Raw genomic sequence first — 70,229 nt, forward strand, 5'->3', positions numbered from 1 at the left:
TTAGATTTTTATGTTAACTGTTTGAAAATAAGTACAGAAAAAGTCAGGAGGGGTCGTGTATGGATCTGGACGCTTTAAACAGGCTCGGTTGATGGTGACATTTATTATGGACCTTGTGCTGAGCTGCATGCCCTGGCCAGTAACCAGCCCTTCAGAAGTATCCATTTTTGGTGTTTGTATCAATGTTTTCTATGCTCTGTAGTAGTGTCTTGGGGCTGCCTTGACAAAGTGTCACAGGCTGGGCAGCTCAAAAAACAGTTGTTTATTTTAGTCTTATAGTCTGGAGGTTCGAAGTCCAAGATTGAGGTGTGGGCAGGGCTGGTTCCTCTGAGGTCTCTCTCCTGGGCATGTAGATGGCCTTCTTCTCCCTGTGTCCTCACATGATTGTCCCTCTGTATGTCTGTGTCCTAATCTCCTCTTCTTATAAGGACTCCAGTCATCTTGGATTAGGGCCCACCCCAATGACCTCATTTTAGTTTTGTCACCTCTTTAAAGACCCATCTCCAATAGAAGTCACATTCTGAAGTGCTGTGGGTTAGGACTTCAACTTATAAAATTTGGGGGGACATGATTCAACCCATAAAATTCACCAACATGACTCATACCTAAAGCATCTCAAATTTGGTGCTAAAATAAGACTTGCTTCAGTGGAAAATCATGATGGCTCTTTCTTCTCAGAGAAACTTAGCAGTGTTTGCAGGGATGGGTGGCCCCAGACCTGTGGCTGAGGGCTTCTCTGTCACAGGCATGAGCTCAGGTTCCTCAGTTCCTTCGCAGCCCAAGGCCAGCTCCTCCTCCCCCTTTCAGCCTCCTCTCATCTTCTGAAAGAGCCAAGTATTGGCCAGGAGAAACCCCAGTCATTGTGCCACAAAGTTCTTAAACAACATTAACCTCCACCATGTGGGGGGCAGCAAGCAAAACACGGTGGAGGGTTCCTTTCCAGGTTTTGTTTTTCAAGCTCACAGGTGAGGAAATCAAAGAGATAATGTGGGTGGGGTCGGAGGTGGGCACCGGTGGGCACAGGACATCTATTTCCAGTTGACGTCAGCAGGGCTCAGACTAGGCTTGTAAACACCCGAGGACCAGCAGGGCCAAAGGAAAGAGGAAAGAGGGGAGTGCTCAGAAACCTTTCTTTCCTTCTTTTTTGGTTCCTTATTAGTTCATAGAGTTGAAAACTTACACCAAATAATGAAAAGCTTCCAAAGACACCTCCATCCTTGCCCCTCCTCAGGACAGCTCTGTGCCCAAGGACGTCCCGCACAGTGAGGGTCATTCTGGAAGCCAAGAATGACAGAAGTGGGCTTTTCTATCTTTGCAGCAGAAGTGGGGGGCTAGTCAGAAGAATTAGAGAATATAAAGAAAACAGTGTTTCTTGCACACTTGACTTCGAGCTCCAAGATTCAAACCCATCTTGTCGTCCCGTGTAAACCCCCATCAGCAGCCCAGTGAAGAGGAGGTGGTTGTCTGCCCCCTTCATCACCCAGGGGCGTGAGACCCAGAAGCCTCCCCCCCGAGAGGGTGAACCCGGACATCTTGTGGACCACCCCAAAGCAGTGACCACTATGTAAACCCCATTTGCTTGATTTGTGAAGTTTTTATCATCATCGTGATTAAGAAGATCCGTGTGGCACTGGGATATCCAGGAGCGAACCCAGAGGGATTGCGAGGTGGTGGTGTAGCACATCCAACCACGACTGTGCCTTCCCTCTGAGCACTTGGAGGACTTTTTCTTTTTCTTCAGCAAAGATGGGGTGAGAGGACACCGCTGGGGGCCCCCCATCCACTGCCTGGACCAGCTTCTTCAAAGTCAGACCACCGTTGGATACACCATCTCTGGATACTTCACTGTGCCTGGTGGGCTTGGGGGCTCTCTGGTTTTTCCTTCCTGTTAGTCAGGGCAGGACCCACTGCTTCCATCTGCAAAGCTCCCCTCCCCCCTCCACTTGATCAAAGGGAGAAAAAGAGAAGCTGAATAAGACCTGCACCAAGGGGGGATGTCACAAATCCTTACACCCTGGCCTCTGTATAAGCAGCTGGAAGTGCTTGGAAGGATTGGGGGTGGGGTGGGCTGAAGACTGAGCAGCCCCAGAGATGTGCACATCCTAATCCCTGGACCTGTGACTACATTACATCACATGGCAAAGGGGACTTTGCAGGTGGGATTAAGTTATGGGTCTCGAGATGGGGAGATATTCCCAGATTATTGGGATTATTGGGTGGGTTCAATGTAATCCCAGGGGAATTTACAAAAGGGAGACAGGAAGGTCAGAAGCAGAAGGCAATGTGACTGTAAGGAGAGGAACAGGGAGATCTGAAGAGGCACCACTGCTGCCTTTGAAGACAGAGGAAGGTGCTGTGAGCCAAGGAATGCAGGCGCCTCTAAAGCCTGGAGAAGCAGGGAAGCAGACTCTCCCCAGGGCCGAGGAAGGAAAGGAACCCGCTGGCCTATTTCAGAACTGCTGACCTGCAGGACTGTAACAGAGTAAACACGTGTGTGTTTAAAAAGTTATGTCTCTAATCAGCGCTGTGCGGTTACTTGTTACAGCAGCAACAGGAAACTAATACCTGGTCTGTGGTCACCAAGCCTGTTTCCCGGTTTTGATCTGGTAGGTGGTTTTCCTGCACCATTTTTTAAAAAATTAATTAATTTATTTATTTATTTTTGGCTGTGTTGGGTCTTTGTTTCTGTGCGAGAGCTTTCTCTAGTTGCGGCAAGCGGGGGCCACTCTTCATCGCGGTGCGCAGGCCTCTCACTATTGCGGCCTCTCTTGTTGCGGAGCACAGGCTCCAGACGCGCAGGCTCAGTAGTTGTGGCTCACGGGCTTAGTTGCTCCGTGGCATGTGGGATCCTCCCAGACTAGGGCTCAAACCCATGTCCCCTGCATTGGCAGGCAGATTCTCAACCACTGTGCCACCAGGGAAGCCCTCTTGCACCATTTTATTCAATATTCCACCTCTTTTGGCCTATGTGGACATAGCCAAAGAGTGATTGAAACAGAAAAAGAAAAAAACGATTGGGAACTTGATGAATAAAAACATATAAAGTAAAGTAGAATTTTCTGTGGGGTCAGTGTCATGGTTCCTCATTCCCCTCCAAGCCACTTGGCCAATGCACATGGTACAAGGTGGCATCCCCACAGGTAAGCTCACAGGATGACGATCCGCAGAGGGCAAACACTCTGGTATCTAAAAGTGCCTTTTGTGCTTCTACAAGTCATATTAGGGGAGACTATGATCTTTTCAAATAACAGTATCTTACAGCCACTGCGAAGCGTTTCCCCTCTTCATCATTGTGAATTATGCAAATGTAGAGGTGGCTCTTAGTTGCCCGGGATCCAGTTACTCCAGTTAAACGCTGAGTTTGAGCCATGAGTCAGCGTCTTCACGGGAGGGTTCACCAACTCCCATTTTCCTTCCTCTTTGTTTTCTTCGCAGAAGCACATACCCAGAGAAGGGATCTGGAACAGAGTTAAATCACTTATTATTATTTTACACCAGGTCCATGGATTTCAGACTTGTTCCAAAGCCAACAGCCTTGGAGGCTGGCGTGACGTACCCACGATGCCTTGAACGCAGCACCAACATCCAACACAGCAGCCCTCAGTGGGGACTCCCCGCCCCTCCCACGGGCAGTGGGAAATGTCTGCAGACCTTACTCTTTGTCACAGCTGGGGGTGCTACGGCATCTCAGGAGTAGAGGCCAGCATGTTTAGCAGCATCCCACAATGCACAGGACAGTCCCCATAGCACAGCACCGTCCTGCCCAAATGTCAACAATGTTGAGGCTGAGAACCCCTTCTGTCTACCCTATTGCTTCAAGAGTGGCTTCCATTCTCGAACTCAGCATCACAAAAAGATACAGGTATTGTGTTTTTAAACCCAAGATTACAGGACAAAGCGAAACTTTAGACCTCAATTCCCTGTAAAATAAATGGTTTGGAGCAGATCTTTGTTTTTAAGGCTTTGTTTGTTTACATGTTCTGCTTTCCTTTTTTCCCCCTCTCTTCAATGTCCGGAAATTCCTTGGTTAGAAGAAACGTGCAAAAATTCCAACCTGGGGGGCAGGATCCAAGTGAGGGCTGGCGTTGACTCAGGGACACTCTCTCCTTCTGTTTGTAGAGACTGGGGGGAGGGTTCAGGGATGAGTGTGATGGGGGTGGGCTCCTGAATGTCCGTTTTCAGCTGCCTCTGACTTTAAGGCCCATCGTTGATTGGTAAAGCCCTTGATGAATTTCTGATATTAACTGGCAAGTCTAGCTAACTTGGGGATGGGGTGGGGGGTGGACACCAAATCCTCAGTGTAAGAAAGTGGCGGGAGTTTGGAAGTTCAAGGCTGACATCTCGAGAGAGGAGGCCAAGGGTCAGGGGAGTGGGTGGGAATTTGGCCACAAAGACTAATGGGATCTTGGAACCGTGTCAACATGCAATTGACATGCAATCTCAGTCAGCGTCTGGCGTGTGCAGCACTGCTGTCTGCGTGGATGACGAGGACCCCCAGGGGGCCCCGGGGTGGGAAGGGATGCAAGAATAGGAGCGGCCACGTCGGAGTATGCGGGGACGGGAGACATGGCGATGTCAGCAGGAGCAAGGCCCTGAGTAGATTTAGGGGGCAGGGATGTGGGGCGGGGTCTGAGCCCTGAGTTTCCCGCCTCCATTCACCTTGCCATCTGGATAAAAGCCACCTCTGCTTTGCTGGGTGATACTCCACAGGTTGGTCCAAAGTACCCGTTATCCTTCTCTACACATCCGTCACCTGCTTGCTTTTTCAGTATGTGTTTATACGGCCCCGGCCCGGCACCAGGCACCCCAGCAGCTTTGACCAGCTCGTGTGTTCCGAGGCTGGATGACTCCAAAGGCAAGAGGGAGGGGCTCCCTTCTGTCCGTCAGCCCCCCAGTCCCCAGAGCAAGTCAGCCCAGCAACCGCGCTTTCTCTTCTTATCCAAATGTCTCACCCCCCACTGCACCAAGTGCTCAACTACTGGAGTGACAAGGGATTATCATGTGACCTGATAATAAAAGTTCTCTGTCTTGTTTTTTATATTATGTTGGTAGCAAATGGCCACAGTTGCCATAATGAGAAAGATGACAAACCTCCCCCGTCAGCTCCCTGCCCAAGGCTGCCCTTTGCATCAGAGCAGGCGGGCACGTTCTCAGGTGACAGGTGGGTCCCTGCTGCCCTGGGTTGTCAGGACTCTTGTCTTCGTTCTGAGAGGGGTGTGTGGTGACGCCGCATCGTCGGGCTGCCTGTTTCTGCGGCAGAAAGAGAAACGAGGGGGCTCGTACCTTCCTCACTAGCTGGGTGAAGTCTGTGCAGTCCCGGGGCGGCAGCCCAAGGAGTGGGCGCGTGCAGGAGTCCAGCGCCGAGCCATGGCCCACGACCAGGATGACGCCCACTGTGGGAGAAAGGACACCCCGAGGTCAGAGCAGGCACAGAGAACGCCTCTTATTAGACGGGGAGGGGGGTGCCCAAAGTTGTCGGGTGGAACAAGCTCGTGGTGCCCTGAGGCCTTGAGGGACCCCGGGTAGGAGGGAGGCGTGGTTGGTAAGAGCTGAATAACACTGGCAGTCGGCCTCTCGTTTGTGTAGAAGTTCTTCTGAGCCCGTCGCATCCTGCGCGGGGCTCAGGTGGCTGCACCTGCCCGCAAGCTTCAGGGATGCGACGGCACCGTGCGCTGAGCGGCCTCATCCAGGCCTCGCCTGTGAGCTTGAGAAAGATCAGCTGCTCAATCCCAAAGGGGCCGCGGGTGACTCTCGCTTTACAGAAAGACCCCCAGAGTCCAGGGCCGAGTGAGTCTCCTGAAGGTGACAGGCACGGGCAAGGCTGGGAGTCAGACCCGCGGGTGAGCCAGGGAGGCCCTGGGGCCGGACCCAGCCCACCACCTGAGGACGAAATCAGAACCAGAGCTTCCCTGGAAAGCTGCGAGTCACAGAACGGTCTATTCATTTGCCCCTAATGTGGCTATAGATTCTCCAGTGTGACACCCAGAGCCAAGCCCCCACCTGCTTCTCCTGTGTTATTTCTGAGTAATTTCACACTCATTTCTTTGGCCTCCAAGGTCATGGTGAGGTTGCCGGACATGCAGGTTTGACCCCTGGCTTGTGCTCTCCAGCTGGGCCGCCTGGACACCACGGCCTCCTAGACCCTCTGAGCTTCCAAGTCACATGGTGTCAGTGGAGGTGATATTTCAGACCGCACGGGAGGGTGAGGACCTAACAGGTAAAGCCTGTGAAGGGCCACCAGTGCCGGGGGATTGGCAGGTGCGAGCTTTTACCCTCCAGCCCCGCTGGACTTTCCGTTGCTCTGTCCACTGATCCACACGCCCCTCGTCTTCCTGGCCTGCTCACGCCCTCCGCCTCCTCCTGGCCCAGCCTTTGCCTTCCAAACCCTACTCATTCCACTGCTCAGGTGCTGCATCCTCGGTGCCTCAGCCAATTGCCACAGCCATGGGTGGATGGGTCTGCATCCCTGCAGCAGGCAGTGGCCACCTGTGTCACAGGCAGGGGTCAGTAGACCCCAGAGGTAATGAAGCAATGGTTCTTCATCCGCTTCCAGAAGCCCTCAGGACCGTAGGGAGATGTTTGGAAGGAGGGTCATCCGTGGACACTGAATTTCAGCCTGGGTCAGGTGGAGACAGGTGGGCCAGGGCGGGGCCTGGGTGCAGGAAAGGCCCTCATTTCATTCTGTCCTCTGATGGCCTGTGGCAATAATTGTGAGCAACGTGAGACTGATAATGAATCAAAGGTCACTAAGGTGTGGTTTCCAAAAGCACCTTCTCCAGGGTGCCCATCAGTCAAAACAGGTCACATAGACCGGTCTTGTGGCCGGGTGTGCTTGGGGTGCTGGACACCGCAAGGTTGAGGTCTCAGAGCACGTGCCCCACGGTGCACTGGGGACTCTGGGGGGAGGGCAGGGGCTCAGCTGTCCCCGAGGTCCTGGTCATCGGAGTCTTTGGTCCCCTGAGCTTCTTTGGACGACGGATGGAAAGAACGATGGTGGGGCAAGTGGGCCGGGTGGTCCCTTATCGACTCCTTCTGAGCTCTTTTTCATGTTATTTAATATTCCTAATATTCCAGATGTTTGCGCCTCTTCCTCCAACAATATTCATACCCTTTGAGGGTAGAACGTGTGTCTTCTTTGCTTAGATTTTTCCCATGATGCTTTATTTGGTACCTGACACATTGCTGATGTTCAATACACACTTGCTAACTTAAATCTTATAGGATTCGATTTTCGAGTTTTACTATGGACATTTTCATATATACCCCAAAAGCGGGTCTGATGAATCCCCGTGTTCCCATCAGGGACCTCCAACGGTTGTTGACATTTTGCCCATCTTGTATCATCTGTCTGCTACCCCACCCCTTTTCTGTGAAGTATTTTTATTTTATTTTTACTGAAGTATAGTTTATGTACCATATTATACTGTATAAGTTACAATATTATGTAAGATGTACAATATAGTGATTCACAATTTTTAAAGTTTATACGCCATTTAGTTGCTATAAAATATTGGCTATGTTCCCTATGTTGTACAATATATCCTTGTAGCTTATTTTATACCTAATAGCTTTTACCTCTTAATCCCCGAGGTTAATCTATCTTGCCCCTCCCCGTTTCCTCTCCCCACTGGTACTCCTCGTTTGTTTTCAATATCTGTGAGTCTGCCTCTTTTTTGTTATATTCACTAGTTTGTTGTATTTTTTAGATTCCACATATAAGTAAAGTGTTTGTCTTTCTCTGTCTGACTAATTTCACTTGGCATAACGCCCTTCAAGTCCATCCATGTTGCTGCAAATGTCAAAATTTCATTCTTTTTTTATGGCTGAGTAATATTCCATTGTATATATGCACCACATCTTCTTTATCCATTCATCAGTTGATGGACACTTAGCAAAGTATTTTAAAGCATATCCCAAGCTTCACGCCATTTCACAGGATGTACCTCGGTTTGCATCTCCAAAGGAGGACTTTTCATTCTTACACACAACCATGCTATTATCACACCTCACAAAATTAGCATTAATATTTCTTTTTTTTTTTTAAAGATTGATTGATTGATTGATTGCTATGTTGGGTCTTCGTTTCTGTGCTAGGGCTTTCTCTAGTTACGGCAAGCGGGGGCCACTCTTCATCGCGTTGCGCGGGCCTCTCACTATCGTGGCCTCTCTTGTTGCGGAGCACAGGCTCCAGACACGCGGGCTCAGTAGTTGTGGCTCACGGGCCTAGTTGCTCCGCGGCATGTGGGATCTTCCCAGACCAGGGCTCGAACCCGTGTCCCCTGCATTAGCAGGCAGATTCTCAACCACTGCGCCACCAGGGAAGCCCTAATATTTCTTAAATACTTCCATATTCAGATTCCAGATTTAAATTCCATGTTCAAATTTCTTTAATGGTCTCGACCATCAACTTAAACAGATGCTTTGTCCGAATTGTCATTTAAAAATGACCCAACATTTGGCTGCTTGGTTCTTAGTTTCTTTTGTTTCCTAGGAAGTGGGCGTGGGTGGTCTGTGTCGACCCTTCTGTCCTGGATCCCATCAGCTCTTGGTTCCGGAATCAGGGGCCCCAGGGCCTGGGTCGGGGGGCATGCGTCTATGCAGAGGCAGCAGTGTAGCACTCCAGTGGCAGGGAAATGGGGCAGGGGAGGTTGGGGCATCCCTAGGTTCAAAAATCAATCATTTCCATCCCGGAGGTGAGAACCCAACCCCCAGGGCGACTGGTACCCGAGGACGATGGGGGCACTTACCGTCCTGCGGGCGGGTGCTGACGATCTGTTCCATGCTCACCGCACACCTGTGCAAGTAATCCTCGTAGCGCTCGGCAGGCAGGAGGGAGGGAAGGGGGAAGGCGGGCCTGGAGGAAGGGGAGGGGAGCAGAAGGGGGGAGACGGCTCGCCTCTAGCCAGGGCTCACGGTCAGCAACGAGCCTCCAGTTTTGTGCTCAAAACCAGCAAAGAGCTGGCGTTGGGCCTCCAGCGAACCTTCTCACTGAGCACCCGCACACAGGCTTGTGATGGCGCAGCCAGCCACGGGCAGCGGGAGATGCAGGTTCTCTGGCTGACGAACTCTAGCCAGACTGACTGACCCTCTTCTCAACGGGCCCGACCTGTGGGCTTCACATCCAACCTTGTGGACTCAGTTTAGCCAGAATCGCCCACCCCCATATCTGACAACTCTGGATATCCGAGCAAACTCGGCTTCCCCTCCAACCCCAGGAGGTGTCTGATCCCCTGGCCTGCCTGCTGCAAGGATCCTTTTAGGTTCCGTTTAGCAAGAATCACCCTGTTCTCTTAAGAATCTCCCATCGCCCCACCCTGTTCCTGGGAGGAAGAATCCCCACTTGGCCTTATATTCGGAGGGGAATCTGATCTTCCTTACCTTTTGCAAATCCCCCACTGCAGTGGTCCCTCTTGAATAAAGCCTTCCTTATTACCTTTAACAAATGTCGTGAGTAATTTTTCTTTAACAAGAACGAGAAAACCCCAGCAGCAGACAACGTGAGGCGGCTCACCTATAATCCATGCTGACGTGGAAATCCGCCTCTCTCAGCTCTTCCAGGGTCATGAGGGTCGGGGTGGTTTTGCCAGCCTCCCATTTGGTCCATTCAAAGATTCCGGGCTCCACTCTTATCTTAATTTTCTTCTCCAGTTTGAGCTCTGGATTCAACAGAATACAAGTGTTTATCGTCTTCGGTGTCTATTTTGGCTTTCTGTAAATAAGTCTCTTCCTAGGTCTAAATCAAACCTTTGGGAAAAAATCTGACTTTTTTTTTTTTGCTTTGCTGAATATTGCCCTGTGATTAGGCACGGACACACTATTTCTCAGACAAAAGCCACCGGGCAGTTGGAGGGTATGAGAGGAGTGATGACCCTCTGCTCATCAGGAAGGGCCAGAGTCTCTTGGGATCTGGGAGGTGCCACTGGCAGCGGCCTCCCTGGTGCTCATCCTGATGACCCGATGCAGCCCCATAGCACGCGGCACCCGGGTTCCTCCTTGGGTCGAGAAGGAGCCTGCACCTATGAGGACCTGGCTGGTCCAATGATCTGAGGAAAAGACGAGGGCAATCGTGGAGCTTGTTAGTCACACGGAAGCGCCATCCTGGTAAACACTTACCCCAGACTGAGCTGAAGCGGAGGGTGGATGGGAGTCACCTTCTGGAACATTCTATCTCTCACAATTCGCCCTTCCTTAGGATTTTTTTTTTTTAATGAGAAAAAACCTCCACTTTCTATTGTAAATTTTAAAAACTGGAAATGGAAGTCATGAATTCAGTAAAATCTAACTGGTGAAGTTGTTTTGGACAAAACTTCATATAATCATATTTGCATCTAAGTATACTTCATCTGTTTTGCCAAAAATAGTACATATGTTTGCTACAGAAAAGCACATTCCATAAACTGACTTTTTTTTTTATACCTTCAGTAAGAGACCTGTAAACTAAGGCCACCTCTTTTTGAGTGGGGGAAAAACAAGACCTTAATGTTTTTATTCGAAATGGAGAAAATGACATCAAACGGAAATGCTGGCAATCAAATCCATTCCCAAAATGTATTTCAGGCCCATGAAATGGGTTCCTTTGCAAAGCACATTTAGAAAAGAGAGTTAAGCCTGGTTGATGGGGCTCCTGGGCTCTCCTGCAGCCTGTGAGGGGCTCGTGTCCACCGGGAAGAGGTGACACGAAGAAAGAGTTTGGAGAGGGATGGATTGGGAGTTTGAGATTAGCAGATGCAAACTATTATATATAGGCTGGATAAACAACAAGGTCCTACTGTAGAGCGCAGGGAACTACATTCAATATCCTGTGATAAACCATAATGGAAAAGAATATGAAAAAGAACATATATGCATATAACTGAGTCACTTTGCTGTACAGCAGAAATTAACACAACATTGTAATTCAACTATACTTCAATAAAAAATAAATTGAAAAAAGAAAAATAATACTCTACAAAATTTAAAAAAAAGAATCTGGAGAGTGTCCCAAATGGCGTTGGGCCCTCTTCCTGTTCTGTGGATCACACTTTGGGAAATGGTCCATCTGGACATTCACTGACATGGTGGTGAGATAAAGCTTAGCATTCTGGAAAACAGGATGGTCATGTTTGAGGACATATGAAGAAGCCGGGGATCCTGCTTTTCTGGATTAACACAGGATTTATGAATTTATGTTCTTTAAACTGACTTCGTCCTCCTCCTCATCTGCATATAGAGTAAAAGTCAATGAGAGATCATGTTAAAGACATTGACATGATCATTGTCAGAAAACATTTTGGGGAGCTCTTATTTTAAATGCAAGAGATCCACATAATAGAAGTCAGAGAAATTGGAACAGATATGTTCATAATGAGGAAACATGGATGATAACAAAAAGGGGATAAAGTTACGAAAAGTGTTTTTGAAGCTCTCAGTTATATTCGTTTAAGGCCAAAAGAATATTCCTTATCTTTTTTTTTCATATGTTGTGCCCATTGCTGGGAGGCTGGGTGGGGAAAGGGAGCCTGAGAGCCTCACTAGGAAAGGGCCTGGCGACTTGGAGGAAGTCACCGTCTGAGACATCCACGTGCTGGCCTGGCTGGACACAGGCAATCTGCCGTTGTCGCCCCCGCTCACCTGTGGGCTGCCAGCCTCAGATGGAGATTCAAGTGTTTTTTTAGGTTAGTGGAAACGTATCAGCCTCTCGGATGGGTTAAAACAAAATAAGCTCAATTAAATGGCGGGTTTAAAGGCGGGTGGGGGGCACAGGAGAATCCGGGGTGAGCCTGTCACCTTTTATCCTGTATTTGTGCGTGTTTCTTGCTTTCTTCACATCTGATCGCTATAGTTGTTGAATTAATTACACATATATTGATCCTAAGCTATCCGGGCATAAAATGACTTCATATCTATTTTGCTTTCTTCTGTCCTATTTGTTAAGAGTTATCAAATGGAAACACTTAGAGCAAACACGGTGGGGTCCTGGGCCCCTCCCGGGTTTGTTTAGCAGCTGACATTGTGCTTTAACCTGCCCTCGGCTCCATGGGTCCAGAGCCCAGAGCTGCAGGGAAGCAAAGCAATGAACATGCAAATCTCAACAGCGGGGGAAACCATGGGTGTTTCTCCGTCTCAGGGACCTGAGAAACCGTGCAGGGGAGTCCAGGGTCCCCTGTCACGCTCGGATGAGAAATGACAAACGGAGGACGTCTGCAGGGCTGACGATGCACAGAGACGGCCTCCGAAAGTGGACGGTGATGAAATGGGTTTCTACCCTCACAACTTAGCGAGTGGATCAAGAAACAGCATGTTAATGAGAAGGTAGGAAAGGACTGGATTGGCCACGACCCCACACGGGTCCTGTGCAAGGATCAGGTCCATCCCTGGGAGGGATTCCCAGCTGCATGGCAGAATCGGGAAGGCACTTTGTCAGAGCTTCTCTGATCCACGTGGGGGAGATACTGGGGTGGTGCTCGGGCTGGCGGACCCGCCATCATTTCAACAGCTCCGCCCGTGAAGGTCTGCTTGCTGCCCTCTTTCTGACACCGCTCCAGGCACGATGCCGTTATCTGCAAGACGGCTTGTCCAGCAGCAGCCTCTTTGCTCTTTGTCCCCCTCCTCCACTGATGTCCTTCCTCCCTGACTTTGATCTGGTAGGTCATTCCCAGCAGCTGCAACCCTCGCTAAGCTCAGTGCCATCCTCTTCTCTATCTCCAGCCAGCCTTCCTTTCTCTGTAGGCTCCTGTCCCTCGTATCTGATTCCAACCCTCCAGCCACCTCCTGGGATTTCACTCCACGGAGCTGATTCTTTGCTTGGTATTGTTCGCCTCCCCCGGCCCCTAACTCCCTACCTTACACAGCTTAAAATCTCCACTCAATCCCCATGGCCCTCCCCCGTGCACCTTCAGCTCCTCGCACCCTTTATTGCTTCATCATACTTACTTCTCAAACCCGTCCGGGGTTAGCCCCATTTCCACCTGCTCCTCCTGGGCCATGCCTGGGGGCAGCCCCAGCCCCGTTGATGGGTCTCCGTGTAAAGCCGTGCCCATGACCTCAAGTGGCCTTTGTGCTGCCCAGTGGTCACCTTGTACTTCCCCGTCCCTGTCCTGGCCGCCCTCCCCAATAAGCATGTCACACATTCAGTGCTGCCCTTTCTCATGCTCACCTGGTCACCTGACTTCCTGTGTCTCTGAGAAAGCAGAGGCAAGCCCCCTCCTCCACACGTGCCCACCTGCTGCACCTGTGTCCACACACCCTGCCCTCAGTCCCATCACTGTGGAGGACCGGCCGTGTGTGCATGGTGACCTAGGTCTTGTGTCCCCTTCCCCACACTGGGAGGGGTGGAACCAGGACCTCCAGGGCAGGCTGCCCATCTCTGGCAGGAACTTGCTTCTTCCTGTAGGTGGATGCTTGCTCAGAAGGGTCTGCCACTGGCTTCCCATCACACAGCAGCTTTTGATGGTGCTGAACAGCTTCCAGGAGCCGATTCCCTTGCCCAGGGAGTCCTGCATTTTGGACTTAAGAAGGGACCACAGCAGTTCCCAGCTCTCTGGGAACACCCTCGCCCCCAGCTTTTTAAAAAACACATGGCAGAAGCAGGCCAAAGGTGAATTACAATCCTGACCTTCCAGAAATGCTAACTGGCTCAGTGCCTCCTAACAGTTCTTGAGGGCTGGTTCACAACTGTCTTGTGACTTTGTGTGGCCATTCATGGTCACCCACCCCAGCCTCACCTCTGCTCACTATCCTCTCCCCCCAGAGAAGAGTCACGAGGTCAAGGCCACATGAGAAGCTAGCTGCAGTTCTCACTGACCTTCCAGGATGTGTTTGGCTGTCTGCACACAGCGGAGGGCTGGGGAGGTGAAGACGGAGGTGATCCTGATGCCACTGTCCAGCAGAGCTTCCCCTGGAAGACAGCAGGTGGAGAAGTGCCCTCTTCATAACTGTAGCTGCCCATGGTGTCAACTCCAACAGATGGCTTACTACCCGTGGCAGGCAGGGTCTTAAGTGGCCCCAAGAATCCCCACCACCACCCTGTATACACACCCTGTATAATCCCCTGGTGTGTGGGTGGAAGCTGTGAATACGGTGAGCTAGCACCCCTGTGACCAGGTTATATTATAAGGCAGAAGGGAGATTATCGCAGGTGGGCCAGACCCATTCAGGTGAGCTCATTAAAAGCAGAGATTTCTCCAGCTGGTCACGGAAAAGAAGTCAGATAACATATACACACTACTGTGTATAAAATAGACAACCAACAAGGTCCTTCTGCATAGCACAGGGAACTAGACTCAATATTTTGTAATAACCTATAAGGGAAAATAATCTGATAAAGAACATCTATCTATCTATCCATTTATCTATCTATCTATCTAAAACTGAACCACTTTGCTGTATACCTGAAACTTATATGATATTGTAAATCAACTATACTTTAATAAAAATTTTTTTAAAAACCAAAGGTAGAGGGATTTGACGTGCAATAAATTCTCTATTGTTGGCTTCCAAGATGGAGGGGGCCATGTTGCAAGGAATGTGGGTGGGCTCTAGGAATCCAGCAGGCCCTGTGCTGGCACCAGGCAAGGAAGTGAGGACTTCAGTCCTACAACCACAAGGAACTGAATTCTCCCACCAGCCCAATGAATGTGGAACTGCTTCCAGGAGGCTCCAGGTGGGAAGTCAGCCCAGCCAGCAGCTTGATAGCAGAGTTGAGACCCTGAACAGAGAACCCAGCCATGCTGTGTTTGTGTTTCTGACCCACAGAACTGTGAGCCATCAAGTGGGTGCTGTTTCAAGTTCATGGTCATCTGCAGTAATGGAAACTCAAGCCCCCTGAGGCTCATGGAAGGACAAGCCTGTAAATCACATTTCTTCTTGCAAAATTAGAGGACCTGGTCTTTGGGAAAGGAGATCTCTTCAGTACAAAATCTGCATGGTACCAACACCAGTGAGGTTTCCGTGGATGTTGTGATGGGCTGATTTCTGTTCCCTAAATTCGTATGTTGGAGTCCTAACCCCATGCCTCACAGTGTGACCTTCTTTGAATGTAGGGTCTTTATAGAGGTGATCAAGTTAAGACAAGCAATTTATGAGGACTGGTGCCCTTACATAAAAGGGAGATCTGACCTCAAAGGGCACGTAGCAAGGGCTCAGCACACGTGAGTGATAATCACTGCTACAACTATTGTTACTATTCCTACTAGAATGATCCTCAAACATACCTGCCATTCTGGACTGGAAAATTCCACAGGACGATAAAGGTGGATCGTTTTCAAAGTCTTTGATACCGCGGCTCCGTCTGGGCAGACTACGAGGGAAGTTCAGGTCTGGCCGGTAGTATTTCCCTAAAGCATAAATAAGCACCAGATGCTCAGTTCCACTGAGTTAGTGCATATTTGTCCCACTCAACTCTTGAGATCAAAACCCACATTTGAAGCATGGTAATTATTTACATTGTGGTCAACTGTGTTTTTTCTTGAGCATGCTCTGTGATGTGGATTCAATTCCAGGAGGAAGTCCTACTCTCACCACCCATTCCCTCAAACACAGAAAACGTATGTTACAGCCATAGGAACCATGAGACCTTCTTTGTCCTCTCAAAACCCCCCTGAAGAGTCATTCATACAATTTTCCTGATTAAGAACCAAGACTGATTTAGCCTAACTTGATAAGAGTCTCAAATTGGTATTAATTAATTAGATGAAACTCAACCCATCCCCATAGCTTGAAGATGTCCCATTGCCTACAGGACAGAATACAGATGGCGGGAGAGGGTCCTGCATTGCATGCCTTGTGTTTTTAGGTTCCATGCAAGATGTTTCTGGAAGCTGCCTCCCTGCAATTTCCACTGGCAGAGACTTTGTTTGAACTGTAAGCTTTACAGACCTTTATTAAATGCCAAAGTGTTAGGTGTATCCGCAGGGAAAGCTGGTATTTGTTTTTCATTCAAAGCGAAGGTCCGTCACTTGTGTCATATTCTCAAGGGCATCTGTCATCCCCAAATGTGAAACTACTCCATTGAGGTCTTTTGCCCTCATTGATGCTTTATCTGTGATCACTTTGTGAGGCAGAGGGCAGAGCTCAGAAGAAGCCGAGAACCTGGGGGGTGGTTGGGTTCTGACGGGAGGACAGTCTGAGCGAATAGGGGTGCCCTGGGCCAGCGCCGCTGGGAAGTGAGGGGCCATAGAGGGTGTGGGTCCTTCGTGCAGAAGTGAGCAGAAACCAGGAGGGACGCCGGAATGCAAGGGGAGGCCAGCAGTGCCCCCAGATACCCATCATTGTAATTGATCAAACACTGCAACTTGCAGAATTCAGACCAAGTAGACTGTCACAATGCACTTTACCAGGGCTTCCTTACCTGGTAAAAAGATCCATCAGCAGTTTCCTCTAAGCTGGGAATTTCCAGTGCCTTTAAAATATTTTCCCTTATAGGTGACTTGATCTTTTGCATAGATGACCAAACATTTTCCCTCTTTTTATGAAGTCCAGTCACTCTTTTTGATGTTGGTTGTTTGGTCTGGTTCTCACACCACCACCACCATCATATACATACTGACATGTGTGCCATTTCAGTCTGTAGTTTTAGTAATTGTTTTATTGCAAGAAGTGTCTTATAATTCTTTGAATGTCAATGCATCTTCAGAGCCACCTATTTATTCCTTGAGCCTTTGTGCCTCTACTTGGTCTTGTTTTGTAGAGACAAGCGTAGCATTAGTTCTATGGGTTCTTGGAGACAGGTGTAGTCATGATGTCATTTGCTCAGAAATTTTCTTGTGCATTCAGGTCATCTGCCAATGCTTCCCCTATTCACTTCCCCCTTTCTTGGCCTGTTGGGCTCCTGGAGGGATCCCCAAGGGCTCAGCAAGTCCAGCCACTGTGAATGGATTTTATCACTAGGTTCATTCAATACTTTCATTTATATAATTATCCATGGCTTAGAAATAGTGGCACTCTGGGCTTTCCATTAGGGGATGTGTGTGATACAATTGTGGATCAGTACAGAGACTGTGGGTATTTTGTATCTACAAGCCCTGTTCTCAGTTCTTGGCATCCAGAGGGGTGAAATTGGGGTAAGCACCCAACACGTTAAAAAATATGCCCTTCAGTTGAGTATAGCACGGCCAAACATTGTAGGGAAGCGACCACCGCAGGGAAGATGACCTCAGAAAGATGCAGCTGTGAGATTGCAAGTTGGGGTATGTGTGAGGGTCAGTGACTGCGGTCAGAGTGACTTGCTCTCAAGGCAGTGCCTTACCCACTAACCAAATGCCATGTGTGTGCTGCCAGGACACACAGGGCTGTCCATGTGTCACTCCAGCAGACTTGCTTACTATTGAAAACCATTCCTCCATCTTCCCCAAAGCGTTTGAGGTAAGATACTTACAGATGCATACACGCTCACATGCACACATGTAATGCCTGTGGAGAGAGATGGAGCGTGTGTCCATCCCACATAAACAGTGTATGCATGGTCATTCTGAAGAATGGTGCCCCAGGGGCTCTGGCTAAGAAAATTGAGATGTGATCTCATCTGTTAGCTCCGTCTAATTCCTGCGTCTGGATTCTGCCAGGACTGTACCTACCGTCGGAAGTGGAACATTGCTGCAGCCAGGACTTCCCGAAGATTTGGTCCACTCTCTCCCCATGGCGCACCACCAGGACACTTTTCCTCATTATGGTGGCCTGGAATGGTGGAAAGAAAGGCACGTGAGAGTTAACACCCACCTTATGAGACTTGTTCCAGCAGCTTCTCCTCCTCATCCAGTGGTGGCCTGGACACCACGTCTCTTCCTTCCTTGCTCAGTAGCTACAGCCCGTTTTACCAGGATCATTATGATGAGAAGGGGCTAGGAATTGCAGGTGATCTCTGTAATTTCTTGCAACTTTTAATTTTCTGGGCACTATAGCACACATAGGTAATGAAAAGAAAGTGGAACGAATGACCCACATAATGGCACATCAACTGTCTACTTTCTGTCTCTTCCAAGTCCTTATCCCTTGTCTTGGTCTCTTCAGGCTGCTGTAATAAAATACCCTGGGTGGCTTATAAACAACAGAAATTTGTGTCTCACGGTTCCAGGGGCTGGAAGTCTCAGGGTGCCAGAGATCAGGCACCAGCACAGTTAGGTGAGGGCCCTCTTTTGGGCTAACATCTCACTGTGTCCTCACACGGTGGAGGGTAAGGGAGCTCTCTGGGGTCTTTTCCATAAGGTCACTAACCCCTTTCATGAGAGCTCCACCCGCATGACCTAAGCCCCACCTCCAAACACCATCACATTGATCAACAAGATTTCAACATAGGAATTTGTTGGGGAACACAAATATTCACCCCTCCATGGTGACTTCTTAGGAAATGATCTGGATCTATCTAAATATAATAATATATACATTTATTATTTTATAATATGATATGTAATTGTAATTCAATTATATAATTATAATCTTTATAATATACTATATTATAATATAATATCTATCATAATGTACTGTATTATAATATACTATCTATTATAATATTATAGATTACATAATATATATTATATATAATAGATATATATAATAGATGTATGTATATACTATGTAGATATGTACAAATCTTCCTCAACGTAGGATGGGGTTACATCCCAATAAACCCATCATAAATTGAAAATATCTTAAGTAAAAAATGCATTTAATATCATTTGATATCTGCCCAACATCAGAGAGAGGATTGGATGAATGCATATTGCTTTTGCACCATCGTAAAGTCAAACAACTGTAAGTTGAAGCATTGTAAGTTGGGGACAATCTGTGTGTGTGTATATCTATATCTATATCTATATCTATATCTATATCCATAAAATCTATCTAACTATCTATCTATTATCTACTATCTATTTATCAATCATCTATCTATTATCTATCTATCATCTATCTATCTACCTATCTAATCTATCTATCATTTAACCATCCATCCATCCATCCTAGTCTCCTCTGTTGCTGGCACTCGTTTTCCTCCGAGGGGGCCTCCGGGACCACCCCAGTGTTGGTGTGTTAAATGTGGTTCTCTGCCTAAATGTGATTCACCCTGTTCTCCAGGGTGCCAGGGTGTGTGTTCAGCTCTGGGCACCCAGGGGAGAAGCCCTGCATCTATCCCTTCTTTCTCCTTTCTAGCTGGCCCTTCTTTCCCATAGCTGGCGTTTTTCTGTTTGGCTGAGTGCTAGGGGAAAACAGCACTTTATTTATTTTGGGGAGAGAAAGGCATCGACAGGAGGTTAGCAGGGTCCAGCCGTGGAAACAGCAGAGCTCTCTGGAGCTCTCCCCCTTTGCTTTGGGCAGGGGCTCAGACGGCCTTTGGGCCTCACAACTGCAGGGCTCACGTCCACCTTTGCTCTTGGGGAGGTCAGTGCTTCGGGGAATTAACCCAAGGGCTGCATTCCAGGCCGTGGCGTGGGGTGTCTTTGAGGAGGGGGCTCCTATATGCGGGGTGGCTGGGGGTTTCCTCAGGGGAGCTGGGGCTGGCCCTTCTCCTCGCTGTGCTATGTCGGAGGGAGAGGCTGACCTTGAGAGGAAGCCTGAGCACATTTTCTGCCAAAAGGATGGAGAGAATGAGCGAGAGCCGAGATGGCCAGAGAGGTGAGAGAGAACTGCAGAGGCTGAGGGCGGAGCCGACGTGGAGCCACCAGGACAGCTGTGTGGGGCACAGGCCTCCCCTGGGAGGCCCAGAGATGACAGAGAACCTCTCGAGGGAGGCGCTGAGGCTGGGCCGGGACCCTGAAGGAGCTCGCGTCCCAGCCCCGGGGGCAGGGGCGGTGTTGCCCAGTGCCAGGCCCAGACCATTCGGCGGACTCGACTCTGGAGCAGGATGGGAAATTCCACATCAACACAGGCCCGCTGCCTCTGGGGACTCGTGCCGTCAGGGTCCGGGGGCACGTGTGCCAGATGCTGGGACACAAGTTGCCGTCCACAGGTGCCCCACTTAGGGGGCCTCGGATCTCACTGGGGCCTCTGGACCAGCATGGAAAGTTGAGTCACAGATGGCAGAGGATGAGGGGCAGAGCTGACAGTGCCTGCCGCAGGAGGTGGGCTGGGGGGACTCCAGGGAAGACATGGGACTTGGTCATGCCTGGAGCCAAGGTCACCAGGGATGGACGGGCTAAGATCACTGGGGATGGTCAGGCCAAGGTCATCAGGGACGGTCAGAAGGGGGAGGGCATCTGGACAGGAGACAGCTCCAGCCAGAGGTCTGCTTTGCCCTGACCACTCCTTTTCCTCAGGTGGACCCTTTCTCTCCCTCCCCATCTTTGGCCTCACATCCCTCTGAAGGTGGGCTTCAGGGTGAAAATGAGAGAGCTGATATTTTTGTATCTGCTATTTTTTTCTTTTGACTGCTCTGTGCAGCTTGTGGGATCTTAGTTCCCCGACCAGGGATCGAACTCTTGCCCCCTGCATTGGAAGTGTGGAGTCTTAACCACTGGACCGGCAGGGAAGTCCCTGTATCTTTGCTATTGAGTGGGGTGAGGAAGAGGTGACGAGATGTGACCCTCCTCCGTGTGAACTGCCATCACCAGACCCAGAATCACACTCTGGTTTCCCCCAAATCCTGGAGAGGAAAATGTAGGTATTTTTCACAGGTAAACACCCTGAGAGACACAGCGTTCATTTGAAACGTAGCCAGTGCTATTGACCACGCCCTTGGGATTGATTCTGCCGACAGGGGTGGGGCCTCAAGGGTCTGCACCTCTGGCTGCTCCCCCAGCACTTCTTCAAGTTCATCAAGAAGGACGAAGGGGCCCCAGCAGAGTCCCCGCATGTTGGAAAGTGGTTGGGAATTTCTGAGAAGGGCAGACACCAGAAAGTAGGGTCTCAGGCAAACTGCATCTGCCTCACAAGCGCTCTTGGGTCCGGCACCATGGGCAGCCCCAGCCAGACCCTCCCAACCCCTCGTGGAACCCGCCCACCCCCGGGGATGCAGAATCTCCAGCCGCTTGACGCACAGGGCTCTTCTCAGTGGACCTGACTATGTTCTGACGGGCGCATGAAATGTGGTGTTTGTGAGCCGATGGGACGGTCAAGGTCTCCATATGTAGTTTCTCAGGGCCTTGGGGCCAAGTCTTCAAAATGGGCACATGGTCAAGGTGAAGTGAATACCGTGGTGGAGGGCGCCGATATTTGGTTCAGGATGCGAACACCGACCTCCGGCAGCTCCAAGGGGAAGGTCGTCTTGCTGTCTTACATTTTTTTTTTCAATTGTGTATTTGGTTGCACTGGGTCTTAGTTGCAGCAGGTGGGCTTCTTAGTTGCGGCACGCGGGCTCCTTAGTTGTGGCATGCATGTGGGATCTAGTTCCCTGACCGAGGATCGAACCCGAGCCCCCTGCATTTGCAGCGCGGAGTCCCAGCCACTGTGCCACCAGGGAAGTCCCGTTGCTGCCTTACATTTTGAAGTATGGCTATGGGATTGCCTGCACTGACACCAGGACCCCTTTTCTATTCCATTCCCCCTGCCGAGGACGGATCTTCCCAGTAGGTCACAGGACACACACGTGTTCCCAACCTGGATCTGCTCACTGATGGTCTCAAAGCACCATCACTGCCTTGGGCTGAGGTTTTGGATTGGGGGCATTTTCTTCCCTGGAAGAGCATGGAGGAGTTGAACTTTGAAATCAGGAACATTTGCATCAGGAATATTATGATAAAGTGAAAGGTCCGCGGGGAATGGAATGGACCAACCCCTGGGTCCACACAACAGCAGGGCTGCATCAGACCTTTTGACAGAAGGTGCTGGATGCCTTTCCTGGGACTGCTGTAACAAAGCACCAACTGCGGGGGTTGAAAACAAAGGAAGCTTATTCTCTTCCAGTTCTGAAGGCTGGAAGTCCAAAATCAAGGTGTCGCAGGGCCAGGCCCCCTCAGAGGCTCTAGGGGAGGGTCCCTCCTGCCTCTTCCAGCTCCCGGTGGCCCCAGCATCCTTGACGTGTGGCCGTGTGGCTCCAGTCTCTGCCCCGAGGTCACATGGCTTCTCCCTGTGTGCCTTGTCTCCTCGTCTGTGAGCATCACATCCCCTGTTTCCTGTGATTAGGTTTAGGGCCTGCAGGATAATCCAGGATAATCTCCCCATCAAAAGCCTTATCTCAATCCCACATGCAAAGACCATTTTCCTCATAAGAGGTGGCAGGAATTGGGACCTTACCTCTTTGGAGCCGTTTTTCAGCCCACTACGCGACCATAGCAAAACTATGGCCAGTTTTCCTTTCTCACTACCTGGATGGAGTGACCTCAGGCCAGGGGAGGGTTCTGTTATCGGGACGGGTGTCAGGTTCTCGTCCATTTCAAGCACCAGTGTTCAGACAGAGGCTGAGCTGGGCTGAGCCTTGCAAGCCAGCTCCTCCCCTCGTTCAATCTGGAAAGCAGGGCTCAGCCTCAGGGAGCCCATGGCCCCAGTCCAGACCGGCTCCCCTCATTCCCAGACAGTCTGGGGTTGGGGCCCCATTTTCATCGGTCTGGGGCTGGCAGGCCTCTGGCTCCCAGTCCGAAGCTCCTCCACCCGGGCCGTTCACCCCCGAAGGCCCAGCTAAAGAGGTCACCCATTGTCCTCCCGGGCTCCCAGTGTCCCCTGCCCTGGGCTCAGCTCTTGTCTGAACTGGAGGCAAGCTCTGGGGGCCGGTGGGCTCTTGGGGAAGGAGCCAGCCGGCCGATGGCAGAGTTAGGGTGAGAGTGTGGCCTCCCAGGAGGGCTGGGTCCCTGCCCCTTTCCTGCCCTGTGACCTAGTGCCATGATGATCCCAGGAGGGCTGGGTCCCTGCCCCTTTCCTGCCCCGTGACCTAGTGCCATGATGATCCCAGGAGGGCTGGGTCCCTGCCCCTGTCCGGGGTGGACAGAGCTGGGGGACCTGGGAGCAGAGAGATGGGCCCTTGCTGGCCCACCCGTGTCTGAGCTCAGGGCAGCAGCGTCTGAGTGAAAGCTGCCCCTGAGGAGCCGAGTCTACCCGGAGTTGGCACAGCGTGGGGCTGTGAGCGGCTCATTTGACATCAGGGCCCCGTCACCTGTAGGGACTGCAGGCTACTGATGCTCCGGGACATGGGTGGAGGCTGAGGCTCCCCGTTCCGTCTGCTGCTGGCTTCACCGTCCTTCCCGGAGCTCAGGTCGGGGGCTACACTGAAGGTGTACGTCCTGTGCGAGAGGAAAGAGGCCAGTGTCATGACGAGCCTGGGAAGCATCCGGTCGTCACGTGATGGAGAGCACGCATGCGACACGACGGGTAGGTTGGGTCATCGTGAGGATGAAACGAAACAACGGTTCAGAACGGCTCAGTGCCCAGCACATAGCAGCTCCTGAGCCAGTGGTGGTGGTTCATGTTCTCCATCGCCACCTGCTACAGACTGAACTGTGTGCCCTCAAACGTATAGTCCTGACCCCCAGCACCTCCGAATGGGACCCTATTTGGAGGTAGGACCTTTAAAGAGCTGATGAAGGTAAAATGAGGTCACTAGGGTGGGTGCTAATTCAATCTGACTGGGTCCTTTTGAGAAGAGGAGATCAGGACACAGGGACGACAATGTGGGGACACTGGGAGGAGACGGCCACCTACACACCCAGGAGAGCGAGCAAACCAGTGCGTCACCCTCTAAGAATCGCCTTCTAAAATAACCAAAGGTGTGAAGATGCTCGTGGTTGGGAACAGGGATAACGGAGCAGAACAGACACATTAAACGCCATGGCAGCACACAGGAAAGGCACAGATGCATTAGTGGGCGGGTGGGTGACCACGGTGCCCGAGCAGGTGCAGGCGGAGAGGAAACTGCTGCTCAGGGGATCAAGAAAGTTGCCCCGGGTGGGCAGCCATTTGGGAGCTCTGAGGACCACTGAGGGCGAAGGTCATGGCACACCAGAGCTGTGAGAACTCCAGAAGGTGAGTGGGTGCCGGTGCCGAGGTGAGGAACAGGGGAGGGGCCAGAGGAGGAGTGAGAATGCGGAACCAAGAGCCGACGGTCATGGAAATCCTCCAAGAGCAAGAAAGGGCCAGGTTCCCAGGGGAAATTCTTTTTAGAAAGCGAAAGGTCATCTTTGTAAACTCTAGTTAAAAACAATTTACAAGCACCTCTGGTTCCCTTTCCCGTGGGATCTGAACACCTGTCCTGGTGGTCGTAAAAGGAGGACTAGTTATACTGAAGCTGTCCTCACAAGGCCTGTAGTCTGCTTTATAGCGTGCGGCCTAGTTTCAAACAAGGCTGAGTGAAAAAGATACATACAATCAGAGGAGAGAAATGGACAGCAGCTAGAGAGGGAAATGGGAAAAAAAAGAGAGCTTGTGCTTGATTTTGTTTTTAAGATAACAGCATGTTTGCTTGCTGGTGGGAGCCATTGGGGAGGGCCTTGGGATGACAGATGATGTTGGCGTGATGCCCTTGGAGGGCATGGGATGCCCAGGAGGGATGGGACGCAACGCGCCATGAACAGGTGGCCTTGGCTAGGAGTTTGGACCGAGCATCACAGTGTGCTGGAGGGAGAAGGGCACGTGGGCCCAGAGGCTGCAGGTGACCAGAGCTGGTGGACACTCTTCTGACGTTCACCTGTCCCGGTGGATAGGAGTGAGGAATGCAGTAGGTGGCCTCTGGGTTAGATGAAAATATCAGACACAAATCAGCTGGTGGGCAGAGTGTCCAGGGATGCCTGGGCCTCCAGTTTACAGGGGAAGAGAAGGAGGCAGACGGTCCGCTCACGTGAGTGACTGGTAAGGGAACAACATCTTTATTACTATTTTCTGAAAAGCATGTTCTCATCTTGCTCTTTAGATTGTAGTATTCTTTATGATTTTTAACATACAGAAGGCTTACATTTTAAGCATTTAATAATCAGTATTAAAGACACATCTGTTAAGTCTCAGTCTAAGATCTATTCCACTGCTTCTCTGCTTTCAAAGCTCTTCCCAGTCCAGAAATCAGAAATACAGTCATTTAAACTGCCTTCTATTTTAAAATGATTTTCTGTTTAATTCTTGACTCAGAATTAAATTGATATCAGTGTGTGTTGTGAGGTCATACAGAATACCTTTTATTTTACACCCATTTATTTTCCTATTTCTGATGCATTCATCAGATAGGAACCTCCTAATATACCAGGTCTCCTGCTCTGTTAGCTAGTCTGTTCCATGGATCTATTTTTTCTCTTTCCCTCAAGACAGTACCACATTATAGATTTATAACATGCTTTTAATACCTGGTAGGGTAAATATCTCCTCTCATCACTTTTATTTTTCAAAGTGTTCTCAGCTCTTCTATTTATTCTCCCAGATAAACTTTTCAATCACTCAGTGAAGTTCCAACAAACGATCCCATTGGGATTTTCCCTGGAATTTCATTAAACCTGGAAATGGCTCTGGGAGGTTTCATTTTGCTCCATCATGAACGTGGTGTGTTCCTACTTATTCGGCCCATTTGTAAATGTTTGCCTTTCTCTCCCACAGTGGCCCCAAGTCCCCCAGTTCTCGTAAAGCTGATGGCTCCCAGGCCTCCATCCTGAGACCCTAACCGGGTCCTGAGCTGGGAGTGGCATCATTTCTCCTGCATCTAGGGGCCCACAGGCCCAGGCCACCTGCCTTTCACCATCACAACCGTACGCCTGGGGCCTCAGTGCCCACGTGGTGTTTCGATGTAGTTAACTCACTTCTGAAACTGTCTGCAAGTCGTACCTTCTCTTCCCATCTTGTTGCCTGTCCTGTCTTGAGTGGTAAATCCTACTGGTGGTGAGACAGGCTGGGACCTGGGACCTTTTGCTGGGACCTGAGACCCTTTGCTGCAGGGCTTGCACCTGGACACACCTCTCCTCCAGCAACAGAATACAAAGAAACTGTACGGGACTAAAAATAACTGCATGCATGCCCAGTTGGGTCAAATTCTGGACCCAAAAGATATAAAGAGACCAAAAAACCCAACTGCCACTTTTGAAGAGCCTGGAGCAAAAGCAGGGCACTGCGCATGCCCCCTGCACACACCACCACCTAAGGGGTGGGCAGACCACCTAAGCCACCCCTCCGGCCTGACCCCTGGACACACCCCTGCCCTCACCCCATGTAAGGAACCAGCTCAACCCCCCTCAGGGAGTGGGCAAGCAAGGGAACCTGTTGTTGGTTCTCACTCCCCCCTGTTGCAGCAGGGGTCCCAGCAAAGCCCTGCCTGAATTTCTTGTCTGGCCTCTGATCAATTTCTATTGATTAAGGAAGCTAAGAACCCTGGTCAGTAACAGCGGGGTCCAGGTCAAATAGATTTACACAGCTCATAGTCTCACAGCGTCATATGTCAGCACATTCGACGTCTTTAACTGGTCATAAATAGACAAGAACATGATCCTCATATTCAGACCATTGACATTTCCCTCTTCAAATGAGCACGCTCTCAGTATTTGCAGAGCCTCACGTTGACACAGGAAATGCTGGTGGGTTTCCCCTTCCTGAGGGAGAGGTGTGGCCCTCCCGCACCCTGCTCCCGGCCCATGGGGCAGATAGTGAAGCCTCGTTATCTATAAATAACATCTGTGAAGTTTACAGTTGGAGAGAAAAATTGAATTTTTTTTTTTTTTTTGCTACTCTTTCAAATGAAATACAACCTTGATTACGATGGGGATGTTGGTGATGAAAAGAGAAAGGAAAGAACGGAGCATTTTAATATTTCTGTTTTTCTCTTAAACTTCCTAGACCCACTTACTGCTTAACTTACACCATAGAAATAGATGTATTTAAATTCTCCCTGGCTTTTAAAAGGGGCACAGCTGCTGTCTGTGGGGTTGTGTGGACTGTGTCTGCTAGGGATGCCGTAGCGAGGTACCACGGACAGGGCAGCTTAAGTAACAGATACTTGTTCTCATACAGTCTGGGGGCTGAGTCCAAGATCGAGGTATGGGCGGGGTTAGTTCCTCCAGAGGCCTCTCTCCTTGGTGTGTATACAGCCGTCTTCTCCCTGTGTCCTCACATGATCGTCCTTCTGTGCGTGTCTGCCTCCGGATCTCCTCTTCTTATAAGGACACCGGACAAATTGGATTAGGGCCCACCCTGTGATCTCATTTTACCTTGGTCATCTCTTTAAAGACCCGTCTCTAAATACAATCACATTGTGAGGTGCTGGGGCTTCAGACATCAACGTATGAATTTGGGGGACACAATGCAGCCCATGACAATATCTCTATTATGTCTGAGCTACTTGCCAGGAACTTGCTCTGTGGTTTTGGAAAGTTACTGAGCATGTATTGCTCCAGGGTTGGTACTCTCATCTTGGCTCAAAGAGGACAAAGTGTTCTTTAAGCTCTAACATTCATGGCTCTTTGTTCGAGGTTATGCTACATACATTCTTGTCTGTGGAGGGTTGAAATCTGTTGTGATTCATGAATATGCTCCATCAATATCACAGTGGTCACCTCTGATCTTTTTCTTCAAAGTAACAGGCAAATTATGTGGGGTCATTTTGTTGCTGAGTAAATCCAGAGACCCTGAACTATTGGCACAAAGGCTGAATTGTCGCATGGGTGATGGGTCACTGATGTAAGGCCAAAAATTTTTCCTGCTTGGGTTGCACGTCCCAGGTGTGAATTCTGTGCTGACACTGTCAGAGATATTTATCCACTGTGTATAAACAAGGGTTTGTCTGCCCACAGCTAAAGTAGCCTTGGGACAGTATCATCGGACGGCACTTCTACTCAACCAATTACTAACGTGTCCAGACATTCTAGGGCCATTTTCTGAATTTAAAAGTTTGAACGTTTAATAAAGTACACTTTTGGCCATTTTAAAAGACTTAGCCAGGACAGCTGAGTCCGACAACAGTGCTGGTTCTCTGTCCTTCTGACCCATAATCACATGTCACAGTTTGTCTTACTTCTTCCCCAGCACAGCTGGGTTGCTTCCAAAACAAGGCCAATCAGACACCCCACAGCCCAGCCCAGTACTTAGTTTTCTCTTCTTTTGCTATAATGCTTGTTAATACTTATTAATTCCTGGGAGAAACTTGTTTCTAGAAGGAATAGTCCCAGAAATGTTCAGCTTAAAAGCTGGAACCGTTAATTTGGTGACAGGTGACTAATAGATTAACTGTGAGGTGAAAGACGTAATAGCCACAAACTCATTTTCTCCAGAATCTTAGCTGCATAGTTCTAGAAACATCCAGTTTGCCGACTGCCTGGCGACGGTGACGCTCTCTTGTCCTGAGCAAGGATTGGAGGACTTGCTAAAGGACAGGGACCAGACGGGAGCCCACGCCACCTGGACCTCAGTTGGTCAGTTGGGGTGGAACCAGCATCTTCTCCCTTGTTACTCCTTAAATGGTTCATTGGACCGGGTGATGGACTGAGCTGGTTCTAAAATGAACCAAGTGCTTCCTTGATTGCATGATGTCATCTGGCCCCTCCACCTCCCTGGGCCCAAGTTTTCTCAGCTCTCAGGGATGATGATGTACCTGATTATCTCTGCAGTCCCTCGTGACACCAATGTCCTGTGATTTTGTTGTGGCCACTGGACACATGGCCATGTCCACACCCGCAAAACTGTGCTTCTCCGGGACGACTGGTCTACCCACACCTGGGATGGCTGTGATCTTTTTGTGGAAGCCATATCCTTTTCCACGTTGGGTGTGGGAGAGCTCGGAGCCTGGGGCTCATAGCGTGCATGGTGTGCGTAGAGCTTGGCCCTGGGTTTGTCTGACTTCTCTCCCTTTATTCTCCCTTTGACCCAATTTCCTTATATTCTTTTCTTTAAAATTAAAATTGATTAATTTAGATTTTGAATAAGTAATGCATTTCTATGGTTCACAAATTTAAAAATTATGCAGTGGTAGAGAGTGAAAAGTCTCCCACCTATGCCTATTCCATTCTCCCAACTCCCACCCTCAACCCTGCAGGTAGCCACTGTTAGAAGTTTATAGACGTCTTCCCTTCCAGGGAACTTTTACGCATGAACGTGCATATAAATACATATTGTGCATATATAAGTACAGATGATAATGTTTTAATGCATCTGTTCCCCACAGTTAGTACTATCCTATACACATTGCTCCGCAACTTCTCTTGGATTTTTTTATATCAGTACATAAAATACTTCCTCGTGATCATTTTTAAAAACCTCAAGTATTCTACTGTATGGATGTATCATAATTTATTTCACTGGCTTATCTTTAATTGAATTATCTCTTCTACGGTGCTTGTATGCTTCTATAATTTGTTATGTTCGTAATAAGGAAGTGGTATTTTGTAGTCCTTTTGGGATTATGATCTCAGAAAAGTTTTGTAGAGTAATTGATGTTTTCTGAATGTTTTCAGTGGAAAACCACAAATCAACCAAGATATTTACCATATACCTGCAGGGGTAATGTTGCCAGTATGGAGAAGGCAATTTTTACCAACAATGGAACTGTCTAGAAGCATACAAGCACCATGGCCACTGTTTCCAAAAAGACGCTCTCAGACACTAAGTCTGAGAGAGGCGTCCGGGCTGCAGGGGCAGAGCGGCACTCACCTGTGCTTCACCCAGGTGTCACACTCGCTAGCTCGTTCCGTGTAGTTCTCGGGCAGGAAGCCCCGGCAGCCGGTCTGCTGTGAGATCCCAATCACCCAGCCCTCGCTGGCTTCCTCCTGCTGAGTGGGGTCCACGAAGATGTAGTCACCGGGACTGAGTGTGAGCTCATCCATGTTCTGGGGTTTGTACTGGAACCGGACCCTCAGGGTCTAGAATGGAGGAAAGTGTCTTCATGTCTCAAGCAAGGATAGGTTCTGTGTCTCCAAGACACATCCAAGACGACAGTAGAATATGACAAAAGGATGTATACACTTGTCCAGATACATTCAGAAATGAATTTTGGTATCTATCTATCATCTGTCTCTCTAGTTATTATCTATCTATCTATCTATTTATCTATCTATCATCTATCTATTATCTCTCTATCTATCATCTATCTGTACATATCAATCATCTATCTATCATCTATCTACCTATCTGTATCTATCAGTCACCTATCTAATCTATTATCTATCTATCTACCTCTTATCTACCTATCAATTTATCTATCTACCTATCTATCATCTATCTATCTATCTCTATCATCTATCTACCTATTTTATCAATCTACCTATCTACCTACCTATTTATCTCTGTTTACTTATTTCTTATATGAAAATCTCAAAGCATAACCGGATGTTCACATCCGCCCCCCTTGGAGTGAGGTTATTTACAGCTTCTCCCACACCACAGAACACGGTGGATTCATTCATACTTGTTCCATGGGTCTGAAAGGAGAATAACAAGCTCTCTATCTAAAGCAATCAATCCCATGGGGAGGGAGTCCTGAACCGAGGCTTCACTCAAATCATTATCTAAACAAATTAGCAAGCAGCACAATGTATTCATAAATCTTTGCAACCATCCATTTTTAATACCAGAAATGTTTCCACTTTTTCCCCAAATTTCTGTGTCTGCGACTCATATACAAAAGAATGTTAATTCCAAAATGCAGGCCACAGAATGATTTTAGAGAAGGGATAGAAGTTCATCCTTCTGCTGAAATACCTCCATCTGAGGGCTCCTGCGGGTCAGGGCTCCGTCAGGAGGGCAGCCGTTCACCTGCTCCCATGGCGGGGTCCAGTCCAGCCGTCTGCCTGCGTTCGCTCACCTGGTAGTGTACAAAGCGCATGTCCCGGGAGTACAGTGCGGCCATCCACTGGCAGCCGTGGCCGGGGTGGACGGCTCTGGCCAGCTGCTCCAGCGTCCTCTGGTGGTGGGGATAGAACTTGTGGGCCAGGGTGAGATGCAGCTGCTTGGTGCAGGGCTTCACGGTGCAGTCTGTGAAATCAGGCAAACGGGGCACCTTGACCCAGACATCCGCACTGCACGCCCGGGTCTCCGCATCCGGGGTGGCCACGAGCCCGGGTTGGAGGTGCAAACGCCTTTACAAACGCACCTCCTGCCTCTGCCCACTCCCCTCCCCACACCAGTGCTCCCCCGACAAGGCAAGGAGTTGGCCCAGACGGGCCACCACACAGAGGTCACCTCGTTAAGGAGGTGGCTGGGTACTTGAAGATTCTACGAAGAAGCAGGAAAGCAGAGGGTATAGAGACACAGGTTTTGGGGGGGGGTTGTTTGTAGCCCATCAACTTGCAAGTTAATTGCCCCAACAATTGATTCCAATCTCCTTCATCCCCCGGGGTGTGCATGTCACACAGTGGCCTGCACCGGTGGGCTCATGCTCCAGTCAATGGCTTTTTGTTCAGTTGCAGAGTCTCTGGAAGAAAATGCCCTAAGCAATGCGATTCCATCAGACATCGCAGTGCCTCTAATATTCTGCTGACTTTGGTGAAGCAGGAAGCCCTTGGAGCAGCCAAGGCCCTGGTCTTTTTGAGTGACCTCTGCCTTCATGGTCCCAGCCCTCCTGGACCTCATCCCAGGGCCCTCAGGTCGGTGGGCAGCAGCGTCCCCGAAGCAGCCAGGATCCGATTTCAGCCGGGTCACAAAGCAGCTTTGTTCTGGGGAGGCGGCGATTAATGGAACTGCACAGACTCTGGACTCTGATAGACCTGACTTTAGACCCAGCTGCCCCGTTTGGCAGCTGACTTTGGGGACCGTCTTGGTCTGACTCAGCTTCAGTTTCGACACCAACAACCTGAGGACTGGACAGGCTGTCCTGGGAACCGGCCGCTCAACTGTAAGGTCCCCGGGAAACTTTCAGTAAATCTTAGTTACCCGCTACCTTTCTCACGGGCAACACTTAGCAACACACAGGATCCGTCTTCCCCCTGAAAAACATCAAGGGTGATGCACCCACTTCCTGGAGCCCAGACTTGGCAACCCCATCGATGTCTCCCGTCCTCTGTCTGAGCCTTTGGTAGCAAAAGAGAAACCGGCGAGGTCTCCAGGCCCTGAGCTGCGGGGGTGAGGAGCTCGAAGCAAGAGAGCATGTGGGTGGCGGGGAAATTCCTTTTCTCGGGTGTTCCAGACGAGGTGGGGGGACGGCCTTGCCGTGGATGAGTCAGCGTGGCCTGGGAAAGGCCCGCTGAGGTCGTCATCAGAGAGATCACCGAGTCACCTGATCTGAACGGGCGCTTGTCTTTTTCTCTGTGTGGCCCATGCCCCTGGGGACCGTGAGCTGGCTGAGCTGTGACTGGTCCCTCCCAACCCATCAGGGTCAGGCCCAGGGTGCCGGCCGTGGAGGGCAGGGCGGAGCCTGCTGAGGGGTGGGCGATGGACGTGAGGTCAAAGCCGGTTTCCCAGGGTGCGGAGCGGGTCAGCACGAAGCCCAGGAGGCACGGGGCAGGACATGGTTGGACTCCAGTGCCAGCTCCACCACCCACTGGCTTGGGGACTCTGTTGGTTTCCTGGGCTGTTGTCACAAATGGCCACACCCTGGGTGGCCTAGAACAACAGAAATTTGTTCTCATGCGTCTGGAGGCTGGAAGTCCAAAACCAAGGTGTTGCGGGGCAGTGCCCCCCACTGAAGGCTCCCAGCGAGGGTCCCTCCCTGCCTCCTCCAGCTCCTGTAGCCCCAGCATTCCTTTGCTTGTGGCCGCATCCCTTCAATGCCTGCCTCCGTGGTCACATGGCCTCTTCTCTATGTCTCTGTGTCTTCTCATCATACAAGGACACCAGTCACTGGACTTAGGGCCTGTCCTACTCCAGTGTGACCTCAACTAATTACATCTACAGAGACCCTATTTCCAAATAAGGTCCTTTTCTGAGGTTTTGGTGGACGTGAATTTTAGGGGACACTTTTCAACCCATGACAGTGACCTTGGGCAGGCACTTTACCCTGCAGAGCCCTCGGTCACTCTATTTTAAAAATGAGTGGTCATTAAGAGCCACTTTTTGGGGGCATGGGAGTAAGTGAGGTGCTAGGCTTGCTCGGAGGCAAGCGGCTGATACACTGCATCAGGACAAGAGCCACGTCCGTCGTCCTTTTAGAGACAAGGAGATTCAAGAGCCATGCCCTGAACTCACGTTTACATAAAGGAGGCAATCCGCAAGGACGTGGGGTAAGGTTATCATTATCTAGCAAATACGATCCCAGCCTCCAAATGGAAATCTGGGACTAAGGAAATTATTCATGTGACCGGCATCTGCATTCATACATGTCTGCAGGGGGCAGGGAGGGGTCCTGCTACCAGGGTGCTGCGGCCTCTTTGAGTTTCAGACTCAGCAAAGCACAGCAGTGCGGAGCACCTCTGAGTACCAGGACCACGGGGAAGTTCCCCAAACAGCCCAAACTGTTTAAAGGGCGAGAGCCCCAGCCATTTGCAGAGAAAGAAAACGACTCAGGGGTCAGAGGACATGATTCAGGACACATCACCAACCAGAGATGAGGGAAAATTCACACCTGAGGTCAAGTCTGGAATTCTTCTCACTAAAACCCAGCCAGAGCCTCAGTCTCCAGACCGGGGCTGGTGTCTGAGGAAAGTGAATTTGGCTGATTCTCAAAGTGAGTCTAGATAATTTTCCCCCCAAGAGGCCAAGGAGACAAGACTACGCTCATACCTAAAACATTAAAATGAATCAGCTAGGACTTGTGTTTTACGTACAGCACTGGTCTGGTGAGGAGGGATGCCCCTGGTGGGCGTGGGGTTGGGGGAGGTGCCCCAGCCTACAATCCCCTGTCATCATGTGGCCACACACCGTCCCTCCTGGGACAGTTTCCCAGCAGCTGGAACACGGCTGAGTGTTTTGAAAAACCACATTGATGCAGACAAGGCTATTCCCACTTAGAGAAGAGCCCTCTGCTAGTTCTGAGTCTTTCTATTCGCTCACTCTCTTTTGTTTTTAATTAATTTTTATTGGAGTATAATTGATGTACAATGTTGTGTTAGTTTCTGCTGTACAGCAAAGTGAATCAGTTATACGTATACATATACCCACTCTTTTTTAGATTCTATTCCCATACAGGTTATTACAGAGTATTGAGTAGATTTCCCTGTGCTATACAGCAGGTTCTTATTAGTTATCTATTTTGTGTATAGTAGTGTGTCTATGTCAGTCCCAATCTCCCAATTTACCCCTCGCACCCCTTTCCTCCTTGGTAACCATAAGTTTGTTTTCTACATCTGTGACTCTACTTCTGTTTTGTAAATAGGTTCATCTGGACCATTTTTTTAATTCCACGTATAAGCGATATCATATGGTATTTGTCTTTCTCTGTCTGACTTAGCTCACATTTTTGAAGGACATCCAGGCCCATTACGGAGGTTCTAGCTAATTGTTCAGCCTCAGGTTAAGGCCATGTCGTAGTTGCTGGCTGTAAGGGCCAGGTGGGTGTGGAAGTGACCTGGTGAGGGTGCAGACAACCCTACGCCCTGCCAGCCAGGCCAGCCCGACCAGCCCGCAGGATGACCGTCGCTGCATCGGGGAAACAGCCTCACTCTTGTTGCCTGGGGTCTGCCCATCGTACCCGAGTGTGGCGAGCTCAGCCCCAGGCACAAAGGGACCACTTTCTATTAACCGGGCCCTGCGTGTGCTTCTGCCTGGGGCTGCCTACCTGCTAAGATGGAAGCTTCCGTGGCGAACATCACAGCAAATTCCTGGATGATGTCTGCGGGGCTGTCGTTCACGAAGAAGCCCAGGTAGCTGATGGAAGAATGGAGAACCAGAGGCACAGCCGAGGGGAAGGCGCCCAGGGTCCTATCCCCGGCTCTCTTCAGTGCTTCATACAGACACTCCACCTTCTGGTCCTCGCACTGAGGGACAGAGACAGGACAGTCACCTGTTATCTTAACTAATAAAAATCAGGCAGCCTCGGGAGCCTCTTTTCTGGTCACGATGCTGTAACATAATTTACCTGGTCCTGGTGTTTGGGGTGATGGATCCGTTCTGTAGCTGGTCCCCAGTTTCTTATAGAATTCAGGTCAAGTTCTTTTTGGAATAGAATAGCCTTTGAGTGCCCAGGTCAAAAATCCCTTGTCCCTCTAAATATGTGCCTCACCCCACGCTGAGTGGACCCAACCCTGAACCCCCTCCTCCAGTCCTGTGGCCCACAGCTGGGCTCAGGGCTGCATTATTGGCTTCTGGAGGTTTCCCGTAGACACCAAGGCGGCCCCGGGGCGCACTGCTCAGAACCTACCCTACTGAGGAGGGTTGTAGCCTACCCCTCGGCTGCTGACCTTCAGACCCGGCAGCAGGCCACACACTCGGCCAGTGATCGAGCCGTCCTTGCCCCCAACAGGGTCTCCTCTGACGTGGTCTTGGCTCACAAGCTCCCCCTCAACCCTGCTGTCACCCACTCACCTGCCCTCTGGCCACACAGCTCTTGGCTCCTTGCTCAGTGAGAAAGACTCCACGCGCCCGTGTGGGACCCCAGTGGAACCCTGACAGAGCCACCCCCTTCGGGGAGCCGGCCAAATCCTCCTCTCCCCAGCAGCTGGCTCCCTCTGGGCTTCCCACAGCCCTCTGTATTCTCTGAGTTGTGAACCTTATCTTCGTTGCTAATGCGCACCCTCAGCTCCCCTGCTAACCAGGAGCGCCCTAAATTCACCCTGTCTGTGGTATCTTTGCAGTCCTCGTAGGGCCTGGAAAGCACGTGGTGCCTGGAGGGCTCTCGCCTCACGTAATCTGGGAGCACGGAGCCACGTTACACACTGACCTGTAGATGACGGCACTGTTTGGTGGCTGAGCATTCTTATTTTACAGAATCAAAGGCAAAGAGTGAATCCCTATTACACTCTTCTGCTGGAAAGCGGAACTCAGCCACCAGGGCAGGGGGGGACGTGGGGTGGGCGTGAGGGGGCAGCTACCTCGAGAGAAGGGAAGTGTGTGTGTATGTATCTACGTGTGTGGTGTGTCTGTGTGTCATGCTGTGTGTGTCTCTGTGTATCTGTGTGCATGACATGGTGTGTGTGTGTGTGGTGTGTCTGTGTGTCATGCTGTGTGTGTCTCTGTGTATCTGTGTGCATGACATGGTGTGTGTGTGTGTGGTGTGTCTGTGTGTCATGCTATGTGTGTCTCTGTGTATCTGTGTGTATATCTGTGTTTGTGACATGGTGTGTGTGTGTGGTGTGTCTGTGTGTCATGCTGTGTGTGTCTCTGTGTATCTGTGTTTGTGACATGGTGTGTGTGTGTGGTGTGTCTGCGTGTCATGCTGTGTGTGTCTCTGTGTATCTGTGTGTATATCTGTGTTTGTGACATGGTGTGTGTGTGTGGTGTGTCTGCGTGTCATGCTGTGTGTGTCTCTGTGTCTCTGTGTATGTGTGTATGCGTGCACAAATGGACATGCCTCGACAGGCTGGGAGGAGGAGTTGGAGGCCCCGGTCAGCTCTCTGGCTGTCAGGACCAGGCGTGTCCATTTCTAAGGTCATGTTCGTTGCTGGCTTCACTGCCTCTCCTTTCCCTGATGAGCTCCTAGGACAAGCCAGGAAGGAGCCTGTCACAAATGCCATCAATGTGCAAGTAGGGTGACCAACTCACCCTGGTTTGCCTGGGACTTTCTTGGTTTCAGCACCTGGGAATCCCTCCCCACTAGCCCTGGCAATGAGGATGATTGTCAAGGGCTTTGGAAGATGCTGCTTCTTCTGGGCATTTTCTGGAAGCCTTCCTGCACAGGTTTGCGTCCCCCTTTCTGTGCAGCGCCAAGGAGCCTGGAACAGAGGGCTCCTTGGGCCCCGGTGGGACCCTTAGAGTTTGCTGGCAGCAGAGCCGGGGCGGGGCCAGGGTGTGCCCTCCGTACTTTTCTCTGGTCGGGAGCCACAGTGGTGTCTGCCCCTCCTTCCCTCATTCTCATGCCTCCCTCTTGTCTTTTGAGCATCCCAGGTCCTTCTCACCTCCCAGGACCCCATCCTGGGAGCTGGACCTGGCTCTCTGAACATCTTTCAAATCAGAGGGCTGGTCCCCCAGGCAGGGAGAAGTCCTACATCTGTGGCTGGCCAACCCGTTCTTCAATTGATCCATCACACATCTGTGAAGCACCCACTCTGTTTGAGGCATGGTGCTGGTCTCTGGGGGGCAATGGTAAGTGAATTATCCTCCTTCACTTGAGTGGTTCAGTCCAGTGAGGGATGCAGAGCTGCACCAGACACATGGCCATGCAACAGGGAAAGAGTGCCACTAGACTTAGAAACAAGAGGATGGTGGGAGCACAAAGGGCAGCAACCTCTTCTGCCTGGGGAGCTGGGGAAGACTCAGAAAGGGAGGGGATAAATGAGTTGGGTTCTGAAGGATGAATAGAAGTTGACCAGATGGAAATGAGGAGGAAAGTAAAGGATATCTCACACAAAGAGTTCAGCTAACACCACCATTGTCGACCACCCTGTGAAAGTAAACTCCTCAATTTTGCCCCATCACCACCTAGTTATGGCAGAAAATGACTCAGCTGCTGTGTTAATGAGCATTAAAAACTCCTTGGACTGACTCACCGTGAAGAAGTCACAGAGCGTTATGTGAGGGAAGACCTCATGGGCTCTGTTCTTTGCGCACTGACGCCTGCTCTCTCTCCAGAACTCTTGAAGTTTGTCCAGCAGGGGTCCCGTGGGACAGAGGAAAAGGGCGTACTCCTGGGGGATGGGGTCGTCGAGAGAAGGGTCATTGCAATGGCACTGCAGCCTGCAACAGAGAACAGGACACTTTTACCTGGCGTCGTGGCCAAAAGAGTCTTTCCCCATGGAGGACACAGGACAGTGGTGACAGCAACTCAGAACAGCAGGCCGTGCAGAGCAGAGGTGTCCGTGCCCGGGCAGGACTTGCCGACCACGGGGCTGAGGGTGGCCGCAGAGCAGGTCAGTGTCCAGCCAGGTCTCAGATCCTGGCTAATCTGATTCCCAGGCCAAAGACCCAGAAAAGGAGACAAAGGTGACAGAAACACTCAAAACCTGGTCTTCTAATGGTCTTTGTGGGCCAGGCATCTCCTTAGGGTTGAAAATTTTGTGGAAAAAAACTCACACTTTAATTTCATCTCCAACTTCAAATTAAGTGTAAAAATCAAAGCCACAAGGAACTAGACAGAACTTAGGTGGCTACTATATTTCCTTTCAATTCAGAAAGTTATTTTAAATACTAAAAAAAAAAATACTAGGAAAAATGACATAGAGCCCCCAATTCAAGTTCATTCTCACCAATAATAAAAAAAAAATTGAGACAACCACGAGACGCTAATTTTCTCACTTGTCAAATTAACAGAATGTCTTTGAGAGGGTAAAAGTTATGCTTAATTGTGTCAAAGGTGCAGTGAGACTTAAGGATGAATTTCTGCAAACTTTACACATAGCAATTTGCTAAGATGTGTCAATAGCCTTAAAATACCCATTCCATTTGAACTAATAATTCCACTTCCAGAAATTTATCCGAAGCAGAAAGCAAAAAGTATAGATAAGACTGCATATAACATATTTATTGTACGGTTATTTATAATAGGAAAGAAGGAAAAAATGAGAAAAAAGATAATAACTTTATCATGCAGTCATTGGAAATTATGGATTTGAATAATTTTTGATGACTCAGAGAAGCGCTTGTAATATAATATTGAATTTAGGAATCAGGGTACACCCACTGGAGAAAACATAAGATACACACAAATACCTTCTCCTTAATAAAAAAATACCAATAGAGGAAGCTATAACCCTTCCATTGTAGCTCACTTCCCCTTTTCTAGAGGAAACCTCAAGTCTTAATCTGCTCTGTTTTCTTCTAGACATTTAGGTAACAAATCCACAGATAGCACTTGTGTGTGTTTTATATAAATCATAAGCTATTGTTCAAATTATTCTGCAACTTGCATTTTTTACTCAACCCTGTGTTTTTGTAATCTCTCCACATTGATGCACATACATCTGGGGAAGTTTGTCAGAATGAACCTTCTAAGGGCTGTATAACAGTGCATCATCTACATAGGTAATATCTCATCCACCCATGCCATTGATGGACATTTAAATTGTTTTCTGTTTTTAAAATTTCACAGCACTGTGATCAAGATCTTTGTACATGTCTTTTTAGGTCCTCTGTGTTTCTCCAGGGAATGTACTTGGACATGAACTTCTGGGTGGCAGCTACACATTTTCAGTGTGGATATTCACCGCTATTGCAGCTGAGAAAGTGAGAGACCACCTTCCCCTCATCCTCACCAACACTTGAAGCCGCCTTTTGTTGTTAACGGCATCCTAATTTGCAGCCCCCCGCCCCCAATTAGGAGTGAGGTTGGGCCCACTCTCACAGAATCTAGGGGACCCACCACCTCCCTGTTCTTCGGTGGGTCTGCTGGGCTTTCTGGCTGAGTCACCACTAGCACGACCCTCAGGGCAGTGGGTCTGGTTTTTAATTCCAATTCTGCAATTGACTTTAGGGTTAGCCTAGCCCAGAGGGTCCCGGGTGCTTCCCTTTGTCCTGTACAGGGCTGGCATTTTTGCCCTTGGCCTAGAGTTTTTGGAGGCGGAGGGGGTTCCTGCTGAGGACACGCTGAGCCCTCAGAGACCTGGTGCCAGTGTCTGCCATCCTGCTCTGGGGAGGGCACCCCAGCCTGGCGGGACCTGGGATTTTTGTTTGATTTTCACTGCAGCTATTCCGGGGCGGAGCATGAGGGGACTTCCCACCAGGGGCAGAATGATGGCATCATGCCACACGCGGTCGGGACTGAGTTTTAGAGAACAGGGTGTCCTCTTTGATTCCCAGGGCAGGAAACCGAGGCCCGTAGCAGCAGGAGGCTGGCAGAGCCGCAGAGCTGAGGGCTGGCTGAGCCTCCTGGAACCCAGAGCTCCCCACAGCCCCCAGGCACCTGGCACCCTGAGGGGCAATGTGCGAGGCCTTGGGGGGCATTCAGCACCACCTGCAAGTTCTCGCCCCATCAGAGGCAGAGAGAGTGGCAAACTCGCCTTCATATCAGCAAAAATGGCTCTCCCCTATTAACTCAACAAATCACATGGATATTGTTCTTCACTGACAGGCACATTTGGATTAAATCAGACTTTTAAGTGAAGAAAACGTTCAAAGTTCTCTCTCTTTTGTTTTCCATTTTAACTGAGGCCCCTTTATTCCTTTCCCTGGGGGCTGGGTGGGCGGCATGGAGCTTCCCCCTGCCCCCCGAGTGTCCTGGGCACTTCCCAGCGCCCACCCTGCAGAGACCTCACCGCACCCACCAGTCTGACGCCTCCGCCGCCGTCTTCCTTCCAGTGGCTGCCAACGCCTTGAGCCTGTGGGGAGGGAGAACGCGAGGAGCTCTCAGAACCTGCCTTCTGTTCTTTGGGAAAGGTCAGAGAGACAGGAGTGTCCCTGCAACACATGGGACCTTAGGGGGTCCCCCCCAGGGGCTGGACGGCCAGACCTCACAGTGGGATGCAGCGCCCAGGCCTCCGCCCTCCGCGTGGCATCACTGTGGTTTTGGAAACGCAGACGCCCTGCATCTCAGCCCAGCATTTTCCTTCCCTGGCCCCCACCCCCAGTCCCTGGCACGGAGTCCAAGGGGTCCTGTCCTGAGGTCCACCCACACCCGAATCCCGCGTCCCCATCCCTCCCCAACGCACCTGCTCCCAAGCCAGGTGGACCCGCTCTTGGACCCTCGAGTCGGCTGTGCAGGGCCATGTCCCAGGCTTGCACACGTGCCTCCCTGCCAAGATTAGGCCCGGTGCCAACATGCCCTGGGGGAAATGGCACTGGGTCTTCCAGGCTCGGCTCAGATGTTCCTCTTCCAGGAAGCCCTCCGCAAACCACCCAAGCAGGATGCCCGTGCAGCTCCCCTGCACTTCCCCACCGCACACATGGCCACCTTGCCCCTCATCTCAATGGACTTCAGTCCATCTCCCTGATCAACTGGACCGCGAGGTCCCTGGGTCTAACCAAGTCTTACTCATCCTTGAAACTGGGATGAATGTACCCTGAATGGAGTTTAACTGCAGGGGACTGAACTGGACAGAATGGAGTTTGGTGAAGGTAATTCATCCAGGAATTCAGCCTGGAAATAGCCGGAGTTGACCAGGCACCCAAGATGGCCAGTGCCCAGCGCTGCTGTTTCAGAGGATACTGGCGGGGATGAGGCTGCCTGGAGAGGTTAACAGGAGCCTTACCTGGGTGCTCTCGCCTAAGGGAGACGTTTAAAACACGTTTCTCCACCTCCAACACACAGCTGTTTAAATGGGAAGGAATTTTGAGCATGTCCCCAATGGTGGCTTCGGTCACGTAATAAAGCGTGAGTGTTACAAGCACCAGGAGTGGGGTTCCAGCCCTGCCCCTCCAGAATCTGCCCTCTCCGGCCTCGGTGTCCCTGTCTGCCCCTGATGGACGGTGTCCGGCCCACGGCAAGCACCCTGCACACGCCTGGTTCTGTTCCTGTCTCACAGACCCCCGGTTTACTGTGAGCATAACGTGACAACAAAGTCCTGATTTGGGTTGGGGAGGAAAGGGGTCCAGCCTCAGTCGTTCCACGCAGTTGGGCAAGGGTTTGTCATCTGTTTAAGGAGAGTTTGCCCCCTCCCAAATCCGAGGTTACCTAAGGGGACTTATGATGTATTTCCCACATGAATAAACACGCGAAAAGCACCAGATCTAAGAACACTGTGGAAGCTGCTACCTGATGTCGGTCTCAAGCTCATTGTTTTGGGGGACCCCGTCCTCTCCCGGAGGGTAACCTCCAAGGTGGAGTCGTCTCTGTGTGGCCCTTCTCCTTGGATAAGTAGGGTCATGTCCACCCTGCTCGGGGAGTTCCTTAACCATTTCGCTCCATTATCAGACATTCAAGAGAGTCCCCCCTAAGGACAAGGGGTTTCCCTGCATATTTAGAACTACATTCTTGTGTATTTCAAGAGGTCCCAGCATCAGAGACCCACCCGGCTTTGAGGCTTTCAAATTCGAGTCTAAAAAGCTGTCTCAGATTCCCTGAGCTGCCCACAGAGCGGGTACAACCAGGCCCCTCCAAACCCTGCTTCCAATTTTCACAAATTTCAAGGTCCCTCCATCACCGGCCAGCAGAGTTTGTCTTTAAAAGGCAAAGATCGTGTCATTTATAAAAGCAGAAAAGGCCTCATTTTGAGCCGGTCTCTGGCCCTGCATGGTGCACCCCTTGACAGGAAGTAAGTGCTCTGAGCCACCTGCAGTTTTGTGGCCACAGAGGGGCCAGCTCAGGGTCCAGGGCACATGGCCAGGCAGGGTGGTACTCACGCGGTGTGTGCCGGGAAGCCCATGCTCAGGAGGGGGTCCAGGAGCGAGGTGGTGCTGCGGCCCTTGAGCTTGTTGGAAACCTTGGCATAGATCTGAGTCTCACCCGCTGCCATCTCTTCCTGATGCTGACTGAAGCGAGCAGATAAAGCAGGGAGGGAGAGGCAGGGGAGGCTGAGGCTGAGAAGAAAAACCTCAAGCCCTTTTTGATCTTTCTGACAAAAGCTAATATCCTGTTTGCATGAGCTATTGGTTTTCAGAATTCTCTTTGCAGAGTGTGGGTGTAAGGTCCACCAAGCCCCTTCCACAGTGGGGTCTGGGGTCCAGAGGTCCAACCGAGTACCTGCATGGGATCGGCCTTGGCTCTGACTTGGGCTGTATTTGGGAGCGAGTCTGCCTGGGAGGGAGGGGGCAGGGTGTGGGAGGGGAAGCCGGTGTGGGGTTAACCCCGAGCCACTGGATCTTAGCTTCCTTACCTGCAAGACACTGCATCTAGTGTCCCTGCTAGCTCTAAAAGTTTTGGTTCTTTTAGTTATTCATTGACTTTTTTTTTTTTAATTTAAAAAACTTTTAAAGTTTAATATGCATGCAGAAAAGCTGATGAATCCTACATGTACAGCTCAATGCATTTTCATAAAGTGAGCTCACTAACCTAATCCTCCAAGACCAGCAATAAAACAAAGGTCCTCAACCAGGGGAATTTTGGCCCCCATCCCCAGGGACCACTGGCAATGTTTGGAGACATTTTTGGTTGTCACAGGTGGAGGAGGGGGTGTTTGCTACCTGCACCCAGTGGGTTGAGGCCAGGAATGCTGCAGCGTACATGACAGCAAAGAAGGGTCCAGACCAAGATGTCAACAGTGCCAAGGTTGAGAAACCCTGTTCTAGAACATCACCAGAACCTCAGAAACCCCCTGGCTCCCAGCGTCATTCCCCCAGCCTCCTAGTTTTCTCCTCCCTACCCCAAGATGTAGCTGCTGTGCTCACTTGTATATTAATTTTGCTCATCTTTGAATCTGACATAAACAGAACCGTATAGCATGTACTCTTTCACGTCTGATTCCTTTTGCCCAAAATTATGAGTGTGAAATTTATCCACGTTATTGAATGTAGCCATGGTTCACTGTATTGCTGTGAACTATCAGATAAATGCACCATAATTTATTTCTCTAGTTCTCAGTTGATGTACATTTGGGGGGTTTTCAGTTTTGCTGCTGCACACATTCTTGTATATGTGTTTGAGTGCCCCATGCATGCATTTCTGTTAGGTACCCGTCTAGGTGTGGGATAGGGAGGTCATAGGACATGTGCATCCTTCATTAGAAACTGCCAAGCAATTTTATAAAGCAGTTGTACCAACTTGCCCCCTCGCCAGCAGTGGATGAAAGTTCCTGCCGCTCTACATCCTTGCCCACACTTGATGTTATCAGTCTTTCAGCCAGTCTGGGGGTGTGTTGTTGTATCTCACTCTGGTTCTAACTTGCATTTCCCCAAATGTCAGTGACGCTGAGCAACATGAGACAGGCTATTGACCATCTGAATTTCCTCTTTGGGGATGGGCCTCTTCTAGTTGTCTGCCATTTTTAAATTGGATTGTTTGTGCTTGCTTATCAATTTGTGGAAACTCTAGAGATGAGTCTTTTGTTGGATGCCTTTACAGGTAATTTCTTCCAGGCTTTGGTTTGCCTTTTTAATCTCTTAGTAATGTCTCTGGGCAAAACAAAAGTTCTTAATTTGAATAAAAATTAATTTAGCAATCTTTTCTTTTAGGGTTAGAACTTCCTACATCTTATTTAAGAAATCGTTGTTAATCCAACATTGATGAAGATAGTCTCCTATGTTTTCTTCTTGGAGCTTTACCATGTTTGTGGTTCATATTTAGCTCTATGATCCCCTTGAATTAATTCTCTATATGGTGAGAGGTAGGCGTAAAAGTTCATTTATTTCCCTATACCTTTATTCATTGAAAAGACCATCCTCTGCCCAGTGAATTGCAGTAGAATGCTTATTATAAGTCAGTTGACTGAATATGTATTAGTCTGTTTCTGACTCTATTATGTTTTCCTGTTTGATTTGTTCATTTTTGTGTCCACACTACACTATTTAAATTACTATAATGCTAAGGCCTCTGATTTGTGTCTTCTACTTCAAGATTGTCTTGCTCTTCTGGGCCCTTTGATTTTTCATATAAATTTAAAAATCAGGTTGCCATAGTGAGCCATTGGAGAGTGCAGAAAGACCCTCATATGTAGCCAAACTGATTCTCAACAAAGGGATCAATGTAATTCATGGGGGAAGGGGTAATATTTTCAACAAATAGTGCTGGAAAACTGCATATTGATATGGGAAAAGTATGAACCTCAACCCTTTCTCCACATCATGCCCCCAAATTAACCCAAAATGTATGATAAACCTAAAGTAAAAGCTAAAACTGTGAAACTTCTAAAAGGAAAAGCCTTTGCTATGTTGGAGTTTGCAAAATTTTCTTAGTACATAAAAAGCATGAATCGTACAAGAAGAAAATTGATAAATAGGACTTCATCAAAATTGAAAACATCTGCTCTTGAAAAGACATCATAAAGAAAATACAAAGGCCAGGCAGAGACTGGGAGAGAATATCATCATATATACACCTGACAAAGGACTTATATCCAGAATATAGAGAGAATATAATATAATATATCGCAAGTCCCCTACATACGAGCGAGTTCCGTTCTGAGAGCACGTTCGTAAGTCCAATTTGTTAGTAAGCCCAACAAAGTTAGCCTAGGTACTCAACTAACACAATCGGCTATATACCGCTGCTTTTACACTTGCTTCCAGACATCCTGGGCTTGAAATAAAGACACTGTACTGCTGTACTCTCTACAGTACTGTACAGTAAAGTACACAAAAGCACAACCACTTGCAGAGGATGCACGCACGTGACAATGTACGCTAGACACGTGAACTAACTTACGTGATTGGACATGCGAACGCACGTTTGCATCTTTGACAGTTCGCAACTTGAAGGTTCATATGTAGGGGACTTACTGTAATTACATATGTATCTATTGTGTGTATTTATAGTATTATAATCAATAATAAGAAAACAAACAATCCAGTTTAAAGATAGTCATAAGATCTAAATGGACACTTAACAATAGAAGATACATGAATGGCTAATGAGGCTGTGAAAAGATATTCAATAGCATTAGTCATCGGGGAAATGTAAATTAAAACCACAACGTGATACCACAACACACTTACTAGAAGAACTAAAATTGAAAAGACAGACAATACCAAGTTTTGACAAGACTGTGGAATAACTGGAACTCTCATAACGTTGTTGGTGGGAATACAAAATTGTCCAACCAGTTTGGAAAACATTTTGACAGTTTCTTGTAGTTAAACATACATTTGCTATATGACCAATCCATTCTTAGCAATCTGCCACAGAGAAATGAAGATGTATGTCCACAGTAAGACTTGTATATGAATGTCCATGATGGCTTTATTCACAAGAGACCCAAACTATGAAGAGTCCAAATGTCCATCAACTGGAGAATGGATACACAAATTATGGTATATTCAATCAATGGGATAACATTTATCAATAATAAGGAACACACCGCTGATTCATGCAACAGCATGGATGAATTTAAAAGAACATTTTGTTGGCTGAAAGAAGCCAGACACAAGATCATGCATACTATATGATATTATTTAAATGAAATCCTAAAAACGGTAAAACTAATCTATAGAAACAGAAAGCAGATAACGTGGCTGACCAAGACTAGTGTATGCAGGGGTTTGGGGGGATAATGGAAATGTCCTATTTCCTGATTTGGTGGTGACTATATAGGTGCATAGATGTTCAAGACTGACTGAACTAAACACTTAGGATGGGTGCATTTTATAGTGTGTAAACTAAACCTCAATAAAATTGATTTTAAAAAAGGAAAGGGAAGGAATCCAGAGGAAAATAAAAAGCAGTATGCCAATTTCCACCAATAAAAAGGCCTGCTGGGATTTTGTTGGAGATTTCGTTGACTCCATAGATCAATTTCAACAATGTTGAGTCTTTCATTTCATGAGTGTGGTATAGCTCTCTATTTATTTAATTTCTTGTAGTAATGCTTTGTAGTTTTCAGTGTCTTGTACTTCTGTCATTAAGTTTATTCCTACATGTTGTATGTTTTTTATGCTATGGTTTAAAAATAATTTCAGTTTCCATTTGTTTGCTTCCAGTGTATAGAAATACAATTGATTTTTATGTATTGACATCACATCCAATAATCTGGCTGAGATCACTTATTAATTCTAATATTTGGTAGATGCTTTTGGATTTTCTATGTACACAATTATGTAATCTTCAAATAATGACACTTTTCCCCTCACTTTCTAATATTTATCAACTTTATTTCCTCTTCTTGCCATATTGTCTGGCAAAGACCTCCAATGCCATGTTGAATAAAAGTGGCTTTTTGGTAGATACTCTTTATCAAGTAAAAGAAATTCCTTTTCACTCCTAGTTTACTGAAGTGTTTTAAAATTTCATTAATGGATATTAAATTTTATCTTATGCTTCTTCTGGGTCTATTGAGGCGATCATGTTGTTTTCCTTCTTTATTCAATGAATGAGGTAACTTACACCAATTGACTTTTGAATGTTAACTCGATCTTGTTTTCCAAAGATAAAACCTCCTTGTCTATAATATGTTATCCTCTTTATATATCGCTGGAATCAATTTGTTAATGTTTTGTTTAAAATATTTGCATCAATATTTGTAAGTTAGCTTGGCCTTTTGTTTTCCCTTCTTGTAATTTCCTTGTCAGGTTTTGGTATCAGCAGTGATCAACTCATTCTGACTTACCTGTGACTTTCTTGGTCTTAGCACTGAAAGTTCCCATCCTAGGAAAACCCTCTCAGTCCCAGGAAAACAAGGACAGTTGGTCACCCTAGCATCAGCCTTATTCTGGCCTCACAGATGGGTTGGGAAGTGTTATCTCTTTCCAAGTTCTCTGAGTTTTTGTAAGTTTGGTATAATTTCTTTCTTAAATATTTGAAAAGATTTATCAGTGAAGTCATCTGAGCCTAGAATTTTCTTTTTGGGGAAGTTTTAAACTATGGATTTACTTTATTTAAGCGATATAGGACTATTCTTCTTGGATGTGTTTTATTAAATTGTTTTTAAAGGAATTTGACCATCTTATGTAAGTTGCCAAATTCCCAGGCACTTCCAATTCTGTTACATAGTTTCTGTATCCAGATTGTTATCTTAAAAAATAAAAGTCAGTTATTTTACCAGCAAAAATGGGTTTATTCGAGAATAACAGAGAATTTCAATTCAGGACAAGCAAGTCACAGTAAAAAGCACAGGCAAGTCTAATAAACAAAGGAGAGGAACGTTATTTTATAGTAAAAAGGAGGAAGCTGGGAGGGCTTATTTTGAACTAAGTCCATTGGATAAAAGTGAGAGTTCAGGGTGATGATGGTTTTTCACTGGCTGAGTTACCGGGGTGGTCAATTTCTTGTAGGAGATGTAATGTGCATCTTTTCCTGTTGGGGTGCATAATTGGTGATTCTTTCCTTTTGGTGATCCTTCTGCTGGGGTCTGTAATTGACAATTCTTCCTGTAATTGACAATTCTTCATGTAATTGATGTCTACCTGTGTGTCTGTGAGAATTCCCTCTTCTGGCCTTCCAATTCCATTTTAGTGAGGTTTCCCTCTTAATTTTCACAAGGTTTTACAATATTGGTTTTATTATTCTTAGATATTTGATTATTATTGATGCACTGTAAAGTATATCTTTTAAAAATTTCATGGTCCTACTCTCTGTTGCTGGTAAATCAAAATAGTATTGATTTCACATTATTTTACACTCAAGTTATATCCACAAGTCTTACTTGACTTACTTATTAACTCTAAAAGTTTATCTTTAGAATTTTAAAGATATTCTTTGTGCAGAAATAATTTTGTCCATGAATAATACTAGCTTTATTTCTTTTCTTTTTTTAACCAGTACATATTCTTTTCTTTTAAAAATTCTCCCTTCCTTCCTTCCTTCCCTCCTTCTTCCCTTCCTTCCTTTATTCCTTTCTTTTTCTTTCATCTTTTTTCTTTTTTCCTTTTCTTCTTTTCTTTCTTTTTCCTCCTCCTCCTCCCCCTTCTTCTTTCAGTTTTATTGCACTGGTTTGGACACCAAATATTGAATACATACGACATATACCTATATAGTGCATCTCCTTATATTTTTGTCCACCTCAGAGGAAAAAGTTTCAATATTTCACCTTTAAATGTGAAAAGTAAAAGTATATTTTAAAGTAATATCTTTTTCCTTTGAGGATTTCAAAAGATGAAATAATTTCAAAATCAAATGAATTATAGATCTTAAATTTGAATGTCTGAAGATAAGCAAAGCTTGTTACCCAAAGGGAAAAAAGTAGATTTGGGGTCTGAAATAAAGCCTCTCCTCAAACATACTTTTCTCTTCTAGTAGTAAACCACTTTTTGAACAATGGTGCTTATAACACATTAAAATGTAAATTTCTTTTTTTTTTTTTTTAAATATCTTATCCGTGTAAACCAGGAAGTGCCCTGTCTAACTTAATTCCTTTCTCTTAGATTGAAAAGTTATCTTCAAAGGCCAACAGTGAAAAGACTAAAGCTTCCTGATCAACGATTTCTACTGTGGCTGACCCCCAAAGCCTCCCTTCACTCACTAAAGGAATCAAGGTGGAAACAGACCACACCTGTAACTCAAGCTGTGTGAAGATGGTTACTAAGGCTTCACAGCTTCTAGAGGAGTCCTCAGGGGAGGATGCCCCTTCTCATACCTTCAAACCGAGACCTCTGAAGACATTAGCTTGGTGAATATCAGATGCCAGCCCTACGTATGCTGATTTCTGTTTCCTTAACATTTTATTTTGAGTTTGATGGAATTGAATTGTAGGTAACCTTTCTGAAAAGCTACTTTATGGTGGTAGAAGTCCAGCTACCTTCATGGGTTCTTTCCCTAATACCCCCTGGTGAATTGGCTCAATCTTTGACTTCATCTGACACACATGCCAACATGTGAACACATGGTAATATGACCTCGTGGTTGCTTTTGGTTTTCTGCATGTCTACTCAGTATTGCCCATCCACCTAGGTTTACAATCAACTCGTATACACGGAGGCCCATCATACACTCACCATTGTGCTGGACACCCAAAGAGTACATTCTAGACTCTGTTCTTCGAGAGCTGTACCACACTTGGGAGCACCAGCTATGACACTCAGGTAAAAGCAAAGAAAGAATTAAGTTCTAAGTTTCCTTTCGCTGTCTTTGAGAGCAAATACTCCTTCAGGGACGGGGGAGGGTAGTTAGGACAGATGTAAAGAAAGGATGCATGGGCTTGAGGGACACCTGGTGTTAAATGCAAAAGACACTGAGAGATATGTGGGCAGGTGCTCGGAGGTGGGAAAACAAGACTGAAGTAAATCACGATTGGCTGAATATAGCTCTTTGGCTACTGTTGCCATTGGCAAATCCGACCTTCAAAATCAATCTCAAACCCTGCCCTTGATCTCCACCTGCACCACCAGCACCCTGGTCGCAGTCGTGGTGGCCCAGGGTTTCAGTAGCCTCCTCCTGGTTCTCTGTACACACAAACCTGCCCCTATACTTGGTGCACACAGGTAGAGCCCCACCACACCCGGGGATCTACCACATCAGGTCCTCCGCCCTTTCCCTCACATGGATGCCAAACCAGAGTCCTTCCAGGAGCCCGGGCTCTCCAAGCTCTGCCCATTGGCCTCTCCAGGCACATAGGCTTTCCTGAGTTTCTCCAACACTCCTAACTCATCCTCTCCACTGGGCCTTTGGCACTGATGCTCCCATGCTTGGAGCAAGCTCCCCTCTTAGCTGGAGACAGGCTGGGACCTGGGACCCTTTGCTGCAGTGCTTGTACCTGGACAAACGTCTCCTAGAGAAACAAAATGCAAAGAAACTATAAAGGACTAAAAATAACTTCGTGCATGCACAGTTAGGGCAAATTCTGGACAACAAGATTCAAAAAATACAGAAAGACCAAAAAAAACCCACCCCCAACTGCCACTTCTGAAGAGCCAGGAGCAAAAGCAGGGCACTGCGCATGCCCCCTGCACTCGACACCACCAAATGGGTGGGCAGACCACCTAAGTCACCCCTCTGGCCTGACCCCTGGACACACCCCTACCCTCACCCCATATCAGGAACCAGCCCAATCCCCCCCAGGGAGCGATCAGGGGAACCTGTTACTTGCTTTTGCTCCTTCCTGCGGCCGCAGGAGCCCCAGTACAGCCTTGCCTGAATTTCTTGTCTGGCCTCTTATCAATTTCTATTGGTTAAGGAGGCCAAGAATCCTGGTTAGTATCAAGCTCACAAGACCCACTTTATCACATCATCAAGGGCTCTACTAAAACATCACTTCCTTCCTGGAGGCCTTCCTCCACCACACTGTCCCATCATTATCTAAACCTCTCCCAGCCTCATCCCTTCCTAGTGTTTGTCATCACCTGAGACCACAGGTGAGTGCTTTGTCCCCGCTGCCATCTGCTCTGAGTCTAGATGGCTGGCTCATGGCAGATGACCCATCAGTATTTGCTGAATCAATGAATGCACGATTCTCACCTAGCTCACATTCACCCTGGCCTTCCAAAGGGGCCCCTAGTCCCCTGCCCACAGCAGCAGGGCTCTGTGCTTCCCTGATAACACATCTTTAAGCCGTATTGTGTGCAGAAACCTCTTGGGACGCAGAGGACTGTGCAGAGCGGCGCGGGCAAGGTGTCTCTGTAGAGTGCTGGCTGCAGGTCCCCTGTCTTTTGTCTGCAGAGCGCTGCAAGTCTAAACCTGAGCTCAGGCACACGGGGGGCTAGAAAGCCCCACCAAAGCGTTTCCCTGCCCTGCTGGGTGAGCTTGCTCAGCACCAGGCAGGACCTACTTGTTCTTTTAAATAAAAGGAGTGCCTGTGTCCCAAAGTCTCTCTTATGAGAAGTTTCTGAAAAGGTTTGCTTACCTTACTTAACTAATTAAAGGCGAGCCACATTTTCCCCTCTCTGGTCTCTGCAGTCAACCACCAGTGGCTACCTGATAGTCACTGCCAGGTAGGGTTACCCAGAGGCCCGTGATCAAGCCATTTGCGCGATGATTGAGTCGACAAGGCTGAGTGCCTCGGTGGAAATATTTCCCGGTTGGACTATCCTGTTGGCAGCCTGCTTACCATCACGCTTGCTTTTATAATGAGAAAGGAAATTATTTCTGCTTTTAATGATGGCGGCTCCAGAAATGGTGAGTGAAGTGGGCGGGGGGCGGGGCGGGGGTGGAGGGGAGAGAAGCCGCCTCTAAAAGATGACTTCTCAACATTTCTGGATGTGAAACCTCCCAACCATGACCTGCTGGGAAGGGATTCCCTTACCTAGGTTCCCTGTTTCAGAAAGCATTTTGCTGTCGATTCTTATTCTTGTTCTAAAGCTAGGCTGTGGAATTAGCCACAGGCTGATAGTATGCAGCAATTACAAGCAAGAATCAAGGTTAAAAATGCTGAATGTGAATTATTAGTTTCTTAAGCTATTCTTTAAAGCTACTCTTGCAATGGAAATGAAATAAACATTTTTAGCGCATAACTCTTGCTTAGATTTTCCCATGACCACGTGAAACAGCATGAAGACAGAGTTTGTTTTAAGTGGCTTAATAGTCCCCTTTTGAATTTCAAACATTACAAGTAAATGGAGAGAAAATAACAATGAGTGATCCAAGTATCCATGTTTATATGACTGTTGGAATGTCTAGGTTTTAGCACTTTGCTGAAGCAGCTTCCTGGGGTGCTCATGCCTGATTCCTCAGAGAGTGAGCTGGAATTTAGTTGGGAACATTTGGACTGTTTCCTTGTTCCCTCTGCCCCTCTTTTGAGTTATTGGAAATGACTTCCAAAGGCTTCTGACCTGTCCGGCATCGCGATAGGTGGAATTCTCTTGGAGGAAACAGATCCCCCGTGTAGCTTTTGGGTGAGCCCGCAGTCCCCAGCCACTCCTCCCTTTGCGAGGTAAGGGAGGCACTGGGCACCCAGAGGGCGAGGATACTTTCATCCTTAATTAGGTCAAGCCTGTGCGAGCCAGGAAAAGGTTGTGTTTACGGGAAGCTCCAAATACTGTGGGTGAGCGTCCCTTCCTTGGTGCTATCTGCATTTTGGGGGCACGGACATTATGTGAGTATCCAGACTTCTTACAGTATGATGGGTGTATCACCTACGCAGGCAAAGGGTCAAGTTTGAGTGGGACAAAAGAGAGAAGGAAAGTGTTTGAAAGTAATTTATCTTCTGAAAAATAATGGTAACTAACTTCTAAATGGTAAAAGAGCATATCTTTAGAGACATGCTATTCAATTGATTTGAAGATTGGTTGAACAAATAATGGGAAAGTCATACGTTTGGCAGAATTACATTCGTAGTTTCGCTCACTCTAGACGTTTCTCTGTTATCTGCTGTGGCTCAGAAAAAAAAAAAGCATTCTCCCTGGACAAATAGTTTTGATTTATTGGCACTGAATGCTCTTTATGTGGATTGTCAGATTTCAAAGATTTCACACGACAAAGATTCGTTTGGTGCTAAAACTATAAATAGGGAAGCAAATGCTCTCTATTCTTTCCTGCGAAGGAGGTGGAGGTGGAGCCTGGTCTCCGAGGTCCTGAAATAGTCACCATGGGGGAAAATGACCCACCTGCTGCCGAAGCCCCCTTCTCCTTCAGGTCGCTTTTCGGCCTTGACGATTTGAAAATAAGTCCTGTTGCACCAGGTAGGTGGCACCAGGTATCATTTCTGCCCCACCTCCCCTCCCCCATAGAGATGATCGATGTGGCTGAGTGTTCCCCTGGAGAAATGTCTCCCCAGGAGCCCTCACACCCACAGGCCGCTTCCTCGTGTTTGCAGAATCCTGCAGAGAAGGGGCATTAGGGGGGCCGTCACTTTGTTCAGCCTCTTGCCAACTCCCTGGAGATAGGTGCTGGTATTCTCTGGATGGAGGTTTTCAGAAATCGAGGCTCCAGCTGCCCCTGGGTGTTAGGGGTCAGATCCTGGCCAGGAAATCTCTGAGCCCTCCAGGAATTCCTGACAATCAGTGGTCACCAGCCCCTCCAGAAAACTTAAAATAAGCTGGTTGCCCTAACGATATCAGATGCCTAGATTAAAATTCAACAGCAGGTGACAGAGTTGCTCCTAGCAACTAAAGGAAGGAAAGCTGGTTTTGGAAATGGGTCATAAATGCTTGGAGAAATGGCAGACTTCTTCATGCCTGGATAGGATCTTTTTGGCAAAGACCCTATCAGGACTTGTCACAGGAAGCTGTGGCTCCCTGGTCCCGGCTGCAGTCAGGAAGACTGAGCCCAGGGGCTGGGCAGAGGGACATTTGGGGCCCCTGGCTAGGGTTCCAGAAAGCACGGCATGGGGGCCGCACTAACGATTCCTTTTAAACCACCTGGACAACTGATGTGGACCGATGGGAGGTGGGAGAAGAGGTTTCAAGTAAGGGAAAAGATACACAATTTACAAACGCTTTTCAAAAGTTAGCATCAGTGGAAATGAAAGAAAAAACATCCTGCAGTTACCTAACCACCCAAACTTAGCTAGTTTTTACATCTTCTTTATTCTCTCCATGTCCTTGCCCATAAGTATACACTCACAGGCAGTGCAGATGCAGACAGGAGTTTTTCCATGTGCTTTTTTGTTTTTTAAATGCCCTTTTTTATAGGGTCAGGTAGGTGTGTAATTTACATAGCCATTTTTGTCATCATTTGACATATAATTGTTTCTAATATTTTATAATATAAATCATAACATGAATAGCACTATACATATTCTTTTCTGCTAATTTTTGATCATTTCTTCATGATTAATTCCTAGTCATGGGAAGGAATAAAAACTTTTTTAAATGTTTCTTTTTAAATAAACCAATGCATTGTTTATGATAGAAATTTAGAAAATACAGTTAATCAAAGTTTTTTTAAGATGACCCACAATTTTACTCTTACTCAGAGATAAACCTATTAGCACTTTATGATTTATTTCTTGCCTTTTTCCTATCAACATATCTGTATTTCTCTTTGGAAGTGAAATATGAAGGTAGACCCCAGAGATATTTTGGGTTTGGTTCCAGACCACTGCAATAAGCAAATATTGCAATAAAATGAGTCACACTAATTTTTTAGTTTCCCCATACATATAAAAGTCAAGTTTATTCAACAGCATAGTCTATTCAGTGTGCAATAGACTTATGCCCCAAAACAACATACATACCCTAATTAAAAAATTAAGTTTTAACTTAGTTAAACAATTAACTTCATTGCTAAAAAAATGCTAGCCTTTATCTGACTACACAGTGTTGCTACAAACCTTCAATTTATGAAAACTGCAATATCAGCAAAGCATGATAAAACGAGGTCTGCCTGCACTATTTGTATGATTTTGAAGCTTTTTTTTTTTAACTTAAAAATATCATCTTCATCTTTCCATGACATTAAATAATTAAATAGCCTTTAAGGGTTGGCAAACTATGGCCCCTGGGCCAAATCTGGCCCACTGTCTGTTTTTATAAATAAAGTTTTATTGGAACACAGACATACCCATTTATTCACATTTTGTCTGGCTGCTTTCAGGCCATAGCTGCAGAGTTGAGAAGTTGTGACAGGGACCACTTATGGCCCATAAAGTTTAAAACATTTACTATCGGGTCCTTCACAGAAAAACGTTGCCGACCCCTCTCCTCTATCATTTTAGATATTTCTATACCATTTGTTATTTCACCACCTCCCTTTTGTTGCTCCCTTAGGCTGTTTCTATATGTCCGTGCATGAATATTATCAAGGTCACTCCTTTAAGTGTCCTTTACATAGAGATTTGTGTACATCTATGATGACTTTTTAGGATAAATTCCTAGAAGTGGAATTAATAGGTCAAAAATTCTATCCATTTTTTAGCTTTTTGGTACATATTTCCAATTTGACTGTCAAAAAGTTTACACAATTTATACTCTTATTGACTGTTAAGTGGAGATCCATTTCCTTTCACTTTGGACTGCAGTGGGAATAGTAGTAGTAGTTGTAATAATAACACATTGCAAAGGTGATATGTAATTATGTCTAATTTGTGGTGTTTTTTTCGTTTCTGGAGGGGTTGAAGGTTTTTTGTGTGTGTGCTTGTTTATCATTTGCATTCCTTCTTTGAAGAGATGCTATACCTTTTGCTTTTTATTCCAAGCAAGCCCTCAAAGACAGGGCAAGGAGGAGGGGGTCCACGGTGGGACCACAGGGCACACGGCCAAGGAGCCGTAAAGTGGCAAATGTGAGCTGATACAAAGGTGCTAACTGAAGGACAATCTTTGGATCTACAACTGGGGCTCACTTCCTAAATCTCACTCTTAGATGCAGAACAGCTAGAATGATGAGAAGTCATTCTGGGGTTCCTGCTGAGTTTTAAAGTGTGACTGGAGAACCGGCATCTCAGTAGGGAGAGTGACTGATTGGGGCAGGTTTCCAGAGGCGGGGGAGGTGGAGGGGAGGGGTCCGCTTTGCTGACTCTAAATTGGTCATCCTGAAAGGAACTGGTCTCTGGCCTTGAGATAAAACCACGTTCATTATCCCGAAACCATCCATCCATCCATCCATCCATCCATCCATCCATCCATCCATTCCTTCAATCTACTAACATTTACTGAGGACTGTGGAATGGCCAGTGCTGTTCTAGGTGTTGAGAGTGCAGCCTGGAACAAGCCACCCGCTCCTCCATCCAAGGCTAAACAAGGACCGTGGGGATGGTCCCTCCGCCCCGCTCCACACTCACAGCACAGAGTCTGATGTGCATCTCCTATCCCCCCATTCTTCCCTTTCTGCTCCTGCTTTTTCCTTCTTTATTCTTTTCTCCTTTTCCTCCCATTTCATCTCTTTCTTTTTTCCATTTTTGTTTTCCAATTCACTTCTGTTTTGGGCAACCGGGAAGGGTACTGACCATTTTATAATAGCAGTCTTTATAGCCAGAGGGTGAAGTTGTGGGTTTCCAAAGACAGGCAGGGGGCCTCTTTTTGGCTCTTCCATGGGAGACTCTCGGCCCAGCATCTCCAAGAGCAGGAGAAGAGAGGCCAAGGCAGTCTCCGTCCTGTGTCGTCATGTGAGACCTGGAAAGCTTCCTCCCCTTCCTACATTCTAACCTTCCTAATTATAAGAGAGGACAACTTCAGCAGAGATGTATTTTCAGGACTGATGAGATAATTTGCATGAAATGGCCTGTTCTCCTGAGAGTTAACGTTGCCAGTGGAAATCCTCCTGTTGTCCAGAGAGGCTTGCACTTTTGGGTATCTTAAGCTCTTCACATCTTCTTTTCTACCAAATCAGCCTCATTCTATAGGCAAGAACTGGGAAGGGTCTGGGGCTTTACCCTACTTGCAAGCTAACAAGTCAGCCTGCCCCAGTCCCACGGATGCTGGCAGAAGACACAGCCCTTCCGTCAGACACGTGTACACACAGCACAGGTGGCACGAGCATCCTGTTTGAGTAGGTCACGCTTGCCCGCCAAGTCCCTCGGCAGCAATGTGAAGCAGCCCAGGTGCACACTGTACCCACAGTGGGTCTGCATCACAGCTGAGGAACCCTGAGCTGAGGGGATCCACATCTTTTATAATGGGCTTCAAACAGACCTGCACAAGCTTTGTCCCAAAGGAAGAGGTGGTATTTATTAAGCCAGACAGTAAATAATAACCTGTCCCTTGCTCTGGAGAAAGACACTATCTCTGTCTTCTAAGCCTGTTTGCTCTGCCAGCATCCTCCATGAGATGATCTGGAATAAAGGCCTTCGGTGTCTATGCCCAGGACTGGTGGAGAATGACCTGCACATCATCTGGTGACCCTCTCAGAGATCCCAGCTCTCTCTCTCCTGAAAGCACCCTGTTTGGGTTTTACATGTTGCCTTCCTCTGTAGGAAAACATCCTTGGGAGTTGGGGTTCTACCTCCCATCTGTATTAGTTTCCTAGGGCCACCAAAACATCACAAACTCGGTGAACTAAAACAGCAGAAATCTATTGTCTCTGGAGGCTAGAAGTCTGAGACTAAGGTGATGGCAAGGACTTGCTCCCTCTGACACCTGCAGGGGAATCCTTCCTTGCCTCATCTTAGATGTTGGGGTTTGCTGATAATCACGGGTTCTTTGGCTTGTAGATGAATCACCCCAATCTCTGCCTTCATCTTCACATGGCCTTCTGCCCGTGTCTCTTCACATCATCTTCCCTCTGTGTGTGTCTGTCTCTGTGAATTTCCCCTTTTTATAAGGACACCAGTCATTTTAGATTAAGGCCCACATTAATGACCTTGATTTAACTTGATCACCTCTGTAAAGACTCTATTTCCAAATAAGATGATATTCTGAGTTCTGAGGGTTTGAACATAAACATGTCTCTTGGGGGACACAATTCAACCCATCACACCATCCCCTAACCGAGGACGGATGGAGCTGGGCTGGTGTTGGGGAGCTTGGGGCTCAACTTTTAGAGAATGTGCCCCCGGGTAGGCGGCCATTTCTCTAAGTCAACTCTCTTTGGGCTAGAAAATTCTCTGCACTGAGGGCAGGGGGGATGAATAGCTAAGTTGTTTTATTTCATTCAGATTCGCTGTTCCGTGGCCTTTTGCTCTCCCCGCTTTTTGCTTTCTAGATGCCGACGCGGTGGCTGCCCAGATCCTGTCTCTGCTGCCACTGAAGTTCTTTCCCATCATTGTCATCGGGATAATTGCATTGATATTAGCGCTGGCCATTGGTCTGGGCAGTGAGTACGATCCATTATTTAGTAGGTTCTCAAATACCTGTTCAGGCGTTTAGACTTTCACGGGCTCCCCCCTCACACCAACCTGGGCCCGCCACACAGCCCTAATTACTAAGGCAAACACCCTCTGGGTTTGCTGATTTGAGCTTTATTTGCCTGCAGGATTATGAAGCCGACCTGGGCCCCAGCGGGGGCCTTTGGCTGTGCTGGAGGTTTTGTCACCAAGGAGCCTGCCCAGTTAAAAGTGGCCAAAGGCAGCTGATGAAACTGAACCCACAGGCAGAAGGGGGTGGGAGCTGGTGGAGGAGACAAGGAGGCCATTCATGCCAGGCCAAGCTGGGTTTCAAATAAGGTGCAAGTGGCTTTTGAGAAAGAGAGTCATTTGAATGGTCTCTGATAGGGAACAATTTCGCATTTACTCTTCAAATAGGCGGATCTCAGATCAGTTTAACTCTCCACATGCTCGGCTTTGGGGTCCACAGTTCCCTCACTTCTCGCCCAGGGTCAGAGAAGACAGGAGGTAGATTGGGGGCAAGGGGTCCTCACTCAGGGCTCCTTGCTCAACCGGCTTAGCCAGTCGGCCACAGCCATGCACTTTCTCTCTGGACCTTGAGCCACCAGAGTCTAAGTTCATCTTGAGTTGTGGCTTGAGGTCACTTAGGGAGACACGGTGGGGTGCAGCTGCCCCACCCGCTGGAATCTGGAACAGAAACTGGGCTGAGGGAAACAGGCTGCTGGCAGTGGTGCCGTTTCAACGCAGCTTTCATGACGCTTGGGCAAGCTCAAGGCTGCGTGGCAGGTGCATGGTTGTCAGTGCTGTGCACTGAAGCAGCCCTTCCTCAACCCCCTCCCTCTTTTCCTCAGTCCACTTTGACTGCTCCGGGAAGTACAGGTGTCGGTCGTCTTTTAAGTGTATTGAGCTGACGGCTCGATGCGACGGAGTGTCAGACTGCAAAGACGGGGAAGATGAGTACCGATGTGGTAAGGTCATGCCTTTTCACTGCAGAAGCAGGAGGACGTCAGTACAACCCGACCCTGACCTTCCCCATCTGAGAAATGGGTCCAAGGCAAAGCCTTTGTTAAGTCATGGGATCCAACTGGCATTCACCCCAGGAGACCCTGGGCTGGGTATTAAGGGAGGGCCCTTACATGGAGCTAAAATTGGGTTGGGGAGGCTCCGTAAGCAAGCAGAAGAGAACTCCAAGAGAGCTCAGGGGTCCAGACGATAAGAACTGTGGCCGCCCTGCGTGGGTGGGGCACTGACCAGGGGCAGGTCAGACTCAGCACGGGAGGGTCTAGGCTGGCTGCAGAGAAACTCTGCCGGGTCTCAGGGCCCCTCAGGCCACTAACGACCTGTCTCCTGTGCATTGGCCAGTCCGCGTGAGCGGTCAGAACGCCGCGCTCCAGGTGTTCACGGCTGCCACCTGGAGGACCGTGTGCTCTGAGGACTGGAAGAGTCACCACGCTACCGTTGCCTGTGCCCAGCTGGGGTTTCCAAGGTAATTCAAAGAGTGCCCAGCAGTGGGCAGGACATGAGCAGTGACCACGATGAGGGCAGACAGCTGCCGTTTAGCTGGGCACGCACAAGGCACCTCGACATCCCCATGGCAACCCCGCGATGCCTGACATCACAGGTGTGCAAACCAAGGTCCCAACACGCTAAGTGACTTGCTCAAGGTCACATGGGACCTAGCGTGTTTGGGGACGTCTCAGGCCAGGACCCTAGATGCAAACATTCAATAAAGAGCTTCAGAGCTGAGGACTGAGCCCCCAGTTCCTCAGGCCACAGCTTTTGGGCAGCTTCCCAACACCACCCAGCTTGGTCCCACTTCCCAAGGAGCCCCAGAGAGCCAAGTTCAAAAAGTCAGCAATTTAGTGAATGTCCAGTTATTCAAAACAGTTGATTAGCAACAGGTGGAAGAAAGAAACAGGTAGAAGAAAGAACTATTGCAGTGGAATCTCCACGTTTCAGCGTTCTGTGTTGCCTATGTGACTTTTTGCACTGGGGCGACACATTTTGGCCCTGACGCGGCCCCTTCCTTCAGGCCCCTGGCAGCTGCCGTCTTCCTTGGGTGCCCAGGACTGCACTCCTTCTCCTCTTTGTTCCGGATTCTTGGATTCAAAACCAGCAGGCTCTGAGTACCCACACTCTCCTCAGGAAGTGGGCATCCCTGTTTGCGCCCAAGGAAACGGGCGTTAAAACCTCCACGCTCTGAGCCCAGGGAGCCCTGACTCGCAAATCTGATGCATCACATTCTCAACTCTTTTCTCCAAAGCCAGTGAAACCCACCCTCCAGCCTGTATCCCTGAGATCTGCCTCCTCACCCGTGACAACCTGGATTCAGAAATCAGCTGCACTTCAAGCCCAACGACAACAGCAAAAGCACTCACACAATTGCCTTCAGGAATTATGTAGACTTGACTCCTCTTAGGCAAGGAGGAAGTTTACACACCACACACACACAGACCACATCACACACCACAAACACACACACGCCACAGACACACCACACACCATGCACACACATCACATCACACACACACCAATTACACAGACGCACACACAAACCCCACCACCACGGCTCACAGCTGAAAGCTTCCCTTGGGCATTTTTCCTCCATAGGAGGTGGTTCCTTGGACTCACTAGGGGGCATCCCTTCTTCTTCCCGTCTGCCTCCCCTGCTTCTCCCTCCTGGACCACCTCCCCGCCCTGAATCCTTGGCCTCCCCTCTGTCCTGCAGAAGGACCCAGCGGCCCCTCTCTCCTTCCCCCAACCCTTCCCGGCAGTGCTCAGGCATCTCTGCACCCCAGCCATCTGCTGAGAGGGTCCTTCCTTGCTCCGTCTCAGGGCAAGTCTGGAGGATGCAATTTTCCAGTCTGTCCCCTCAACATTTTCTTCCCTCTGAACTTGCTCTGTTCTTCCCTGTTTCTTCAGTTCTAAGATTTACTTCTGTATCCTTTCTCGTTTATTCTTCCTATTTGTCTCTTGAAAGCCCTCCTTTGATCCCCTCTGCTCTGCAGCATCCTGTATCAGAGGTCTGTGATAAAGAAAAAAAGATAGACTGGCAACTCAGATTGCCTGGGTCCAAATCCCAGCACACATGCAGCCCCGTCACATGACTGAGGCCTCAAAAATAAGGCGAATAATAGCACCAGCTTTAAAGGGTCGCTGTGAGGTTCAGGTGATCTTGGGGCTTCGAACCAGCCTGGACCACAGGGACGCCCTAGAAGAGTCTGTGGTCCTGGTTGTTGTTACCACTGAGACTTTGACAATTTATGGGGCTCCAGGTGCAGCCTTTGGGGTCCCTTTGTGTCACCCCCACCGCCCCACTGGTAGCCCAGCCCACCTGTGTCAGGATCTCCGTCTCGGTAACAGCTGGCTCTTTCATCTGGTGCCTGACGTATCGGCAGGTTGAGCGATACCTGGGGAGGCTGGGAGGGTCATTGCTGCTACCTGGATTACATTTTTCTCAAAACTCAAACCTGGCTGGACTTTGTATACCACGTAGGCTGCCCGCGCCGCCCCCCAGCGTTTACAATCACCTGATGAAATCACGCTTGATAAGCTGGTGAGTTTGCGAGTGAAGCAAGCCAGCGACTCTGTCTTTTGTTCATTGCACGACCTCCCATCTCATAACTCTTTGAATGCCTGATTTGAAAAATATTATGCCCTCTTTTCCATCATTCTCCAGACCTGTCTCCTGACCCTTTAAACACTGGCTTGTCCTGGTGCCCCCGAATCTCTCCGTCTAGGTGCTCATGTCTCTGTAACGGGAGCCCTGCCAGCTCTGGGCAGCCTGGGAAAGTCTTTCATCCCCCCCACCCCCAGCCTATCGTACCTGGGGCGCTCAGCACCCCCACTTTGGTGCTCACCTGAAAACACTCCACCCAATTTTGTGTTCTGTTCCCTCTGAGGCTTGCTTCAGGCCAAGCAAAGGTCAGTTCAGCTGAATGCATCAAGGTGTGTCCACCCAGCTACGTCAGGAAGTGGTCCTCCCTCACATGTGGCTGGAGCCCACGGTGGGTGGATGGGTTGTGGGGACAGGGCTGTCCCAGACTATTCCAGGTCTGGAATGCCTTGCTAAGTTGGCAGAAGGAAGCCATTGATGGTTTGGGGGCACAAAATGACTCCCCTCCCAGTATGATACCTGTATCATTGTGACTTGAGCCCAGGTAGATTTGCTGCAGAGTGAATTCCACACATCAGGTCTGCGTTTCCATTGTGCTTGCAGCTATGTGAGTTCGGACACGCTCAGAGTGGATTCACTCGAGGAGCAGTTCCGAGAGGACTTCGTTTCCATCAATCACCTCTTGCCAGATGACAAAGTGACCACTTTACACCACTCGGTGTACGTGAGGTAAGCGGCCAGGTGGTGCTGTGTCCACTTATGTCCAGTCATCCGCCGGACTTGTGCATGAGGTTGTGTTCTCCAAGTGCAAGGTGCGGGTTTGGCCACTTTGGTTAGATGGGTGGACGCACCAGGCTGGGGTACAAGAACTTAATCCCGAACCAGGCAAATACAGCCCAACAGAGAGAGGGAGGAAGGACGGTAAAGGGGTCCCGTGATGCACATGTCGTAAATGCAGCATTGCACCGTGCACACAGTGGGCGCTGCTGATGTGTTTGGGGAAAGGAAGGGAGGGAGGGAGGAGAAAAAATATTAGAAAGAAAGAAATTAAGAAAGAAACGTATCCTTCTTTACTTACAAAGTACTTTAATGTTCACCATTTGTATTACATGTTTCCACAAAGAAGTCATAAGGAAGGTAAAACGAGGTATCCTTAAGTGACAGTCAGGTACCTGAAGCTTACAGGGGTCACCTGTCTGGTGCACGGAGGTACGTCAGGCTTTCTGAACCCACGTTCCGTATGCTCTTCCTGACTCCTTGGACCAAACCCCAACAGGAGTGCGCTCTGTGCTCCAGGAAACAACTGCCTGTCTGCTTATTGTGTAACTGACAATCGCTCCTGAACCCACATGCAATCTGCAGGGACGGCCCCTCTCTTGGGCCCTACAACCTCAGTCTGGTGACACTAGCTTTTTCTTGCATGATCATGTGACAGGACTGGGGCTCTAAAGGCAGGAAAGTTACAAAGGGATCCCAGGGTGGATTGTAAGATGAGCACCCACCCATGCAGGGGAGAGTGTGTGTCATTTCCCGGGCAATCACATCGCAGCTCTGGATGTGGGGGGGAGGTCTTCTCGGACATGCATGGGTCCCAGGCTGCAAGGACTTTTTGGCAGGAGAGCCTGCCACGCCATCCGATGGACACTGTGTCCAGCAGGGGCCAGTGAAGAACATCGGGGTAAAACTGACATGCAAATGACACCAGTGTATATTTATATAATATAGCTCATTATGCATCTCTTATCATTAGCTACACAAAGCCTAGAAATACTCAACACCCGCTCACACACACCATACCTCACTGTAGTCACGTGTTTTATAATGACTTGTGTGACCTCACTCTCGTGGTGTTTTTTTTTTTATAGACTAAAATTGTAATCTGTACTCAAGAGCAGGGGAGTAAAGTTTATTTTTCTTTTACCCAAGATTTAAGTAAAAAAAAAAAGTGTTCAGTTCACAGGCCTCGGGTATTTATCATTAAGTGCACTCTTTTTCCACTTTAGGGAGGAATGCGCCTCGGGTCGTGTGGTTACCTTGAAGTGCTCAGGTGAGAGTTACAGAAGTGCAGAGAGAATCGGAAGGAAGCCCTGGCTCACAAGCTCCTGTCCCCCCTCCCCGCTCCTCGGACCGCTCTGCTGGCAGCCCCTTCCTCCCAGGGGCCAGGTGGGAACTCTGTGACCGCCATCTGCCAGGTTGGTGAGGAGAGCCCTGGGCGACTTCTCAGCAGCAGACAGGACCACGGCGCACGATGTCCTGTCCTTCCGTGGTGGCTCCAATAGCCTGACTCTCTGTCACCATCTCTTCCCCGCCCCTCCTGCCAGAAAAGTGTGCACGGGCTGCTTAGGGCCCGCCCCCAGCCTGGGCAGGCAGCCTGTGTTCCTGGCAAGGGGGCGCCGTATCTGGCGCTGTGTCCTGACGGGCTTTTCCCACTGCACCCCTACAACAGCCTGCTTGTCCCACGCCGCAGGTGACCTGCCCCCCCCATCCCTCACCCTGTGCTCCCACCAAAGCTCCCGCCCCTGACCCTCCCTCTCCCTCTGCAGTCTGTGGTCTGAGGACGGGCTCCAGCCCACGCATTGTGGGTGGCAACGTGTCCTTGCTGGCGCAGTGGCCCTGGCAGGCCAGCCTGCAGTTCCAGGGCTACCACTTGTGCGGAGGGTCCGTCATCACCCCCGTGTGGGTCGTCACTGCTGCCCACTGTGTTTATGAGTGAGTTCTCCTGACCTTTTTGCGGGGGGTCCTCATCTTCTGCAGACCCCCATCCCAGTGCGGGCCATGTTGGGACAGGGCTAATTTGGGTGGTCGACAGCAGGGCAGGTCCAGAAAGCAGAAAAACAGACCGGATGGTCACAAAGTAATGTCCACGTGGTGGGACACCTTCCTTCTTCACTGTGGATCCAGCTCCATCAGCTGGGTGAGACTGGTGACCCAGGGCTCATTTTAAGGACCTCTGGCCTGCAGCTCTTACAGAAAAGAGAGAAAGAAGAGGGAGGAAGCTCTCACAGGAGGGAACCCAGCAATGTAAAGGCCCTAGGCCTCCCCGTAGCTCATCACAGTGGACCATGCTGTGGCCAAGAGGGAGAGGGATGGTGCAGGGTGGGCAGGGGTCTCCCCAGAGCCACCCCCCTTGAGTCTCTCTCAAGGGGTGTGGCATGGAAGAAAACCACAGAAAATACTTCCAAACACAGTGGCAATGGTCCCCGTTATTTCCACCTCCTTCTATTTCGGTTTCTGTTGGAGAACAGACCCTGATGGACCCTCACAGGGAGCAAAGTTCAGCTCACTTCTCAAATGCCCAGAGGTGCAAAGAGCAAGGCCTGTCTAGGAGATGCATAGGGTGGGTCTGTGCTTCTGCAGGGCTTGGTGGGGGGGACGTCTGCTGGCATCTCCTTGGCACTGGCTCTTGGGACACCTGAGGGGTCCGTGGGTTAACGTGCTTGGGGCTTTCTCATTTTAGTCTCTACCTCCCCAAGTCATGGACCATCCAGGTGGGCCTCGTTTCCCTGCTGGACAGTCCAGCCCCCTCCCATCTGGTGGAAAAAATCATCTACCACAGCAAGTACAAGCCAAAGAGGTTGGGCAATGACATCGCCCTCATGAAGCTGGCCGGGCCTGTCACTTTCAACGGTACGTCTGGGTCTCTGTCACTCTGTTGCTATCCTTTGTTTCCAGAGAATTTGAATTGCTTGTTGAAGCATGTTGATGAAGGCTGCCTTACAATCTCTGCCAGATAATTCCAATATGTTATTCATTTCCATGTTGGCTTCAGTTGACCATCTCTTTGCATTAAAGTTGTGATTTTCCTGGTTCTTGGTATGATAAGAAATTTTCAATCATATTCTGGACATTTGGGCCATCGTGTTAGGAGACATACATCTTCAATTTTAGCAGACGGTCACCCTGTTCAGGTTCACTATGCAGGTCCTGGCCTGCTTTTGTGGGCTGTAGTTCTGATGATTATTTGATTTCAGAGCCTTTGTGGTTCTACTTTGGTCAACTTGGTTTGGCTGGGGCCACTGGGGCCCTCACTTGTGCTACTTTCTTTCTGCTGGTGCCACCTGGAGATTAAAGCGACTTCTCCAGGCCAGACCACCTGGTGCCTGTGGGTGGTAGAAGGGGGTCTCAGGCCATGGGAACAAAGAGCTTTTTCTTGTTTCGTGCTTATTGTGGTGAGGTCCCCACCCACCTGCTTGGTGTCTCTACCTTGGCTGAGAAAGAGAGGGCCTCCCAGGCCAGCCAGCTGGTTGTGGTGGGATCTTCCCTGAAACCCTTTCTTTACAAGTTAGAAGACACTGGGAATCTCCAGCTCCTGGAAATACTCAGAAACGTTCTCTCCCAACTAGCTGCTGAGTTCAGAGGCTCTGTTTCTCCACAGAAATGTCAAGTCCTGACTCCCGGAGGTTTCAAAAACACCAGAAAAGCCACACAGGATAGAACTTTTCAAGATGTTGCACATGCAACAAAGCATATGAACCTACTCCGAAATAAGTAAAAGCCCCCTTCTGCTTCCCAAGGATTAGAGCAGCTCAGAGAGCAGCAGAGTATAATAAACAAGGCCCCTTGTTGGAGCAGAATCCTGGCTCAGGACCAGCAGCAGGTTGGACCTGGCAGAATCAACAGGGTGTTTATCACACAGCACACAGAATTCTCTACGCATCACACCTGGAAACAAATATTTCTAGAGAAACAAAGAGAAATTGTAAAGGTGGTGTTTGTTTGTTAATTATGATTAATGACCCTTGGGTATAAAAAAGGAGGTGCCAACACTTGCACTTTGACAAAAATTAAAATGAGTGCCCTTATCCCTTCTCTACCTTTCCATTATTGTCCTACCCCAAAAGCTTAACGTGTCTCAGAATGCAGTCACGTGAAGGTCCCGTGACAGTCTTTGGTGGAGAGCTTACGTGACACAGCCCACGTGGGCAGGCAGGCTCGTCGCCTCCAGATGTGTCAGGAGGGATGGGAACATTCACGCAGTGTTGGTCCATAAAGCAGCGTGCCCATGGTCTAGAACAAGAGCAGGCAGACTATGGTCTATGGGCTGAATCTGACCCTTTGCCTACTTTTGTACATAAAGTTTTATTGGCCCATTTGGCCTGGCCCATTTGTTCACCACTGCCCGTGGCTGCTTTCATGCTACTGTGACAGAGGTGAGGGTTGAAACAGAGACCACGTGGCCTGCCAAGCCTAAAATATAAACTATTTGGCCTTCTATAGAAAATATGCTGACACCTGGTCTAGACTCCCTCATGTTGCCACGGTCTAGGGTTGTCTTAAAGTTTCAGGGCTCTGGTGGACGAGGGGTCCCTGCTCTGAGCAAATAGCTTCCAAGCGACCAGGGACCTGGCCTTTCTCTGGGAGCCGGCTTGAGCTGCCGGAGCGGTAGGCACTGAGAAGACGGTTTTCTCAGACCACAGCTGCCACGGGCTTGAAAGCTCTTGTTTCCTCTCCAAACAGAGATGATCCAGCCAGTCTGTCTGCCCAACTCTGAAGAGCACTTTCCTGATGGGAAAATGTGCTGGACGTCAGGCTGGGGGGCCACAGAGGATGGAGGTCAGTGTTCTGAAATCAAGATTCTGAGTCCAGGGTGCCTAGAACCGAGAGGGCTGTGGGCCTGCTCCCCAGGCTCCCAGTGCAATGTCCCCGCCCACGTGTCCTGGTCGGGGTGTAGCGCAGACCCCCAGCCAGCCACTGAGACATGAGAGGAATGGGAGGCGGGTGTGCCCTGTGGTGAGCCTGTAAGACATGAAGGTCACAGTTTACAAGCAGGTGAAGTTAGAGGGTGTCGATCCGTTCAGGTGGGTGGCGAGGCTGACCCACCGCAGATGTGTTAGTTTCTTGTCACTGCTGTAACAAATGACCCCAAATGTAGTGGCTTAAAGCAACGCACGTGTATTACCTTACAGTTACGGGGGTCGGAAGTCATAAATCAGTGTGTCAGGAGGGCTGCCATCCTCCCGGAGGCTCTGGGGGAGGATCCGTTCCCACGTGTTCCAGCCTCTAGGGCCCCTGCATCCCTTGCTTCTGCCCTCACCTCCACCTTCAAGCCAGCAGCACAGCATCTTCCAGTCTCTCTCCCCTCTGACCTCTGCTTCTTCTATCATCACATCTCCTTCTCTGACCCTTTGAAGGACCCTTGTGATTACACTTAAGGTCCACCCAGAGAGCCCGGCATCGTGTCCCCATCTCAAGGTCTTATCACATCTGCAAAGTCCCTTTTGGAAGGTGACACGGTCCCTGGTTCCAGGGGTTGGGATGTGGATGCCTTTGGGAGTACAAGTTTCTGCTGACCACCCCCAGGTTCCACCCCAAAGCTGTGAGTGGGACCTTTGCGTGCCTCAGTTTCCCTGCTGTCACCTGGGTTATTTTGGGAACTAAACAGACTGGTGTAGGTCAAGTGCTTGGCCCAGGACAGGCTCTGGCGGGGCGGGGGGGGTCCCTGTTGGCTACAGTTGCCTCCCCTCCTCCCACATTGGTGACCTTAGGGAAGTGAGTGGCCCTAACATGAAGCAGCGGGGTCCCCCAGCCCACTCCCCAGGGGGCAGAGCTCTAAGGCTGTCCACCTCCAGGCTTCCTCGCCCCCACGCAGGCCCCCTGAGTTCTCGGTGGGGGCCCCCTGCACCACACGGACCGCCCCCTGCTCTGACCCAGGCGATGCCTCCCCGGTCCTCAACCATGCGGCTGTGCCTCTGATCTCCAACAAGATCTGCAACCACAGGGACGTGTACGGCGGCATCATCTCCCCCTCCATGCTCTGTGCTGGCTACCTGAAAGGCGGTGTGGACAGCTGCCAGGTAGGGGCCCCCGGTGACCTCTGGGGGCCACGCTGCAGGCAAGGCGAGGCTCTGCTGTGGCGACCCAGCCTGCGGGAGAGGCCACCACCAGCATGTCCCTGTGACTGACTGAAAAGCAAATTTACAGGGCGTGGGAAGAAGTTTGCTCAGGATATCAGTGTTTACCCAGCGCTCCCCTCTGCCTGGGTGCTGGGCAGTGGGAGGGGTCTCGGAGTTTGCAGAGGGACCAAAGGGGCAGAGGGCAGGTGGGAACCAGTGAATCCAGTCTGCAAAGCTACAGTGGGCGAGACTCCAACACCGCCTGGTCCAGCCAAAGCCCCTGGCCAGGCAGACCCTCCCTCTGCTTCCCCAGCTGCCTTGACCTTCGTGGGTTCAGGGTCCCGAGATCTGGCAGGGAGACGGCTGGAGGGGGACCGTCCCCAAAGGATAAGGACCCCACTATTAGGAGTGCACGTCAGTTCCAGAAGGGCTGGGGGGTGAATGCAGAGCCATCTTCGTGCTGTATTTTGTGATACAGTGAAGGGGGGGATCCTGCCACCAGGACAAGGGACACACCATGGCAGTGCCTGTTGTGCACCCTTTGCTCTTTCCTTGTCATCTAGGGAGACAGCGGGGGGCCCCTGGTGTGTCAAGAGAGGAGGGTGTGGAAGTTGGTGGGAGCCACGAGCTTTGGCATTGGCTGTGCCGAGGTGAACAAGCCCGGAGTCTACACCCGCATCACCTCCTTCCTGGACTGGATCCACGAGCAGATGGAGGTGGGTGCAGCGCTGCCCCTGCCCTGGAATCGCGTGCTGGTGCCCGTCAGTCATGCCACCTCTAGCCTCCCTTCCGTGGGACCCCAGTCCTGCTGTCCGGAGCCCGGAAGTGACCGATTCGTTATCGATTTGTCAAGCAATGACTTCGTGCTCCTGGGTGTAAGACTGAGCATGGCTAATCCCACAGACAATGCCCTGGCGGGGTGGGCATGGCGGGTGGGCACACACAGGGCGAGTATTGCTGGGATGTGAAGGAAATGTGCTTCCACCAACTGGGTAAAGGAGGAGGGGCAGCCGAGGAAGAGCCCTGGGGGATGGGAACCAGTCAGGTGGGCACGTGTGGGTGTGGAGACAGGTGGGGGACGGTCTGGACTGGAGGCCCCCAATGCCCACTGGGGAGTTTGGACCTTGCCAGGAGCCAGGGTGTGATGGAGAGTCTCCAATCAGGAGGGGTCTGGGCGCTTCTGTGCCTTGGGGGGGCCTCCCTGTGGGCGGTCGGGGGTGGTTCTGGAGGAGGGAGATGGGTCAGTGAGGCTGGCTTGGCAGGACCAGGGTGGGCAGGGGGAGCCCTGGTGATGGCGGGAGGAAGAATGGGACGCCCAGGGACAAGGAATGCCCCAGCCTACTCCAGGCCCCAGCGCAATGGCTTGGAAGACAGAGGGAGACACCCACCTAGGGAGCAGGAGCCTGGACAGCCCAGCCTTCCACCCCATGGGCGCGCAGCAAATGTTTGCGGACTTGATCATGGGCTCTGAATCCCACATCAGGCCTTGGACCAATTTCAAAGAACTTTTTTTTTGGTGTATTTTGTTGTTGTTGTTTTTGTTGGTTTTTTTTTGAGGCAAAATTGACACAGAGTGAAACTGACCATTCTGAAGTGAAAATCTGGGGGCATTTAGCCCATTCATGATGTTGGGCTGCTGCCGTCTCTACCTAGTTTCAGAATATTTTCATTTCCTGGAAATAAGACTTCATTAAGCAGTCACTCCCTGTTCCCTGTCCCCCGGCCTCCAGTGACCAGTAATCGGCTTTCTGTCCTGGTAGATCAAGACCTTTAAAATGCTCCTTTTAATTTAAAGCATTTGGCTAAGAAGGACCAAACTCCTCAAGTGCCTTGGTGTTAATTTCACACTTCTTCCTCTTTGAATATTTGCCTTAAATCAGGAGCTACGAGCAGGGCTGAGGCCCCAAGACTGGGACTGGGCCTGGCTGGAATTCCAGC

The 70,229-nt window shown here is 49.2% G+C and overlaps 2 protein-coding genes and 1 non-coding gene across 5 annotated transcripts in view; 2 read left to right on the forward strand and 1 right to left on the reverse strand.

Moving 5' to 3' along the window:
- Nucleotides 1–3,320: 3,320 nt before the first annotated feature.
- On the reverse strand, nucleotides 3,321–42,143 carry UBASH3A (ubiquitin associated and SH3 domain containing A). 2 transcript variants are annotated; one of them, XM_061192836.1, is made up of 14 exons: nucleotides 42,031–42,143; nucleotides 40,017–40,070; nucleotides 37,308–37,494; nucleotides 34,442–34,640; nucleotides 30,596–30,765; nucleotides 29,446–29,654; nucleotides 22,994–23,120; nucleotides 17,553–17,652; nucleotides 15,192–15,314; nucleotides 13,784–13,876; nucleotides 9,512–9,656; nucleotides 8,748–8,854; nucleotides 5,284–5,393; nucleotides 3,321–3,458 (listed from the first exon to the last, which is right to left on the reverse strand). In XM_061192836.1, exons 1-14 carry the CDS (start codon nucleotides 42,141–42,143, stop codon nucleotides 3,321–3,323), a joined length of 1,875 nt encoding a protein of 624 aa, XP_061048819.1. The 2 variants fall into 2 exon arrangements, with proteins under 2 accessions (XP_061048819.1, XP_061048820.1); XM_061192837.1 differs by lacking the exons at nucleotides 5,284–5,393; nucleotides 8,748–8,854 and having other exon boundaries at nucleotides 3,395–3,458.
- Nucleotides 24,046–24,178, forward strand: LOC133094169 (small nucleolar RNA SNORA61). The gene has a single exon (XR_009701387.1). It is a non-coding gene; the product is annotated as a small nucleolar RNA SNORA61 (small nucleolar RNA).
- A 10,572-nt stretch (nucleotides 42,144–52,715) lies between the features above and the next one.
- TMPRSS3 (transmembrane serine protease 3) overlaps nucleotides 52,716–70,229 on the forward strand; it is a 19,004-nt gene continuing 1,490 nt past the window's right edge. Inside the window, exons 1-12 of one of the 2 annotated variants that reach the window (XM_061192839.1) lie at nucleotides 52,716–52,824; nucleotides 57,722–57,832; nucleotides 58,694–58,810; nucleotides 59,205–59,328; nucleotides 62,062–62,187; nucleotides 63,462–63,505; nucleotides 64,002–64,167; nucleotides 64,916–65,085; nucleotides 66,916–67,011; nucleotides 67,225–67,227; nucleotides 68,110–68,252; nucleotides 68,855–69,007. In XM_061192839.1, the coding sequence (XP_061048822.1) occupies nucleotides 52,731–52,824; nucleotides 57,722–57,832; nucleotides 58,694–58,810; nucleotides 59,205–59,328; nucleotides 62,062–62,187; nucleotides 63,462–63,505; nucleotides 64,002–64,167; nucleotides 64,916–65,085; nucleotides 66,916–67,011; nucleotides 67,225–67,227; nucleotides 68,110–68,252; nucleotides 68,855–69,007 (1,347 nt within the window). In that variant the 5' untranslated portion in view covers nucleotides 52,716–52,730. The remainder of the gene's footprint in view (nucleotides 52,825–57,721; nucleotides 57,833–58,693; nucleotides 58,811–59,204; nucleotides 59,329–62,061; nucleotides 62,188–63,461; nucleotides 63,506–64,001; nucleotides 64,168–64,915; nucleotides 65,086–66,915; nucleotides 67,012–67,224; nucleotides 67,228–68,109; nucleotides 68,253–68,854; nucleotides 69,008–70,229) is intronic. The other variant, XM_061192838.1, reaches the window with a different exon arrangement.

Source organism: Eubalaena glacialis, chromosome 6 (genome assembly GCF_028564815.1).
Source record: "Eubalaena glacialis isolate mEubGla1 chromosome 6, mEubGla1.1.hap2.+ XY, whole genome shotgun sequence".
NCBI lineage: Eukaryota > Metazoa > Chordata > Mammalia > Artiodactyla > Balaenidae > Eubalaena > Eubalaena glacialis.

Bases quoted from the DNA above. Each gene is read 5' to 3' on its own strand.
- UBASH3A (XM_061192836.1), bottom strand. From the start codon at position 42,143: ATGGCAGCGGGTGAGACTCAGATCTATGCCAAGGTTTCCAACAAGCTC. The intron at 23,121-29,445 runs GTGAGTGCCGCT...CCTCTCGCACAG, and splicing joins GACACCTGGGTGAAGCACAG to GACGTACACCTTCAGTGTAG. The intron at 3,459-5,283 runs GTACGAGCCCCC...ACTCTGTTCCAG, and splicing joins TCACCCAGCTAGTGAGGAAG to ATCCCTTCTCTGGGTATGTG.